The sequence below is a fragment of the Jatropha curcas genome, chromosome 11 (genome assembly GCF_041381405.1).
Source record: "Jatropha curcas cultivar XTBG-Jc1 chromosome 11, XTBG_Jcur_1.0, whole genome shotgun sequence".
Lineage (NCBI taxonomy): Eukaryota > Viridiplantae > Streptophyta > Magnoliopsida > Malpighiales > Euphorbiaceae > Jatropha > Jatropha curcas.
Window position 1 is genome coordinate 12,767,289 of NC_143161.1, and position 60,948 is coordinate 12,828,236.

Sequence of the window (60,948 nt, forward strand, 5' to 3'; positions counted from 1 at the left end):
CAAGGGACTCTAAAGAGTTGCCATGATCTACCAGAGCAATTCCTTTGAGAGAGGGATACCACAAAGGAATTTCCACCGTCTTTGACTTGGAAGGTATCACCATTAGAAGGACTTGGCAAACATTATGAAGTGAACAATTTGTTAGTTTCTTTTTTTTTTTCCCTTATTCTTCCTCCAACCCCATCTTTCCATTTCTCCACTTGTGTCTCCTTGAAATAGTTTCTTATCATTAACGATGTCCTTATTTTTTCAAACACCATGATCAAATGCATAGTTCTTGCTTTAGCGATGTATCCATTAAAGGTCTCTGCAATGTTGTTTGTAACATCATCCACTTTAGGAAAAGTGGATAAAAATGCTCTACAAAACTTTTTTTTATCCCTCTTTAAAAAATTATCAACTGCTTCTGCATCAAGCTCCTTGAATTTTGAGTTTCTTATCAAATTTAGCCTCCTAAGTAGAATGCACAATTACCCAAAAATATTGCTTGTACCCTTCTTCTCTATGCATTTTCTTCCAGTTGGCATGAATATAGACTGCATAGTTGCATAAGGAACAAGCTCTTTAATGGCATTCTCCAGACCCTTGTCAAACAAAAGAGAACACAAGCTCAAACATTTTAAGTAAAATGAACACAAAATTTGAATAAACGAAACTAATGTTAGAGAATTTTACCTTATGTTGGTCACTCATAATGGTGAGTCTAACACTGTTTGTAACTCCTAGGTCCTCAAATAGCAAATTCAGAAACCAAGTCCAACTAGCCTCCTCTCTTTCCACAACAACCCATGCAACTGGATCCAATTGATTATTGGCATTTTTGCCAATTACACTAAGTAATTCTCCTCCAAGCATTGTTTTTTTTAAAAAAAATCCATCAATAAATATACATGGTCTACAACCATCTTTGTAGCCTTTTCTTAAAGCCGAGAATCCAATTTATAGCCTTTGAAACACATTTGGGCCCCTAATTCCATTCTCTGCACATTGCAAAATAAATGTCCCCTCCTTGTCAACTCTTCTTAGCTATGCTATGTAAGACCTCAATTTCCCGTAGTGTGCCTCTAGAGACCCTATTACTTTTGCCATAGCTTTAGCCCTCGCTCTATAACACAGTTGCTTATTAACTGTAACAACATACTTTTCATTCATGTCCGCTATCATCTTATCCATACCATAAGAAGGATCTCTTCTTATTTGTCCTAAGAATTCTCTTGCAAGAAAGTCAGAATTTTCTTATCGATTTGTCAGTGACCTAAAACACTTGTGTTCTTCTTGATATCTCCTGATTACCCATGACTTGTCCTTGCCTCGGGTTCTTGCATATAGTCTCCAAGGACAAGATCCAAAGCATCTATAATCAACCTTATGTCCTGGTTCTTAATAGGAAGTTGCTCATGAATGGGAAGCGTTGCAGGCGCCAACTTAATATTGATCCTTATTATGCCATTTGTGCAGGTCAAGCGTTGCAGGCGCCAACTTAATATTGATCCTTATTATGCCATTTGTGCAGGTTTGGTGGAGGACGAGTTACATGTCCTACGTGATTGCTGCTTCGTGAAGCAGCTGTGGGTTTGTAACGGCCCAGCCCATGTGTGATATTGTCCGCTCTGGGCCCTACGGCCCGCACGGTTTTGTTCTTGGGGGAAATGGGAAACTTCCCAGGAGGTCACCCATCCTAGGATTTCCGTTAAGCGAGCACGCTTAACCCTGGAGTTCTTCCAACTCTCCAGCCATTTCACCACCAAAAGGCCTCACACATATTTTAAACCGCCCACCTTAAGTACATCACTTCCCTCTCGCACTTAACCGATGTGGGATTCGCCTAAGGTGAGTGCACTGTGAGTGCACTGTCACTATAGCCACCGCTCACCCCCCCCTTAGGGACTCAACGTCCTCGCTGAGGTTTGCCCCACCACCGGTCAGAGGAGCGAGGCTTCGGCTCTGATACCAATTGTAACGGCCTAGCCCATGTGTGATATTGTCCGCTCTAGGCCCTACGGCCCGCACGGTTTTGTTCTTGGGGAAAATGGGAAACTTCCCAGGAGGTCACCCATCCTAGGATTTCCGTTAAGCGAGCACGCTTAACCCTGGAGTTCTTCCAACTCTCCAGCCATTTCACCACCAAAAGGCCTCACACATGTTTTAAACCGCCCACCTTAAGTACATCACTTCCCTCTCGCACTTAACCGATGTGGGATTCGCCTAAGGTGAGTGCACTGTGAGTGCACTGTCACTACAGCCACCACTCACCCCCTCTTAGGGACTCAACGTCCTTGCTGAGGTTTGCCCCACCACCGGTCAGAGGAGCGAGGCTTCGGCTCTGATACCAATTGTAACGGCCCAGCCCATGTGTGATATTGTCCGCTCTGGGCCCTACGGCCCGCACGGTTTTGTTCTTGGGGGAAATGGGAAACTTCCCAGGAGGTCACCCATCCTAGGATTTCCGTTAAGCGAGCACGCTTAACCTTGGAGTTCTTCTAACTCTCCAGCCATTTCACCACCAAAAGGCCTCACACATGTTTTAAACCGCCCACCTTAAGTACATCACTTCCCTCTCGCACTTAACCGATGTGGAATTCGCCTAAGGTGAGTGCACTGTCACTACAGCCACCGCTAACAAGTAATTTGGTGGATTTAACAAGTAAGAAGTGAAGAAAAACAAAGAAGAGAAGAAGAAGAGGAAGTTGGCGTTGAAGAGAAGAAAAAGAAGAGAAAAAGTGGTTGCTCAATAATTGAAGTTGACCTTATAAAGTGATCAAAGGGTATTTTGGTCTTTTCCTTCCCCAAATTGGATGGCTAAGATTAAGTCACTAGTAATCTAATCTAATGGCTCCATATATTCTCCAATGAAATTCCTTCAAAATATTATTTATCTCCACAAAACTCTCTAATTTATTCCATAAAAATAATTCCCCAAATTTCCTTACTTAATATAACACCATAATTCACTATTCACTAATTATCTAAATTCTCCAAAACTATTCATTACTTACTTTCTACCCATAAAAAGCATGCATACATACTCCAAAAATATTAAAGAAAATATAAAACATATATAGTAATTTTTCCGGACCAAAATAATACCGACTCTCGGACCGGTAGTACTATTCACAGACCGGTTGTACTATTCACAGACCTGTAAATCACTATCCATTCATAGTTAATTATACTCAATATCTTCCTCAGGTCTAAATAAAATATTATCCTCCTCTCTGTAGCACCATTCATGACCCGATAAAATAATATCATTTTAAGATTTGAAAATTTTGGGGCGTTACAAGATTAACCTTCAGGTTCTTGGTTCTGACCATTTCTTCAATGTGGCTGCTTGCCTCGATGATTGGTTTACACCAATCTTTCTAGTAATGTTTTGCATGTCTCAGGGGTCCTTTGGAGCACAGTCTTTGTTGTCTGTTACTGGAAGATTTGGGAAAGGAGAAATAAGTGGATTTTTGGTGATGAGCACATTTCCATTTATAGGACGTTACGAGATATTATGTCATTGGCTTCTGCTATTCATGAGCCAAATTGTATAGGTCTAAGTATTGAGGTCCCACAGCATATTAAGGATTGGTCGATAATGTTCTGGCAGCCACCTGTTCTTCCCTTTTGTAAGTTGAATACTGATGCTTTGTTCATTGGTCAGAGAGCTTATGGAGGCGGTCTGCTCCAAAACCATGAAGGTAAATGGCTCGTAGGTTTTTGTTTTTAATTTTGGTTCGTGCTCGGTCCTTAACGCTGAGCCGTGGGCGATGCTAGAGGGCTTGTATTTGGCAAAGGGCCAGGGTGTATCTCATATTCTTATTGAGTGTGATAACATTGTCGCAGTCCAGTTAGTTCAGGGCCAAACTCAGTCCTCTGGTGTTGTTCAAAAACTGGTGCTTACGATTCAAAACATTCTCAACAGTGATTGGCAATGTCGGGTTGTTCATGTTTACAGGGAAGCCAACTGGTGTGCAGACTATTTGTCAAAGTTTGCAGGAAGTTTTCCTTTTGGGTCTCATTTTTTGCAAGATCCTCCGCATGGGCTATGTCAATGGATTATGCATGATTCTATAGGGGTAGCCTATCCTAGACTTTATATCTCTACTTAGAGCTGTAGCTCTCCTTTTCTTAAAAAAAAAAAAAAAAAAAAAAACTGTAACAAATCAAAATATATAATAGTCAAGAAAAGGAGAGAATTCAATTATAATAATTAATAAAAATTATATATTACATGCATTTTACATAATCTTCATTGCCGCCTAAGAACATAATATATGTCTTGACTTGAGAGGTTATGTATTCCACGGTAGCGTAGAAGAAATCTTTTTTCTTTAGGCTCAAAAGAGTCTAAAAAAATTAGGTCTAAATTCGTTAAACAATTTATTTATATTAATCTAAAGAAATAAACTCACTGTAGAAGTAGTATAAATAATTAATGACAATTAGGGTTTATTTCTTATATAAGTAGGAATACCTTCTTTAATTATTTTTACCAAATTTTTATTTTTTATTATTTATGCGGTAATTTTTAAATAATAAAATTAAAATCTTTAACAACATTTTTATCATCTTTAAATCCTGTAGAGTATCTTAGTCACCTGACGTTTCCCTTTCCTATTCCTACTTTTATATATATCATTATTATTATAGAGTAAAATTCCTAATTTAAATACAAATAGAAACTCTTTTAATTAATATAATAAGGATATCTTAGTAAACAATTATTAAAATCATAATCTAAGTCCTTATAAAATAATCTGTTAATTTCAATTAATTTGTAAACTTTAATTGAGAAGTTTTATAATAATTAAAATTCTTGATTAAAATAAAAATTCCTAATCGAAATAAAAGTTTTAAAAATTAATAGCAATAATTATATCAAATAAACCCATCATTATTAGTTGCTATTATTTCCTAATTTGAGATCCAAATAAGTGTACGAATTATTAGTTTTTATTTTGACTATTTAATTTGAATTTGATTAGTGAAGAATATGATTGGATTCACCCAAATCAATTATAAACTATTTTAATTATCAATTATAAAAAACTAATAATATATCTTTAAGGAATGTATTTTCATCTAAATTATTAGTTTATTCAATTAAAGAATATACTTTTTTATTTTTTTAACCGATAAAATCAAAATCCTTAAATATATTATATTCTTCATATCATATTTAATATATAGCTTACATAGTATATAATATAATTTCTTAATTTATCCGATAGAATTTAAATTTAAGTAGGAAATTAATACGGCCAATCAAAATTAGAATGTCTTTATTTTTCAACCAATCAAATTAAAGTTTTTTATCAATTTATAAACTTAGTAGGGGCATTTGAGGAAGCCAATGTTCCATATTCGTATTTTTATATATACTATAGTAGGTACATTATAAATAAATGAACGAAGAACAAAAACAAACTCAACAATTCTATAATTAAAGAAAAAAAATCATCAATCATGCAATGAAATTAGGCTTAGCGCAAAAAAAAAAAAAAAAAAAAAAAAGAAGAAAAAAAAAAGACATGATTGTAAAGTCAATAATTCAAAATTGACAAAAGCAATTAAAACTAAACGTATATATGATGGTATTACAGAACAACTTCCTAATTAGAATAGGAATAATTTATAATATTAAAATAATAAAAATAAATTAGTTAATGTTATAATTAAAATGGGACTAAACTTCCTAAAAATAAAATCTAAGTAGAATAGGAATTTCCACGTTGTGTTTAAATTTATAACTAAAAAAACATAAATGGTGTTCAAATTTGTAACTGAAGAATTTATACTAACTAAATATTCCAAGGCTAAATCATTAAAAATACCCTAAACTTTTTTTCTCTTAGTATCCCAAACTTTAATTTTAGTTACAATAGCATTTTAATTTCAAATTATACTCAATTTAATGAATAATATGTTATTTTTGTAGGACCCAGTTTAATCTTTTCCCCAAATTAAGCTCATTTCCCACCACCACTGGTTATAAATAAAATAAATATTTATATTTATTTATATAAATATTAAAATAAAAAATAATCTATTCATCTTAAAATAAAATAATTTTTTTATTTATTTAATCTTGACCACAAATAATGATTTCCTAAAAGTAAAATGACGTCATAATGAATAAAATCTATTTTTATAAAGATTTAACCTGAGTATAAACAAAATTTCTTGCTTAAAAATGCAAAATAAAAACTTAACCTAATATTTTATAATAAAAACTAACTAAAATTTATTATTTTACTTAGATTTTTAAGAATTTGAATTCCTAACCAATATTAATTAGGGCCTTGTTAAACAGTAAATGTTTAGTTAACCTGACTATAAGAGACAGTATAGGTCCAACGAAAATAATATTTTATTCATTAAATTAGATACGATTTGAAATTAGGATGCCATTATAACTGAAATTGAAGTTCAGGGTACGAGGAGAAGAAAGTTGGATTTAGAGTCCAATTAAAACTACCTGCAAAGTTTAGGGTATTTTTAATGATTTAGCCAATTTGTAATAGAAAGAGTTAAGATTATACTTACCGTAACAAGAAGACATGATTGTAAACTCAATAATTCTAAATTATTAATGTAATAATTATTGATAGTGAAAAGGAACAAATTCTTGATAATCAAAAGCAACATATTCTTAATAGTTAAAAGCAATTAAAACTAAACATATATATAGTGATATGATAAGACAAATTTCTAATTAGAATGAGATTAAATTTATAATATTAAAATAAAAAAATAATAAATTGATATCATACTTAGAATATGATTCGATTAAATTTTCCAATAGAATTTAGATTTAAATAGGAAATTAACATAACCAATCAAAATTAAACCAATCAAAACAAAATTTTCAACCAAAAAAATATAAGTCATCAATGATATTATTGACAATTTATAAACTTAGCAGGGGTATTTATGGAACCCAATATTCTCTATTCACCGTTATATATATATATGTACACACACTAGTCTTTTTTTGACGTACATTGCACGTTGATTATGCTTGTTATCTACTTATTTTGTAAAGCTCTTTTAATTTTTTTATCTATATAATATTAAAAAATAAGTTTTTGTTTAGATTAAAATAAATATAATTGGTTAATTTCTATTAAACTTTGTCGTATAAGCTACTTGTAATGTTATTTCTTATATACTTCATTTATTTTTATATAATGAAAATCGTCTCAAAATAAACTTCAATCTCATCCCTAAACCTAATCATTCCGTCCCTAATTTATGAATGCAGATTCTTAAAACCCTAATAGGTGCCAAAAAAAAAAAAAAAATCAAGGCATCTCTCGTCTCTAACCTCCTGCTCTCAATTCCAAATCAATATCTCTATAAAAAGGTAAAAAAAAAAATGAATGCAAAGATGATCTGAATTGATAATGATAATCACTTTACTATAGTGGCAGTATTATTTACATATTGCATTAGAGGAAGGAATATATGTACATATACATAAATTCTTAAAACTTCAAAAAGTAACCAAAATAGAAATATATAGTTCTAGTTTTTCTTCCAATTTCATAAACAGTATTTTCTTTTAAGCCAAATAGATTTAGAATTTAAGAGAAAAATATTAAGAAAATTAAAAATACTTAATCATCAGGGAAGGGAGATATAAATCTCTTACTAAATTAAAGTGATAGTTGTAACATCCTAGTGCGTTGAGTTGAGTCATTTCATAGAGGAAGGGTGAGTTGGGTTGAACCAAACCCGGTTGGGGTAGCATGAGATGATAAGTGGACTTATTTGCATGAAAAAGTTTAGGCCTTGTTTTCAGCCAAACATACAGTGTGGGGTATTAAGTTGTGTCTTTGTACACTTGAGGTACCAAGTAGATATGTTACACAGCCAAGTCATTTCTTCTAGAGACTACCCGTTCTTATCAGCTCACTTTCCCATTTTCATATTCTCTTCTTACTTTCCCTCCCGTTTCCTTGCAAGTTTCATGCACGTTAAGCACTAAGTCACCTCCAAGTAAGTAGAATTCCTTGAAGTGTGATGTTATTTTCTATTTAATTTAGTTGTAGTGGAGATGAGTTATGAGAATTCTTGTGTATAGGAGAAGAAAGTTCCAAAGTTGCAGAAAAGAGAAGTTAAAACAGAGCCCCAGCTTTGTGGCAAGACAGGTTTGATATCTCTTGTTATTTCCCATGTTCTTTGCATGAAAAATTGTGTGGAGTGTTGCTCATGAGATGATATGTTGCTTGTTGTTGGGTGGAAGTACTGGAAATGATGTGAAAACAGGGGATGAACATATGAAGCGGAAACAGAGTTTGCTGGAAATGTTACCAGCAACTTCATCTTGATTTTGAACCCATATAATGATGGAATTAGGAATTGTCATAGAAGACTTATTTGTTCCTTTCTGTGTTAGCTTTACATGGGCTTTTGAATCATTCAATTTGGAGTTAGCTATTGAGAGTTATGGCCAAAAGAATACAGACTGCACAGAATCACGTCGCGCGCTCGCGCATACTGGAAAGCAAGTCGCGCTCGCGATTTCCTATTGCGCGCTCGCGACTTGAGTCAGGTAGCTCTCTGACTCTCAATTGCACAACTCGCGCTCGCGAGGATCACATGCGCGGTCGCGACTTTGGCCAGAAGCTCTCTGACTCTCAGTGTGCGCATCTCGCGCTCGCGAATCACACAAGCGCGCTCGCGACTTCATCTCGCGCTCGCGACTTGTGCTGCGCGGTCGCGACTTCAGCCAGAAACACACTGACTCTCAGGATGCACAAGTCGCGCTCGCGACTTTCACATACGCGGTCGCGACTTGTGCTGTGACACTCTTTTGCCTTTCAATTGCTATGTAATCACATTCCTTTGCTCAACATGCATGCATCCAATCATTTTACAACACAAATACAACATAAGAACATGGATTAAAACAACATACAAGCATTCATATGATGTGAAAGCAAATCAATATGATGAACGATGACGTTGTGAAACCATTTATGTGCTATTGTATTACATTGTTGACATGCTAATCTTAAGCTCCATTGAGGTTAGGTAGAAACCATGTAGATAAGGCTATGTCGCGACATATGATAGCAGATCTGCGCCCCATACAGTTTGGAACTCCGGCTACAGGCCGTTGAGTGGATATGATTAAACCGTGCGGTGCAAATCCGGTTAGGGGCACCAAAGCGGACAGTATCTCACTAGGTCATACAGTGGCATAGGCGAATCCGGTTCGGGGCCTATAGCCTACAGTATTCATACAGGTTATCTTATCACTTCGGTTTCACTATAACCTTATGGAGCCATACAGACATTGTAACTAATATTTAATGAATTATACAGTATAATACACAACAAGAAAGATCATTCAGATAAAATGAAAGTAAGATGATATGTGTGATTATCTGTGCCTTATGTGTTTACATGGTTGTTACTTGGCTCTTTGTACTCATGTATGCATTTAATTGTTACTTGATATGTTGAGATATCCACTGGGCTTGTATAGCTCAGCGAGTTACCTGTTTAACTCGCAGGTTTTTTTGAGACTGGTCTAGAGAGCGTCAGCTTACAACTGCAACAGTTCATCTGTAGAAGACTCAGTCTTCAGGGTAGCTTCTCATTTTGATGTGTATTTTTGTTTCTTCCTTCCATGGCATGTACAGGGCACACAGTTGGGCCCATTCCATTTTGTACACTCGTATCATGTTATATATATATTCAGTACAGTATTAATGTAAACAGCTTTTGTATTATATATATATATTCATTATGATAGCAGCATGCCAGATCATACAGTCATCCAGTTTTGTAACATCTCGACTCGGTTCATTCGGGCTAACGGGTGGACCGGGAAGGGGTGTTACAAATTTTGGTATCAGAGCCCTAGGTTTAATTTCCTCGGGCTTGAATGCATAAGTCAGTATATGTACATGCCATGACTACCCTGATGAACTAAGCAGTTGTTATTATTTTAGGAGGATGTCTCAAGAAGGTGAAAGTGAGTCACACGCCTCCAGAGCAGTGGAGGGTGAGTCTCCAGCAGCACCAGGTCAAGCTAGAACAGTGGAGGGTGAGGCTTCAAGAGCACTAGGTCAAGAGGTGCTGTTAAAGCAACTTGCAGACACTTTTTGCAGGGGTGATGCCTCAAGCACCAGTAGTGGTGGAGAGAGAGAGAAAGCCCCCACTGGAGAAGCTTAGAAAATATGGTGCAAAGGAATTTAAAGCTAGTAAAGATGATAGTCCCGAAGTAGCTGAGTATTGGCTAGATGGGACATCGAGAGTCCTAGAACAATTGCAGTGTACAGCCGAAGACAAGTTGGTTTGTGCCACTTCATTGCTGATAGAGGAGGCATATACATGGTGGACCACTGTCCAACAGAGAGTGACAGCAGATCAGCGTACTTGGCAATTCTTCTTGGATGAATTCAAAAAGAAATTCATTACAGAGGCTTACCTAGATGCGAGAAGAAAGGAATTCTTATACCTGCGACAGAACAGAATGTCCGTAGCCGAATATGAAAGAGAATTCACTAGACTTAGCAGGTATGGTAAGCAGATAGTGTCTACAGAGGCCGAGAGGTGTAAGAAATTTCAAGAAGGCCTGAATGATGAGATTCAGATGGGAGTGGTAGCTTCCAGATTCAGAGAATTCTCAGCCTTGGTAGAGGCAGCTCAGGAGATAGAGCGAATTCAGGCTAATCAGCGTACTAGACGCCAGCGGTATCAGCAAAGAAGAGATCAGACTCCGAGTACACCGAGTACCTATCAGCCGGAAGGCATGAGATTCAGAGGTGCTAGTAGTTCAGCTGGTTCTAGGCCTCCTTTTAGCCAAGGCATAGCTAGGGGTGTTCATGCACCAGCAGCATCAGTTGTGGCTAGTTCTGCCGGTGGTATTCGAGGTTCAGGCAGAGGAACTGGTAGAGGCACCGGTAGAGGTGCAGAGTCAGCCGGTTATCCGTATCCACCTTGTGAGCATTGTGGTAGACGACATGGTGGAGATTGTTGGTTGGTGACCGGTAAATGTTGGACATGCGGAGCATCAGACCATTAGAAGAAAGACTGTCCGAAGAAGGCAAGAGTTCCTACCCAGTTCATAGCAGGTAGAGGTAGAGGTGAGCCTTCCGGAGTGCAGAGACAGCAATCAGAGACTGTAGACAGACCCGATACTAGGGGTCCAGCCAGGGTTTATGCTATGCGAGCCAGAGAAGAGGAGGAAGCTCCAGATGTTATAGTTGGTGAGTTTTCTTTATTTGAGCATGTAGTTTATGCTTTGATTGATCCTGGCTCATCTCATTCATACATTAGTGTACCTAAACCTTGGGTTAAAGGGTTAGCGGTTGCACATGTTGGTCAGGGTATGTTGGTTACTAATCCATTAGGAGATGTAGTAACAACTCATACAGTGATCAAAGACTGTCCAATTGTTATTCATGGAAAGGAATTTCCAGGAGATCTTATGGAGTTGCCATTTAGAGAATTTGATGTTATTCTGGGCATGGATTGGCTATCTAGACATAATGCTCTAGTTGATTGTGCAAAGAAAAGGGTGACGTTATCTACACCAGCAGGGGAAGAGATTACAGTAGTCGGGAAGCGGCGAGAGTTTTTGAGTAATGTGATATCAGCCATGGCAGCAAAGAGATTAATTCAGAAGGGTTGTGAAGCATACTTGGTATGTGCGTTACAAATAGAGAAAGAAAAGTTGAAAGTGGAAGATATACCAACAGTATGTGATTATCCAGATGTGTTTCCAGATGAGTTACCAGGGTTACCACCAAGGAGGGAAGTGGAGTTTACTATAGATGTCTATCCTGGAGCAGCACCAATATCTATTGCACCTTACAGAATGGCACCAGCAGAGTTAAAAGAGTTAAAGATTCAGCTGCAGGAGTTATTGGATAAAGGCTTTATCAGACCCAGTGTATCACCTTGGGGAGCACCGGTATTATTTGTTAAGAAGAAAGATGGATCACTCAGACTGTGCATTGATTACAGACAGCTGAATAAGCTGACGATCAAGAATAAGTATCCATTGCCTCGCATCGATGATTTGTTTGATCAGTTAAAAGGTGCAGGTATATTTTCTAAGATTGACCTCAGATCAGGATACCACCAGTTGCGGATAAAGGAAGAAGATATCTCCAAGACTGCATTCAGGACCCGATATGGTCACTTTGAATTTTTAGTAATGCCATTCGGTCTCACAAATGCACCGGCGGTTTTCATGGATCTCATGAACCGCGTATTTCATTCATACCTGGATCAGTTTGTGGTGGTGTTTATAGATGACATTTTGGTCTACTCTAGAGACAGGGCAGAACATGATAAGCATTTACGGATTGTACTTCAGACATTGAGAGATAAACAGCTGTATGCTAAGCTCAGTAAGTGTGAGTTTTGGCTAGAAGAAGTTTCTTTCTTAGGACATGTGGTGTCATCAGAGGGTATCAGAGTGGATCCTAAGAAGATTGAAGCTATTGTTGATTGGAGACCACCCAGGAATGTCACAGAAGTTCGAAGTTTTCTGGGTTTAGCCGGTTATTACAGAAGGTTTGTAAAGGGATTCTCCATCATTGCATCACCTTTAACAAGACTATTGAAAAAAGAGGTTGTATTCCATTGGGATAATAGATGTCAGCAGAGTTTTGACACTTTGAAGAGAACGTTGACTGAAGCACCAGTGTTAACTCAGCCAGTGTCAGGTAAAGACTTTGAGATTTACAGTGATGCCTCTCATACTGGGTTGGGATGTGTACTCATGCAAGATAAGAAAGTGGTCGCCTATGTCTCCAGACAATTGAAACCACATGAGTTGAATTATCCAACCCATGATTTAGAACTGGCAGCCATTGTTCTAGCATTTAAAGTATGGCGGCATTATCTGTATGGTGAAAAGTGTTACATTTACACAGATCATCAGAGTTTAAAGTACTTACCAACACAGAAGGACTTGAATTCAAGACAACGGAAGTGGATGCAAATTCTGGCTAATTATGATTATGTCATTAATTATCATCCGGGCAAGGCTAATGTGGTAGCGGATGCCCTTAGCCGGAAATCCTTGTATGCTTTGAGCTTAATGAGAATCAGCATGGAGTTGCAACAGCAGGGAGTTATTCTAGCACAGATGCAAGTCCAGCCATCTTGGATTCAGGAAGTTGCAGAAGCACAAAAGAAAGATGCACAAATAGCACTATGGGTTAAACAAGTACAGGAAGATCATGGTGGGAAATTCAGATTGGATAATAGTGGAGTCTTATTCTATGAAGACAGAGTTGTTGTTCCACAGACAGGTGAGATCAGACAAAAGATTTTGCATGAAGCTCATAACGGTCTATATACAATGCATCCAGGTAGTACCAAGATGTATCAAGATTTGAAGACAGGCTATTGGTGGCCGGGCATGAAGAGAGACATCGGAGATGTTGTAACAAGATGTTTAACATGTCAACAAGTAAAAGCAGAACATCAACTGCCATCCGGGTTACTTCATCCAATAACAGTGCCAACATGGAAATGGGATCAGATCACGATGGACTTTGTTACTGGCTTACCTCAGACACAGCGGAAGCATGATGCAGTATGGGTAATTGTGGACAGATTAACCAAGTCTGCTCATTTCCTACCAATTAAGACGGACTATTCTCTGGACAAGTTAGCAGAAATTTATGTTAGTGAGATAGTTCGACTACATGGAGTTCCATCATCCATTATCTCTGATCGTGATCCAAGGTTTACATCGAAGTTCTGGGGTAAACTTCAAGAAGCATTAGGAACGAAACTGCATTTCAGCACTGCATTTCATCCGCAGACAGATGGCCAGTCAGAAAGAGTAATTCAAATCTTGGAAGACATGATGAGATCATGTGTTATAGAGTTTGAAGGCAGTTGGGACAAATATGTATCTCTCATGGAATTCGCCTATAACAACAGCTATCAATCGAGCATCAAGATGGCACCATATGAAGCATTGTATGGTAGAAGATGCAGGACACCTGTATGTTGGACAGAACTTAGTGAGAAGAAGATTTTAGGTCCAGATTTGGTTAGAGACACAGAAGAGAAAGTGGACATCATAAGAAAACGGCTGAAAGAAGCAAGTGATCGACAGAAATCCTATGCGGATTTAAAGAGAAAAGACATTGAGTATTCAGTTGGGGATAAAGTATTTTTGAAAGTTTCACCATGGAAGAAGATCTTAAGGTTTGGACAAAAGGGTAAGCTAAGTCCTAGGTTCATTGGTCCATACGAGATTGTTGAACGCGTAGGACCATTAGCCTATCGCCTAGCATTACCTCCAACCTTAGATCGAATCCATAATGTATTTCATGTATCCATGTTGAGGAGATACAGATCAGATCCCTCACATGTATTATCAGCGGAAGAGATTGATATTCAGCCGGATCTCACTTATGAAGAAGAACCAGTTCAGATCCTAGCCAGAGAAACTAAAGAATTGCGGAACAAGAAAATAGCATTGGTGAAAGTTCTTTGGAGGAATCATAAGACAGAAGAAGCAACTTGGGAATCAGAAGACACCATGCGACAACAATATCCGCATCTATTCACAACAGGTAAACTTCAGGACGAAGTTTTTATTTAGGAGGGGAGAATTGTAACATCCTAGTGCGTTGAGTTGAGTCATTTCATAGAGGAAGGGTGAGTTGGGTTGAACCAAACCCGGTTGGGGTAGCATGAGATGATAAGTGGACTTATTTGCATGAAAAAGTTTAGGCCTTGTTTTCAGCCAAACATACAGTGTGGGGTATTAAGTTGTGTCTTTGTACACTTGAGGTACCAAGTAGATATGTTACACAGCCAAGTCATTTCTTCTAGAGACTACCCGTTCTTATCAGCTCACTTTCCCATTTTCATATTCTCTTCTTACTTTCCCTCCCGTTTCCTTGCAAGTTTCATGCACGTTAAGCACTAAGTCACCTCCAAGTAAGTAGAATTCCTTGAAGTGTGATGTTATTTTCTATTTAATTTAGTTGTAGTGGAGATGAGTTATGAGAATTCTTGTGTATAGGAGAAGAAAGTTCCAAAGTTGCAAAAAAGAGAAGTTAAAACAGAGCCCCAGCTTTGTGGCAAGACAGGTTTGATATCTCTTGTTATTTCCCATGTTCCTTGCATGAAAAATTGTGTGGAGTGTTGCTCATGAGATGATATGTTGCTTGTTGTTGGGTGGAAGTACTGGAAATGATGTGAAAACAGGGGATGAACATATGAAGCGGAAACAGAGTTTGCTGGAAATGTTACCAGCAACTTCATCTTGATTTTGAACCCATTTAATGATGGAATTAGGAATTGTCATATAAGAGTTATTTGTTCCTTTCTGTGTTAGCTTTACATGGGCTTTTGAATCATTCAATTTGGAGTTAGCTATTGAGAGTTATGGCCAAAAGAATACAGACTGCACAGAATCACGTCGCGCGCTCGCACATACTGGAAAGCAAGTCGCGCTCGCGATTTCCTATTGCGCGCTCGCGACTTGAGTCAGGTAGCTCTCTGACTCTCAATTGCACAACTCGCGCTCGCGAGGATCACATGCGCGGTCGCGACTTTGGCCAGAAGCTCTCTGACTCTCAGTGTGCGCATCTCGCGCTCGCGAATCACACAAGCGCGCTCGCGACTTCATCTCGCGCTCGCGACTTGTGCTGCGCGGTCGCGACTTCAGCCAGAAACACACTGACTCTCAGGATGCACAAGTCGCGCTCGCGACTTTCACATACGCGGTCGCGACTTGTGCTGTGACACTCTTTTGCCTTTCAATTGCTATGTAATCACATTCCTTTGCTCAACATGCATGCATCCAATCATTTTACAACACAAATACAACATAAGAACATGGATTAAAACAACATACAAGCATTCATATGATGTGAAAGCAAATCAATATGATGAACGATGACGTTGTGAAACCATTTATGTGCTATTGTATTACATTGTTGACATGCTAATCTTAAGCTCCATTGAGGTTAGGTAGAAACCATGTAGATAAGGCTATGTCGCGACATAGGATAGCAGATCTGCGCCCCATACAGTTTGGAACTCCGGCTACAAGCCGTTGAGTGGATATGATTAAACCGTGCGGTGCAAATCCGGTTAGGGGCACCAAAGCGGACAGTATCTCACTAGGTCATACAGTGGCATAGGCGAATCCGGTTCGGGGCCTATAGCTTACAGTATTCATACAGGTTATCTTATCACTTCGGTTTCACTATAACCTTATGGAGCCATACAGACATTGTAACTAATATTTAATGAATTATACAGTATAATACACAACAAGAAAGATCATTCAGATAAAATGAAAGTAAGATGATATGTGTGATTATCTGTGCCTTATGTGTTTACATGGTTGTTACTTGGCTCTTTGTACTCATGTATGCATTTAATTGTTACTTGATATGTTGAGATATCCACTGGGCTTGTATAGCTCAGCGAGTTACCTGTTTAACTCGCAGGTTTTTTTGAGACTGGTCTAGAGAGCGTCAGCTTACAACTGCAACAGTTCATCTGTAGAAGACTCAGTCTTCAGGGTAGCTTCTCATTTTGATGTGTATTTTTGTTTCTTCCTTCCATGGCATGTACAGGGCACACAGTTGGGCCCATTCCATTTTGTACACTCGTATCATGTTATATATATATTCAGTACATTATTAATGTAAACAGCTTTTGTATTATATATATATATTCATTATGATAGCAGCATGCCAGATCATACAGTCATCCAGTTTTGTAACATCTCGACTCGGTTCATTCGGGCTAACGGGTGGACCGGGAAGGGGTGTTACAATAGTAGTTAAAAATCAATTCAGTAACGAAAAATAAAATAAAAAATTAATATTAAGAATAAAACTTTTTTCATAACTCAACATATAATAAAAAACAAATTACATTAAAAAATTACCAATTTGAAACCCCTTCTTCAACTGGAAATATCATAATTTGCTGAAATTTAATGAGTTAATGAGTAAATCATGGAAATTACAAAGTAAATCATGGTAGGATCTAATATTAGTTAGTTAATGAGTTTATTCAAATATTTTGTTTCTTATTGTTTTAAATTGTAAATTTAAAATAAATAAATAAGTTGATTAATTGATGAAAAAAATTACATAAAAGAAACGTTTTATCCTCTCCAAATAAACCTTCAATTTTCCTTATAACTATACAAAAAAAAATATATTTTTTTTTCTTTTTTATCTCTCTCCTAAATAAAATATTATGTATATTATATTTGAAAATTTATTTTTTAAAAATTATATTCAATTAAACCATACGTACATAAAGAAAAAAATATTAAAAAAATAATAATTTTTTTTTTTGATCTCTCTTCTAAATAAAATATTTTAAATATAGTCAAAATAAAAATAAATATTTAAAAAATAACATATAGAAAATTTCAAATGTCTCATTATCACACACAAGAAATAAAATAATTTTATTGATAAATTATATGTTATACTATGTCTCTTGTAGAACATTGATTGCCATAATGTTGTTCACGTCTGATGGAATACTACTATACAAATAATTAGTCAAGGTCACGCATTTTATTTAATTAAATATTAAACCTGCAGGCAGACATTGATCTTATTATAATTATTAATGTCAATTAATTAATTGAAGTGCCGCATGATTTATAATATATGGTTAGAGAATTACTGCGGGAACTGAAAATTATTACGAGGTTTTTAATTAAGTATTTAACACGCAACAACAACATATAATCTGACAATAATTTTGTAGTATATGACACACAAGAAATTCCTTCTTATTGCCTATTTCTTACAACCTGTTGAACTGAAATTTTGACTTTTGGATGTAATTTTTCATTTCTGTTTCGATTAATCAAGTTACAATTAATTAAAAAAAACTTATAATTAAAGAGTACACGTAATAGTTAACTTGGAATATTAAACCTTGTCAGCTTATCCAGTTCAGGAAGTGAGAAATATTTTAATAATATTTTTTCTGTTTTGTTTTATGCATGTCCCTACATAAAAATATCTATGATTTTTCCAAAACTTGGTAGATAGGTCACGATTTGCAACTTGCATCATGCGTGGAGATGTTAGATGAGGAGCCTGCTTTCCCCTCACTTATCACGGTTACCTAACCTCTTTACATTTGTTATTAATTGGCTTTACCAAATGGAGGATAAGAACAAATCAGTAAATAATCTCCTTAATTTACTGTAATTACAGATTACATATATATATTTCTGAAAATACCATTGTGCAATATTATATATTACGATCCTACAATTTAAAAACTTTGTAAGTTCGAGTTCAAACTCTTTAAATACGGCCGATAATGAGTAGAAGATAATAGTTGATTATTGGTAAAATATAAGACGATTAGATAGTCTTCACCTTCGCCGTTGAAGCAAAGCCTCATCAGCCTAAATTAAATTAAAGATTTATTTTGAAATCCAATAATAATTAACCAGTGAAGTATTTATGTTGGTGTAGAAAATCAAAATTCATTAAGAATTTTTTCATGTATATATCTTAATCTAATTAATTTCATTAGGAAAGTTAGCAGAAAAACTTATCACCACCGAACAATTATACCCAAGTCAATAGACTTACCATATACATCCAAACCCTACCTCAGGATAATAAGAAATACCAAGATCGCAACACAAGAGAACTCAATCTAGAAACTTTTTTTAAGACGAGAAGAGTGCTAGAGATATTAAAGGATCCTAAACAACAAAAGAACACAAAAATAACCGCAAAAAATAATTTTATATTTATATCCAATCACCTAATAAAATATAATTTTTTAAAATGAATATATATAATTTTAATAATTTTAATCTCATTATTCCCCCCTATTCCTACATCAATATACGACCTGTGTCCATGCGCCAGACCGGCACTAGAACCCAAGTAAGTTTAAGGCTCCCGAGGCCCGTAGTTAGCCTAACCCATAAAATCCACACTCAACAACCGGATTTCTAGGAACAGCAATGCCATATTCCTAGCCCAACTTCAACATCTCAAATCAGTTTATGATTCGAGCCTGTTTATAATACACCTTATTTATAAAATGAGCTACTGGTCCATATATGCATTAAAATAAATAATTAAAAACGTTCACAAGTTAAGATATTCATATTAATACATTATGAGAGACATATAAGTCCTACAACTGCAGAGTTCACTAATAGCTAGAAGTAGTGAAGTTCTTACATATGACAATATATAAATTATCTATTACAAAAACTAGAAATTTACTTCTATAGCTCTGCGGAGAAGATTGCAGAGCTTCAGTCGAATCGATAGGAACTATGCTTCCTGACAAGTGAAATAATAAAAAGAGTGAGTTTTATAATGAATAATAATTATTGCATACACAGACATTCACACATTTGCTAAAATAAATCAATCTAGTCATCCGACTAGTTATATGATCACACAAATGACAAACAACAGCAATCGTAAATATTAACACATCCACATATTCAAATCACGTGGAAATTGGTCTGTGGCATCACTGAAACCCCGATACAAAAACTAGAAATTTACTTCTATAGCTCTGCGGAGAAGATTGTAGAGCTTCAGTCGAATCGATAGGAACTATACTTCCTGACAAGTGAAATAATAAAAAGAGTGAGTTTTATAATGAATAATAATTATTGCATACACAGGCATTCACACATTTGCTAAAATAAATCAATCTAGTCATCCGACTAGTTATATGATCACACAAATGACAAACAACAGCAATCGTAAATATTAACACATCCACATATTCAAATCACGTGAAAATTGGTCTGTGGCATCACTGAAACCCCGATGAGCCCATCCTCTCATGACGTGTGCACTAAGGAGCTGATCCCTATATATGGCCGACCGGTCTAATCCTCACTTGACCAACCCTCTCATTTTTTTTATACTCTCTTTTTTTTTCCATACCAACAAGAGGTCACCCTGTGATTTACCATATAATTCATATCATTAAATGCACATGGGGGCGCGGATCTCCCGATACGTGGCCGACGGTATCGAATACTGCCCTCACAAACCCATGGTGACCCACTTCATCCCAATTCCTCACAACAAGGCATAGCAATATCACAACACAAATAATCAAACAATGCAATTAAATGCAAGCATATTAAGTAATTAAACACTATCATGCAAGGGCGCAAATAAACATTCATATACCAATTCAAATAAATACAAGAATATTAAATAATAATATAATATAATAATTGGTTCTTCAAAAATAAATAAATAAATAAATAATAATAAAAATAAATAAAGAACTTTGTTTTAAATATATCAAGTTATAGAATTAATCTAAATAAACCTATTAACTTAATTATTAAATATGACTAGCCTAGATTGCATCGAAATTTCGGTAGGATTTTTACTAAAATTTAATTAAACCACAATTCAATAATAAATTCTCAAAGCCCATCCATCGGGCAATTCACAACCGTTAATCTCATCCACCATATCCATTATTCATCAATCATACCTCATCTACCATCTTCGTAACTCAATATCCACTATTGTACCATAGGTTAATACATTCTTTAACTAAGAACTAAATTACAAATTAATAAAGAAAACCAACTGCTTATTATTGATTCATGATTTACACTTAGAGATAATAGGGTCCACTATCATAATCATATAGAGATAAACTTGCCTATCTTAAATTCACCACAATAATCAATTCTAGTTAATATAAATTATCAATTATCTAATTGGCTGACTAAGTCTTACTAAGGTCACGCTAATTACTGCTTTACGTAACGATTTAGGGATTTAATTAAGTCGAATAGTGATTTTAATCACATATCCATAATCTCCGAACTAATTCCTACATTCTAAGTTTAAGGATTTTTGGGACACCGAAAACCTTCGCAGGCCACCGCAATCACCGCCGCCCATGGTGATCGAAGAGTGGCAGTACCGGATTTCACGTCTCTCTACACCAAGTTGTTTCAAATTTCATGAAGCTTACAAAAACCCTATCAATTTCTATAATCCATGCCCTAATCTAATATAATAACAATTTCTCATAGTTAAATCTTAAGTTCTACTTCTCCTAAAACCTCCAATTAATTCACAAACTTTAAAACCTAATATTTCAAAGTCCTTCAATTAACTATCTGTTCGAAGTCAACTAAATTACCCAATAAACTTAAATTTGGAATTTATACAAAAAAATGAGGAACTAGGTCTTAGAGCGTACCAATCCAAAATCGGATGATGATTTCACAATCCACGCGAGGAGAAGATGATTCTGCCTCTTGGGGTCTCGTCGGCCGCTCGCTGGAGAGTCGCCGTCACCGCCGTCCAGTGGCCGGTAAATTGAGTTTTTGCCAGAACTGTGCGATTCATACATCCCAAAACTCGAAATTTCACAAGGAGCTCGATTTTGTCGTCCGTTTGTTGAGCCAGTGGCTAGTTTGGCCGGAATAGGCATCGACAGTCACTTCTATTCATCCCGTTGGAGATCCGTTCAGCGTGAAGGAAGGCTGGGATCGAGCTCAGCGATAGGAGAGCAGCATTTCTACACCGGTCTCATCGACTGGGACTCGCTGGAAGTCAGGAAAACGAGTCGGCGAAGGTCAGCGATGCCATTGGAGAGACAAAGCGCCGATTCACCGTAGTCAAGATCCATCGATGACAAGAGATGTCAAGACTAAGATCATCAATGTCCAGGGAGCGATCGCCACTTCGTCCCGTCGGTTTAGTAGCCGGAAATCGGATTGGGAGAGGGAGAGAGTCCATGATGAGCAGCGCCGGAGAAGAAAGGAATAATAAGAAGAAGAGAAAAGGATAAAAAATCTGGGTTTCTAGACTATTTGTGTTCGATTCGGACTTGTTTAGTCCAATTCAGCGATTTAATTCGGTTTTTGCTTGGTTTACGGATTTTTCACCTAATTTTCAGAAAATTCAAACTAATTTATAAGTCTGGTTTAGTAGTAACAAAATATTTTTCCGTTGAATTTCATTAGCAAGAATTTATAATTAAATTTTTAATTGAAAAATTTTTGAAAAAAATTTTCTGGGTTGTTTCACTTAGAGATGGCCATATGACCCGGAACCGTCGGTTCGAACCGGTCCGAACCTTAACCGGAATCGGTGAGAACTGGAACCGGAGAATTTCGGTTCGATTCCGGTTCCAAATTTTTTGGAACCGGAACCGGCAGTTCTAGAAAACCGGTCGGAACCGGACTGGAACCGCAGTTCCCCGGCCGGTTAGAACTGCCTGTTCAAACCGGTTCGAACCGGCGATTTTAGCCAAACTGTCAGGTTTTTTTTTTTTTTTTTAAATTTTATTGTGAAATCTCTTAATTATGTTCAAGTCTTTAAAAAAATAAATTTAATTGAAGTATTTTTTAATTTTTTAGGTGTATCTTTTAATTTTTTATGTTCAAATATATATTTTTTTTAAACTGGTCTTCAAAATTTAAAATTATGTTCAAACTTTTTTAAACAAAAAATAAATTCAGTTGAAAATTTTTTTAAAAAAAAATAATTATGCTCAAGTCTTTAAAAAAAATAAATTTAATTGAAGTATTTTTTAATTTTTTAGGTGTATCTTTTAATTTTTTATGTTCAAATATATATATTTTTTAAAACCGGTTTTCAAAATTTAAAATTTAAAATTATGCTACTTGCCGGAAAACCGATCGGAACCGTCGGTTTGGTCACCGTACCGGAACCAGAATCGGAACCGTTGGTTCCAAACCGAAACTGGAATCGGAACTTTTCGGTTCGGTTCCGGTTTCAGTTTTTTTGGAACCGGAACCGCCGGTTCCGGAACCGTGGCCACCCCTAGTTTCACTAACAAGCAAATATAAAGTTAATAATTAATAGAAAACAAAAGCAAAATTAGCTTAGATAATATACTGATAAAACTGAATAATCGTATAAATTAGTTTAAAAACAAAGAACAATGAACATCAAAATAAGAATTCCAATTTTCAATTTACACTATTTTCCTCGGCAATTTGGCAACATATAAACATACATTCGATTCCAAATACAAACTTAAAATAACAATTAGTATTCAATTTAAAGAAATACAAAAAATACTTGTATAAAATTGAAAATAAATGAGAATATTAAAGTCTTATCTCAAAAATTTTACCAAAAAATAAAACTAAATCAAATTTCGTGAATAAGAAAATAAGAATGGATTTTCGCTAAAAGCTATGTGGCAATTTCCAGAGAGAGGGGTAATAGTAAGGGCCACATAAACTTTTATTTATTTATTTTTAGAGCGAGATAACGAAAGAGAGATTTAACTTGCTTAGGATGATTTATTTATTTTTATTTTTCTAGTATTATATTTACATTTATATTTATATTTATATTTATATTTATATTTAATGTGTTATATGTAATTTTTTTAAAAAAAAATTTGGGGGCCATGGCATGCATGCCCCTTGTATGTTTTGCCTCCATCGATGTCAACAAAAAAATATCTATTTAAAGTTGGATAAGAAAAAAAAAGGACGCAACATATATAAAAAAACAAAATTTATATACATCAAGGTCTTGCTACTAAATAGATAACAAATATATTCAAAATTTAAATCAATAATATTAAGAAGATGCTACTATTAAAAAATAAAAATAATAACGTTTTGAATATCATTTAATCATTTATTAATCCATAGATTGTTCTAAAGACACGAGAAGATTGATCATGCAAAGGGAACAATTGTATTTATTATTTTTATTATTATTTTTTATGTTTATGCATATATATCATTAAAGTAAATAATTAAATAAAAGATACTGAGCGTATATATCTCTTTCTCAATAATCTATCATGCAAATAATTAACTTTTGAAATTAAGAAAGAAATACAAGATAAAAATATTATAAAACAAGTAACTTTGACAAGTAATCACATGCAACGCACATTGTGAAATACCGATACATACCATCCAATCAAAAAGTAGAAAAACAAATACTAAACTCAAAATATTGTAAAAAAAGAAAAAAAGAATATTCAATAAACAAAAAGCCTAAAAATTTCTTTTTGCTTCAGTTTCATATATGCCAAATAGAAAGGATTTTAAAACTTTAAATGAATTTATTTTTCTAAAAAAAGGAGCGTGTAAATATATATATATATATATATATATATATATATATATATATATATATATATATATATATATATATAAAATAATTTGATCCTACTTAATTTGACAATTTAGCTCAGTTAAACTATTTTTAAAGTACAATCAGGTGAATTAACGAGAGTGATACCCCTATTATTTGGCATATAGTATTATTTCAGCTCGTTTGACCTCTTAATAAATATAAAAAAAAGCTTTAAAACAAAAGAAAAGAAAAAGAAAAAGGAGAAAGGGAACCACCATTGGAGGAAGATGTGCTCTACTAACAAATTAAAGAGGGCATTTTTTATTTCGGACAAAAAAATAAGAAAGGAACTCTTGCTGTTATGATCGAAAACTCAATAGATAAATCAATAATTACTTTTCATTTAATATTGATAGAGCATAGCTTTGAGAATATTGATAATGAAGCGATTATTCGACGCTTTCAAAATATGAAAATCATTAAGAATAACTATAATTGTTTTAAAGTTATATAAGGAGTTTTTTAAATAAAGTTGACCCTAGTAACTTTGATTTCTGACTCTGCCACAGTTGACGAGCATTATTCATATTTAATTATTTACATTTAGAAATTGTAACATGTGATAATTTCTAGGTTGCGATGTAAAGAAAAGGATATTACAAGAATCAAAGAATATTATAGAAAAAAAAAATAAAGAGAAAGAGACAAAGAAATAATAATGTATTTGATAACAATGTAATATAACACTAGTCTGAGTAAGGAATTCTCAGTGATTTTGTATTGACGTATTGCAAAGTGTCATTAGCCTTTTTCATAGATGACTTATCCCTTTATATATACATGTTGGCATTTAGAGTAAAGTATGGGATTATGGTACGCTAGGAATCTGGGCATTATCCCTAGAAACTTGCCCATATCCCTTTATTCAGTTATGTGGAGAGATCTTCAGGGAGCTGGTGAGATCATCATCTATCACATGTCCCCCCCTTAAAATGGGCAGCAGGGCGACACTTATGCTTGGCTTGCCCAACTATGGCCTTTACACGTCTCATGATACGTGCAGCTCAGTACCTTTGTCCCTATATCCGAGTGTGCCACTGATCGCTTTTATGGGCTGGGTTGATAAGTAATTGGGCATGCGACCAGTGGCCCAATATATTTGGCCACTTTATAGCAGTTGGCGATAGGAACAAAAGCATGATGTAGCCGCCTTTTTTATGATAATTGTTTTATTTTTGAATTTGAAAAGGCAACTCCTCAGTGGCCGTGGCGTTCCTGTCATTGGCAACATTTTAAGAGACTTTCCTTGCTATTTAAAGGGCTACAACTATATTCCTATGATTTTCTTGCTACAACCTTCAAATTGGCTCTTTTCTATACTTGCATTCTGTCTTTCTATATTTTCAGGTAACTTCTGCTGTTATCTCGCTTGCATTCTTTAACTTTTCCCATTTTCTTGCTTTGCTCTATTTGAAAATTGAGTTCCAGCCACCTAGATAAGGGTAAGGTCCCTGCTCTGAGGGATCTGGATCTTTGGGTCGTCGTTTTGGAAGAAGGAATCTGGTCCTAGGTGTTGTCAATTTTGACTCAGATTCAGAGGAAGAAATTCAATTGCTTCGGTTGAGGTTGCAAAATATGCCCTCACTCCCTCGTCATAGTGGTTCTAGCTCGGCTTCTAACAGGGGGTCTGGGATCACAATTCTCCAACTGTAAAACGAATCAAATCTTGAACAATCCCCAGAGCCTTAAGAAGTTGGGCTTACACACCCTAGAAAGCAGGTTAGAAACTTAGACTCAATATTGACTAAGCACGATTGAGGATATTCGTGCTCGGTATCTTATCCCGTTTGACTACACACTATAGGTACCTTTTGAAGGGACGAAAGGTAACACCCGACTGGACCACGAGACTTTTATTTTGTATGTAGAGGATTGTCGAGTCGGACTGAGGTTTCCTCTACCGAATATCCTCACCTCTTTCTACAATGAGTGGGGGTGACTATCAGTCTAATTGCTCCTAATAACATCCAGATGATCCTAGGTGCGGATATTATAGCTCGCCAAGAGAATTTCGAGTTAATGTGCACCACCTCCATCATATGATCAATTTTGCCTGGTGAGAGGGGGAAGACCACCCTCACCTGAAGGCTCACAAGGACTATAATCCATCCCCTCTGAGGAGTTCATCACTCAAGGGGAGGTGGAAAGAGAAGTTCTTCCTTGTTCATCGCCCGGGGAGTTTTGACATACCTACCCGGTGGGGCTTAGGCATGCCTCAACTAAGGCATCCTCGAGACCTGACAGCAACGGAGGAAGGGCAAGTTAGGATTATGAAGTGACACACCCTAAAACCTCCACCGCTTCTCCCTCTACTTGATGAGAATATTGCAATGGCGGCGCTTTTGGGAAAAGAAAGAATCTAGAGGGTGAGAGTGGTTTTCTTATCCTCCTCGCTCATTTACTGACCTGCTTTATTTAACTTGTTTTCTTTTTATAGAAATGCCTCCGAGAATCACCAGGGAGATATTAGAGTGCATGTCAGCTGATCGCGGTAAGCGTCTGGCTTCTCAGATGGGTCAGAATCCAGTAGGGGGCATGGAGAACCCTCCCTATCCTGGTCGAAGGACTAAGGTAGTGGCTATTGCTCTGCCCCTGCTTTCACTAGTGCCCGAGCTGCCACCTGCTGCGTCTCCTACAACTTTTGAGTTTGCTACACCTCCTTCTACCCAAAAAACTATCGAGCTCAATGGAGGAGCAAGCATTAGTACATCGCGGAGGAGCATCATTCTCCGGTTTTTGAGAAAGGTCTCGAGCTACGGACTATCGCACGACAGAAATATGGGAAAATGCCTTTGTCAGCAGTGGTGAGGTTGCTTGGGCTCTTGCTACCCAATGTGTTCTTCCCTCAGACTTGGCGCGTTAAGAAGATCTGGAGGAAGAGTCTTTCTTAGATCAAATTGACAGTGGGCTTCTCACGATATTTGTGCCCTCTCTGTTCTCCACCTTTTCCTTTTGCTTGTTTTTCCTTCTGGCCCCTTTTTTTTATTATTATGTGTAGCTGGTAAATGCTCAGAACAATGTCCGCCACCAAGCGAGGGAGTCTCGGGAAATGGTTACCACTTTGCAGGAGGATCTGTAGGCTAAGAAGGCTAAGGTAGAGAAGTTGGAGGGTGATGTGCAGACTTGGGCTCTAGAGCACAGTCACTTTGCGGGGGAGCTGGAGGAGAGGATTCAAGCCCTCACTAAAGAGGAAGATAGCCATCTAGATGCCTCTTTAAAGTTAAGCGCATGAGTGGAGCTGTCTAAGCGAATGGAGGGGGACGTGGCTGTCCGTCAAGATCGAGCGAATGCGGCCCGAGCAGAGAAAACTGCTGACTTAGCTACCGGAGCTGTCAACGATATGCTACTACCATAGTCTGATATGATAATAGCTGAGCTCCGCTCCAGATTTCCCGAGCGGGATAGGGCTTTTATGGGCGAGGTTGATGTGTATAAGGATTTGGAAGTGGTGGAGGTGGAAGCCGCGGGGGCAACCTTGTGGACATCGATCTTCAGGTTTCCTAGGAGGATACAGTTTCTGGAGATCGCCCTAATGTGCAAAACACTCCAAGAACAATGGCTCTTATTCTTGCGAGCCTTATTGAAGATGCTGTAGCTCCTTCCAGGATGCCTGAAGACCCCTATTATAGAATAGACTTTTTGTAATCATTTGTTGTGAATGAATACTTTATTTTTTGCACCCTCTTTCTCTACTAATATAATTTCTTTTTACATCCTTGCTTTCTGTGTGATGGTTTGGGCATTCTCTTCTTAATGCACTTTTCATTTTATGAGGCCTAATTTTGATTTTACTTGAGATTTATAAGGTATCAATCCGTTAAAGGTTTTTTGACTGTATGGAATTCTCTTATGAGTTTGTGTGGGGTGGCAGGGGCTCAGCCCCTTTATCGCACTTATAAATTTTTTGCCTTCAAGGACTCTCTTTTGAGTTCACGCAAGGTTGATGAGGACTCAACCCCTATATTGTACTTAGGCATTTTTTTGCCTTAAGGGACTCTCTTCTAAGTTTGCGCGGGGTTGATGGGGGCTCGGACCCTTTATTTTACTTAGGCATTTTTTTGCCTTAAGGGACTCTCTTCTGAGTCCGTGTGGGGTTGATGGGGGCTGGGCCCCTTTATTATGCTTAGGCATTTTTTTACCTTAAAGGACTCTCTTCTAAGTCCACACAGGGTTGATGGGGGCTCAGACACTTTATTGTACTTAGGCATTTTTTTTCCTTAAGCGACTCTCTTCTAAGTCCACGCGGGGTTGATGCGGGCTGACCCCTTTATTGTGCTTAGGCATGATGGATGTTCAAGTCCTGGAAATACTTTTATTCTTATTATTCGTAAAAGCTGAGGAAAAAACTTAGCTTTGCAAGGCTCTTGTTATTCAAACCTTGAGCCCCCTGGCTCACCCCGTACACTCGGTTCCTATGGATTTTGCAAGGCTAAGTGAAAAAAACCTAGCTTTTATCTAGTACCTCAATGTTTACCTGAAACAGTGTCTTAAGTTATCTGCATTCCATGTCCGTGGAAGTTTGACTCCATTGATTGGCTTTATTTTGAAAGTGCTTGGTTCCATTTCTACATAACTTTATAGGGTCGCTCCCAATTTGGGTTTAATTTTCCAACTACTGCGAATCTTGTCTTTGTTTCTCTTTTCTTTCATACTCGATCTCCCACTTCAAATGTCCGTCTTTTGACTCTCCAGTTATGATATTTAGCCATTTGTTGTTGCCTGGCAGTTGCTTTGATTGAAGCCTCATTCCTTCTTTCTTCATCTAAGTCTAGCTCAACCCTTGGAGTCTCAGAATTGACATCTTCATAATAGGATTGTATTCTCCTACTTGGCATCCCGATCTCAACGGGTATGACTGCTTCTATGCCATACACCAAAGAGAATGGTGTTTCGCCTATGGAGCTTCTAAGAGTGGTTTTATAAGACCATAGGACGTTGTTCAGCTCTTCGGTCCAGTTAGTTCCTTCCTCTTCTAATCTCATCTTGATTCCCTTAGGATAGTTCGATTGGTGACTTCTATTAAACCATTGGTTTGTGGATGAGCAATCGAAGTAATGCGTAAACTGATGCCCTAGGTTGAGCAAAATTCTTTGAAGGGCGAGCAATCAAATTGCTTGCCGTTATCTGTGACTAGCCTGTTCAGGATTCCTATCTAAATAGTACTTCATTTGTGAAGAATTTTATGATGCACGTTGGGGTTATTATTACTAGGGCTCCTACTTCTACCCACTTCGAGAAGTGATCAACTGCCACTATTATGAATTTTCTTTATCCTATGGCTATTAGGAAAGGACCCAAGATATCTATCCCCTATTCGGCGAATGTCCATAAGCTTCCAATTGGTTGTAAATCTGCGGCCGGTTGTCTTGGTACCCTGTTTTGCTTTTAGCATGGGACGCACTTCTGTACGTGATTCCGGACATCTCTCTTCATAGTTGGCCTGTAATATCCGAGCATGAGTATCTTTCTTATAGTGGCCTCTGCTCATTCATGTGCACTGCCAACCCTTCATGCACTTCCTTAGTAACATAATCTGCCTCCTCGGGGTCTAAACATCTGGTCCAAGGATGAGATTTGGATCTTCTATATAATATGCCTCTTTTGAGGGAATAATTCGTTGCTTGTCTACTAATTTTGATTGCTTCACTTCTTTCAGAGGGTAACTCGCCCGTTTTCAGATGTTGTAAGATGGGTGTGATCCAATTTGGCTCGATTGCTATAAGAAACATTCCTTCTCTTTCGATACTCGGGTTTGACAATTTCTCTGTTAGAACCCCTGCTGGCACTTCTTCATTTTTAGCTACGGCCTTAGCCACTACATCTACCTCGTGATTTTCTAATATGAGGATTTGCTTAATTTACCATGTCGCTCCTTCCTTTTCTAACTAGCCCAGTAATTGCTTTGCCAAGGCTTGATATTTGCTCATGGACGGTTCTTTTGATGCAAATTTTTCTACCACTTGATTTACTAGTATCTACGAGTTGGAGAATACGGTAATTGCCTCTGCTCGGACTCCATGGCTATTTTTATTCCGGTAATTAGGGCTTCATACTCAGCCATGTTATTAGTACAAGGGAAAGTCAATTGTACCGCATACTTGAGCCGAATCCTGTTTGAACTGTCTAGGATAATTCTTGCCCCCGCTCCTGCTGAACCGCATGCACCATCTATGTGCATTCTCCATTGGTGCGGGTAAATGTCTTCTGCCCTTTGAAGCTCAAGCGTAGTCATCTCTACCACAAAGTCGACTAAGGTTTGCACTTTTGAGGCCAAGCATGGCACATACTGTATATCAAATTCACCCAACCTGATGGACCATTTTGCCAGAAGTCTTCGCCCGATGTAGAATCTTTTTTTAAAGGGAAATTGGTTCGGACTACTCTGAGTGTGCTTGGAAGTAGTGTCTTAATCTTGTTGAGGCTGTAAGTAATGCGAAGGCCAACTTCTCAATGAGCGGGTATCTGAGTTTAGCTCCGCAAACACTTTGCTGACGTAGTATATGAGATATTATTCTCCTGCTTCTTCTCTTACTAACACTGAGGCTATGATGGTGTACGTGACTGATAGATACAAGTACAACATCTCACCTTCTTACGGTCTATTGAGAAGTGGAGGAGAACTGAGGAACTCTTTCAACTCATCCAATGTTGTCTGGCACTTTGCCATCCAATGAAAGCTCATCATTTTTTTCAATGTTTGATAGAAAGGCATGCATCTTTTGGCTAAGCAGGATATGAACCTCCCGAATGCAGTTATTCACGCATTTAACTGTTGGACTTTGTTGATGTTGCTTGGGCAGGTCATGGCCTTTTTATTCTACTATCTTTTCTGGGTTGGCCTCGATTCCCCTTTAGGAGATCATGAATCCTAAGAATTTTCTTGTAGTCACATCGAAAACACATTTATCTTGGTTAAGTTTCATATTGTACTTGGATAATACCTAGAATGCTGCCTCGAGGTCCGCTGCATGTTCTCCAATGTGCTTGCTTTTTACTATCCTGTCATCCACGTACACTTCCATTGTCTTTCCTATTTGGTCTTTGAACATCGTGTTCACTAGTCGCTGGTATATGGCTCCTACATTTTTGAGACCAAATGGCATTACCTCGTAGCAGTATACTCCTCGGTCTGTGATAAAGGCCATTTTCTCCTTATCGTGTTTGTTCATCTTGATTTGATGGTAGCCTGCTGCTGCATCCATGAAGCTGTATCTTTCATACCCGGCTGTTGAGTCCACTAATTGGCCGATGTTGGGAGTGGGTAAGGATCTTTTGGGCAGGCTTTATTTAAATCTCTAAAGTCAACACAGAGGCCCCATTTTTTGTTCAGCTTTGGGATGAGGACCACATTGGCAAGCCACTCGAGGTAGTGCACTTCTCTAACAAAGCCTATATTAATAGGCTTGTCAATTTCAGCTGTAATTACATTTTCTCTGATTGGGGCATGATTTCTTCTTTTCTTTTTTTTTTTTTAAGTGGTTTAGTGTGTGGGTCTATTTTAAGCTTGTGGTTCATGGTGTCAGGGTCAATTCCTTTGATTTCTGCCACCGTCCATGTGAAGTTCTTCTTATTCTTCTTGAGTACTTCTATGGAGGCGAGTGCTGCACTTGGAAGATCGGCTCCCACCTTCAGTTTTGTATTCTCTTCAATGGGGATGTCTAATAGTTCACCTTCTAGTTCGAGGTTCAGTTCAGTATGGTCCCTTGGTATGTCGAAAGGCTCAGCCATTTATAGTTCACCTTGAACTAGATCAGCCTCCTCCTTGCCGAGGTTGGGCACCGACTGGAGAGGAAGGCGAACTGCACACTCTTAAGGGCCATTATGTATGCTTCTAAAGCTATTTTCTGGTTTCCCCTGACTATTACAATATCATCAGAGTTAGAGTAAAATTTCATTATGAGATAGTTGATTGACGTACAAGCACCGATGATGTATAGTAGTGGGCGACCAAGGATGGCGTTGTAGGGGAATGGAATGTCCACCATTACAAATTTGACTTTTTTGGCTCTGGTATGCTCGCCGTCTTTGAGCTCTATGGTGATTTCCATGCTTCCTTCCACTGACACTTGTCTTCCTACTAAACCAGCAAGTGGTGTTCGCATAGGTTTTAGCTTGGCGGTGTCTAGTTTCAAGGCTTTGAACACTTCCAACATAATTAGATTCACTGAGCTACCATCGTCTACTAGGATTCTTCTAACTTTGTAATTTTCTATCACTCCTATTACCAGAGCGTCGGCCTGTGGAAAGTGGACGTGCTCTACATCCTCTTCCGACATAATGATCGGTTTGCGTAGGTGACTTGCTGGGACGTCTGTTCTGATGGAGTAGATTTCTCTTGCATGTCTCTTCCTTGCTGTCGTGTTATCGCCCCCTGTGGCACCACCAAAGATCATGTTAATCATACCAATAGGTTCGGATCTTACCAGTTGCTTACTTGTAACACCCTAATTTTTCTGTGTCTGAAATAGTAGTTTTACCGGTGTGTGAATAGTACCACCGGTCTGGGAGTCGGTATTATTTTGGTTCGGAAAAAATTACTATATATGTTTATATTTTCTTTAATATTTTTGGAGCATGTATGCATGGTTTTTATGAGTAGAAAGTAAGTAAGGAATATTTTTGGAGAATTTAGATAATTAGTGAATAGTGAATTATTGTGTTATATTAAGTAATGAAATTTGAGGAATTATTTTTAAGGATTAAATTTGAGAATTTTGTGGAGATAAATAATATTTTGAAAGAATTTAATTGGAGAATATTTTTAACCATTAGATGAGATTGCTATTGACTTAATCTTAGCCATCCAATTTTGGGAAAAGACTAAACTACCCTTTAGTTGCTTTATAAGTCAACTTCTCAATTATTTGAGCAACACTTTTTCTTCTTCTTCTTCTCCATGTCAATGCCAACTTCTTCTTTCTTTCTTTTTTATTTTTCTTCACTTCTTACTTGTTAAATCCACCAAAATTAACCCACCCAACTTGATTTAAGTAATTAATCCTTGAGATTAAAGTTTGAGAAGTGATTTTTGGTGAATAATTTCAAGTAATTTGGAGATTTATTACTTAAGCCAAGGGTGGAGAACCTTCTACTAAAGAGAAGGGCAAGCTAAGGCTTCAAGAGTTTTACTTAAGCTTATTAGAGCTTGTGTTTAAGGTTAGTGTTCATTAACACACTTACCTTACTTCAATTTTTGATTTTGTGAATTTATGCTATTGTGTGTATATTTGGGGATTTTGTATGAAATGATAGAATTGTTGAACTCTGGTTGTATAAACATGCTCTTGGGTGATCTTTGATGAGTATTTACTATGTGGTAGAAATCTCTTCCTTTTATCTTTTGTCTTTCATGTTCTTTTTCATGGTTTAAGTAAGCTGAAATTTGGAACAAATGTGTTATTGGGGGTGATTGAGGACTATTTTTCGATCCTTTTTATTCTCCATCTATGTCTGAGTCCTTCATAAAAGTTGTAGGTCTACTTCTTAGCTTTCCAACCCATCCTCTTGTGTCCAATTTGGGCACATATAGCTCAACTTATGGCTTAAACACTCAAACTGACTCTATACGCCAGACCACATGCATCTCTGAATTGATTGCCCATTTTGACCACTATAAGGGCAAGATTGTGTTCTGAGTTCTTCATGAAAGTTGTTGCCTTGTGTCTTAACACTTCCCTGGTTTTAGGTTGGTTTAATTTCATGTTGGCTTAAGGGTCAATTTTATCTTGAGATTTTGATGATTATACAAAACAAATAAATTCAATATTCTTGTATATGCTGATATTATTTTATGCAGAAGTTATTGTTGAAAATTATTGAAGAAATGAAGGTCCTACATCCCAAGATTTTTATTTGAAGACCATGAAGATTAATGAAGATATTTTCTATTGGTTAGTATTATAATAAGTCTTAGAAAATTATTGTAGGATAGAGAGTAAATAATTTTATAAGCACAAATCTATTTTATCTCTCTCAAAATTGTTTTTAAATATTTTTGAATAAATTTATTAAGAGGATATAGCCAAAATCTTTACTCTTCACGTTTTCCCATCCAAAATATCTTTGGAGTAAATATTCTTGGTAGCTATTAAATGAAATTCTGTAAAAAGTATTTTCTGATCTAAAAAGCAGTTTCTGATTTAATACAGCTGTCTGTTTCTGATACAGCTGGTTGTTTCTGATATAAATGTTACACTGTTTTCTAAACTGAACCTTTTCATCTCCAAACCTTGCATGTGTAAATATTAAATGTGGTCTGACAGCCATTTTAATTACAGCCCATGCATTGCCTCTTTAGTTTAAAAATGTCTGAAACTTCATTGCTCATTAAAGCAATAATCTCAACGTTAACTTCAAAAGAGAATTTCTTTTCATATAAAAACCATTTCCTCTTTCAAAAAGTTGGGATTTTGCAAAAGAGTATGAGTCCATTGTTCAAAGTTTAAATCTCTCTAAGCTCTTTTTTCAATCCCCCTATTTCTTTTCGTCTTTTTGCTTCAAGAAAAATTTTTAAGAGAAAAGAAAATTATTAACAACATTTTCTGAAGAACAGTTTTGATCTTTAAATATGTTTTCTAAATTCATTTTCTGTTCTTCCTCTGCTTATATTTGCATTTCTCTCTATCTATATAGATTCTGTAATCTGTTGTAGACATGCTCTTTATTTGAAAAACTTTTGTGTAATAACTTAGGTGAAAAGCTATGGTGTAATAGGTTATCAAGCGACCTTCTCCTTGTGTGAGATTCTAATGTCTTGATTTGAGTTTCTGTTCTCTGTAAAAACAGAAAGGGTTGAGGTTGACTAGAACCTTTGGAAAATCTAGTGGGATAAAGGTTAGATCTAGGTGTTGATCTATTTCCTTGTATTGTTGGTTTGTCTCTTACCCTTGAAAAGAGATAACATAGTGGAGGATCTCAAGATGCGTCTTGGGGAGTGGATGTAGGCGAGTTAGTGCCGAACCACTATAAATCTCTGTGTTTATCTTCTTTTACTTTCTGAAGTTCTGCTTGATTATATTCTATTTACACAACTGTTAATCTGTTTAGAAATGCAAAGTTGTTAATGAGTTTTTGATTCTAATCGTGAATAAGCTTTATCTCTGTGGATCACTAGAACTCTGGATTTCTGTATTGTGATTATACCAAGTTCTAATCTGTCCTTCTATATTTAGTGTATTTCACAATATGAATTATAATCAGTTTTCTAATCTTGCTTAAAGCTTTGTGAACCAGTTCTAAAATGCAATAACTGTTGTTCACAGAGGCTTTCTAAAATAGCAATAAACTTTGTGAAGCTGTTCTAATCGCAATAGCTGTTCTTCACAGAGTCTTTCTAAAATAGCAATAAACTTTGTGAAGCTGTTCTAATCGCAATAGCTATTCTAATCGCAATAGTTGTTCTTCATAGAGTCTTTCTAAAATTGCTTAAGCTTTATGAAGCTGTTCTAATCGCAATAGCTGTTCTTCACAGAGTCTTTCTAAACTTGCTTAAGCTTTGTTAAGTAGTTCTAAATGCAATAACTATCCTTCACAGAGTTATTCTAAAATTGCTTAAGCTTTGTGAAGCAGTTCTAAATGCAATAATTGTTCTTTACAGAGTCTTTCTAATCTTGCAATAAGCTTTGTGAGGAAGTTCTAAACTTGATAACTAACTCTCTCAAATGCTTTCTAATTTTGCTGCAACAGAATTCTGATTTTTGATTTTGAAAGTTAAATTTTTAGAAAACCCAATTCATCCCCCATCTTGGGTTGTGCCATACATAAACGGGACCCACATTTGAGTTTTTAGATAAGTAGGAATTTAATAAACATTGGACTTGGTTTTGCTGAATCAGGTCTGGACTGTTGGTCTGTGTTCCTAGCTTTTATTTACTATCTTACAGATTGATCTGGGCTGTAGTCCCTTCATAATATTTATAGCATTTAGTCTTAGCTTTCTAATGAATTTAACTTCACTCAATTTAGAGACCTATAACTTAAGTTATGTTTTAAAAACACAGTAAAGGTCAAGGTTATTTTAATGCTGGAAATTTTCTATATCTTGAACCATAGGTTTATTTGGATAAAAGTATGTATGAATCATGTGTGATGAAGTTCTCTTGATTATTTGTATGTTTTAGGAGTTATTTGACGAAAATAAGACATATCTTTGAAAAGTATTGTTATGGATATGTTTAAATGGATACTAAGGGTATATTGTATATATGTTATGTTTACTAATTTTTCCCATGAATAAATTGTTGGAAATTTTGGGGAAAAGTATGGAATTGGTTTAGATAATGCATGATGAGGGTTTAAATGAATATTTGGATGCATAAGAGTTATGTTAACATGCTTGATTGAAGGAGGAAATTCCTCCCCTTAATTTTCATTAGGAGGTCGAACCACCCTAGGGTGGTAAGGCTTACTTAATTTCTTTTTATGATATGCTATATATATAACATAAATATGATTATTTTAATAACTTTCATATGTTTACAGTTTATGAAAAATGGGTATTTAAAGTGTATATGCTTTGAATTTTAAATAAGAAAAGTATGATTTTATATGATAAGAAATTACTTATGATAAATTTCATTATGACTTTAAAAAAGTTTTAAAAGAAAATGAATTTATGAGAAATTTCCGATGTTAAGTAATTATGTTTACGTATGAAGTTTTCATGAGTTACTTAAGTTCTAAAGTAAGCTTACATTATGATTTCAAGAAGACTAAAGAATAAGACAAGTTTTATGAGAAGTATTATCAATTAAGAATGAAAATAAGGATTTTGGGCTCTAATATACTTGGTGTGAATTTGATGCGTGATTTGATTTTATTATGTAAGATGAGCATGCTTGGCATTTGATGCCGTTATGATAAGAAGCTATGATCATATGCTAGGCATTTGAGTGTCTTATGTTAGGGCGGACGTGCTCTATATGTTATGAATCAGATGGCGACCTAAGGCCATTATAAATAAGTTGGCGACCTAAGGCCAATATGAATAAGCTATGAAAACCTATCTGATTCTCTTTCTCCTAAGTGTATGCGAGCCCCTTGGAAAATATTTTTAAGGCAATTAAACGAATGAGATTATGTTATTTTAGTAACACCTTAGTTTGGAACTTAATGATTATGTTATCAAATGAATTTTCAAAACATGATATTTCGGTGCATGGTTTTAAAATAAATAGTATGTGTATTGGTATAAAAAATGTTCAAGTAATGAATTTATGATTTGGAAGAATTAAATGATTTATGTTATTAATTACAAGTTTATTTGATATTTCTTTGCTATAAATGAAAATATATGTTGAAATTTAATGAGTTTATGATTGTAAATGATTTTATGAAAATTTGTGTTTTAAGTAAGTTGCCATCGCAACTTAGGTAAGTATATGAATTATGAGCACCACAGAGTTTTATACTCAGCGCGTTGATTTTATCACGCGTAGGTTAAAATCATGGTTGCTGCTTGAAGACTAGAAGAGTAGCATCAGGGCAGAAGAGACTATTGAAGTATTAGTAGATTGAGATTAATGTAATTAAGAATTATGGCATGTATAATTAATACATTTTCGAAGATTATGTTACTTGAATTATAACTTAAGTATGTAATTATCAATTATGTTGGTGTATATATATTTGGAGATAAGCACAAGATTTATTAAATGATTTAATATAAAATATTTTAAGATAGTTGGTATGATTAGTTTATTAAGACTTGATATATATAATGAATGCAGTTACTTGATGAATATTAAATGCTATTGAGGATTTATACAATTATAAAGATGTAGAAGTGTTATTGTGTTATGATGATTATTTGGAGATGTTGGGAGTTTGGAGTTTAATTGGGAGTGTTTTGTATTCACATGTTTGGCGAGCTCAGTTTTTTAAAGGGAAATTCTTACGGTATTTCTGTAGGATTTTTCCCAATCTATATATATAAAAAAAGATTAAAACAAAATGAAATGATTATATAAAAAAAATTTATTACTCGCTAAACTTGTGAATACTCAATTACTTCTAATTCATAATCTAATTTTATGATTTATAAGTTAAGTTAGGACGGTGTCTCCGGCAACGAATGTGCAATCCACTGTCGGGTTTATCGGGACTGGGCGGTGGGTGTTACATTACTCGTCTTCTTGGAAGGTTCTGCTTCTCTTTCCTCTGGATCGTCTTCTCTCTTGACGAATTTCTTTTGTATTAAATGTTCTATTTCTTTTTTCAGCTACCAACACTGCTTGGTATCATGCCCCACATCATTGTGAAAGGCACAATATTTGCTCTTGTCTTTATGCCCTGCTGAATCAGGCAAGTCAGAGGGGATTGAAGGTTCTTTAACTCTAACCAAGCGATTGTCTGCTCTTAACCAATTGATCTCTTGTGGAGCTTTTTCCCTTCCCAGCTCTATCTTGACTGCATAAGACGAATTTTAGCAAACACGACATGATGCATGTATGCATGGATGCATGAGTATGGCATACAAAAATGCAATCACACAATCATGACATCATGAGATGCGGCTAATGTTATATTCCATCGTGGCTTCATCACGGCTACTTGAATCGAAGAAGGGCTCTTGAGAACTGATAGAATAAAATCATGCCCTATTTTGTAGCCAAAATATTTATAGACTGATTTCATTACTTTCCAAAAGTCGATTTTTTACATTAATAGTTCTCTTGAGGCCCGAACTAGGTATTTACAATTCTTAACCTCAAAGCCTGAGAGGTTTGATATGGCTTAGCATCCTCTAAAGTGAAGTGCCTAATTTCCACAAGGCAGTTGGTGATATTGTGCATGAGCGTGAATCGCGCTTCCACACCTTGGAAGAGAGTCATGGCTTCAAGTTGCACTTAGTTTATTTCAAGCAAAAGTTGATGAGACTCTTCTAATTGGTCTTCTTTAGTTTGTGTTAGAACTAGAGGAGCTTCCCTCTTAGGCATTTGGTCTTCGGCCTTGTATTCACTATTGGAAAGAGTTCGTTTGGCTCATTTTGCTTTTCAACACTTCTCTTAAGTCCTTTGCCCTTTCGCACTTTGAACGTCGGGATCGAGCCATGATAAAATACACCTATATGGCTATAATAAACAAGTTAAGTGATGCATGAATAAAGTACAACACAATTATAGTAAATATATACAAACAAAGGGGAATGAGAGTTGAGAAATGCATGATCTACACCCTAAGACATAGTGGTTGGGCCCATAAACCATCATGAGGTTTTGGACCGACGCATGTCACATTTATTGTATGCATGAAACAATCATAAATTATTAAGGTGAACCTAGGGGAAGGAACTAAGGTCAATTACATGAGTTTTAATCGGGTTTATTAGGTCTTGGATTCCATAAGCGGTAATTGGTTGTTTCCTCCCATTTGCTTTGGGTCTAAGCAAATGGTCATAATGGATGGCGCCAATTCTTTTGATATACCAAATGGTACTTGACTTATGGGTGGTGTATATTAGTGGCAAATCCAAACAGTTGAATAGAGTGTAAGAACCACAACCCCTAATATCACATTTAGGGCTTAGGGTAGAAAAGAGATTAAGAAGAGCCAAATGCATGAATGACATTTATAAGTACAAAAAGTAAACTCATTATAAAGTTAATAGCATTATTAAAGTTTGTGAATAAGTGGACAACTTTTTTGGAGTCAACTCTACTCGAACCTAAAACCAGAGATTTTGGGTTCAATCCCCAATAGAGTCGCCAGGCTTAGGACGGGTAGATTTTTCCACAAGTGTGGAAAGAATCGAATCAAACGGGCTTGGTTGATTTTTTTACTAAATCAATTTTCTTTTTTCAACCCATTCGTTAATCCTCGGGAAAGATTCTCTTACTTTGGTAAGAGTTTTATTTTTGGAATTGCCACCCTTATTAAGGAAAATCCTCGAATTAGTCGATTTTTTGGAATCGACTAACTCGGTTTTAAACTAGAGTTACAGTCCAGGAGTTAGTACTATATGTGAAGGTGTTAGGCACCCATATCACCTAGTTAAATCAGCCTTGTCGTCATCCATTAATTCACAATTCACTTAATAATACCATTAACTAAAAATGAGATGTAAGTACTTTTGATGTAATTTTTGAAAAACATGTCAATCATACACTTTAATGAAACACAAGGCATAAAAGTAAACATTCAAAGAAGGAGGTGAGGAGAAAAGAATACAAACCACACCTAAAGTACATTCTAGCCAAATGCCCTCCAAATTTCCCAAACGTCCTATTTATTACAAACAAGCATTAATTGAGACCCATAAAGGTCTTTTTCATTCTGCCATAACACAACAATAAAGTAAAACAAATTAACAACAACCATACCATACAAAAACACTACAAACATTATTCACAGAATCAAAATCACACATCAACAATCACTAAACATTTATTCATTCGCATAATGAATATATGATGCATATTCATATTATAAAATTGATGAATAAAGGTTAGTGCAACAATAATCATAATACATTTAGTTAAAAGGCATAAATTAAAGGATAGAATAATAAAGTGCTTGAAAGTAAAGAACTGCAATTACATGGCAATAATTTAAAGATTGAACAAGGTTTAAGTTTATGGCCTTGATATTCATCATGAATGATGAACGAATACACCAATCACTACTCTTAATCTTATTTATTAGTGTTTATGTGATCCATTCATGGACAAAACGCAGTCTAGACCACCTAAGGTTAGAGCTTTGTCTTTGGGTCTCCGAATCGGGCCATTTTATTTACTATTGATATTCTAAACCTCTGAATTGAAGAGCCTAGCGCCACAGGAAGAAGTGGCGTGTGCCATATGTGTGTGGCATGCGCCACACGTAGTGGCGCCTGGCCCTTCTCAAATCAGGAAGGTTTCAGAACTTTAAACATAGGGTTTTGGGTTGAACTGGCGTGAGCCACAAGCTTGTGGCGCATGCCACGCCTAGTGGCTTGCGCCACTACCATAGGTCGTGCGCCATGGAGGCACAAAGAACCCTCCTTGGTTGATCACGGGTTCCCTCACAACTAGACTTAAAATAGGCGCTTAAAACACTAAAGAGAAAAGGAAAAAGATGAAGAAATGAGTTAAAGGCTTTCAGGTATTACCTTTTGGTGATTTTCTCAATGTTTCATTCAAGAATGGATAAAGGGACCCAAATGCTAGGTTCTTGATCCAATAATCCGAGATTGAGGTTTAATGGATGTGTTTTTGGGATTTCTAATAGATCCTTGAGGCTTTTAGTGATTTAAAATCAATGAATCTTAACTTAGAGCAAAGAGAAATACTTGTTTCCTTTAATTATTAGGTTGAGTTTTCAAAAATCAAGAGTTTCCCTGAGTGTCTAAAAAATCCCTCCTTTTTGGCACACCCCCAATGCCTATTTATAGGCAAATGGGGGTGGGTGGCCCCATTTTAGGGCTGACATGGCAAAACGCCACTGGTGGGCCCTACATAAGACCGAGCCCATTTTTACTGAATTGGACCGGGTGGCACGCATAATGAGATGGTACATCGGGTGGCAAGCATAACAAGACGGTACACCAATGCGCTTATCGAGCCCTATTTTATTGCGAAACTCCCAATAACCTGAAAAATTAAAAATGGTTAAACACATGTATAATCTTAGCCACAGACCATTGGTCTGAGAATCGGGGTGATCGGAAATCCTGATCCAAAGTTATGTAAAAAATGATCTATCATCACTAAACTTTTATGGGGCAAAATTTGAGCGTCTACACTCAGGCATATAATGATTTCGTAGCTGTCTTGCAAAGGATAATGGCTAGACTAGTTAACTAGTTTCCCCCTGAGGGCCGACGCCACATTAATATAGTGTTAGAAGGAGAGAATACAATCAACAGGACAGTAGGAGAGAACATGGAAGAAGAAGATTCCTCTTGGCACATAGAAACACAAGGCAGGATCTAGTTCCATGGACAGTCAATCCCTTTGCTCGGGAATGTAGGGCACAACGATGAGGACATTCTGAGTAAAAACTTTTCAAATTTTGAGAGAATTCCAAGAAGTAGGGGACAATATTGATTTCGGCCTAAGAAATGACTACCTTTTCCCCATAAGTTTAGGATGACAAGCTTCGAGACATATGATAGAACTACCAATCCAATGAGCCACTTGGCAAACTTTCACACAGTTGCAGACTTTGTAGTAGCACATCTAGTTAAAGACAATGAGCAATAGGAAGTTGATTTTCCCGATGAGCATTTGAACTTGATAGGAAAGAAAGGATGGAAGCTCTACTTTGATGGTTCAACTCATAGTAAAGGAGTCGGAGTATGCGTCTTATTAGAATCTCCACAAGGAGAAGTTATCCCGATGCTGAAGAGATTATAGTTTGCAGTTACGAATAACATGGTAGAATATGGAGCCTCCTTATTTGGGTTAAACTCTGATTGCAATTAAAGTTGAAGAAGTTGAGGTTATTAATGATTCAAAACTAGTAATTGAGCACACTAACAGAAACTGGGAAGTTAAGGAAGACAGGTTAAAACCCTATATTGACTACCTGCACATTGTTATTCAGAACTTCAAAAGAGTGACCTTCACACACACAAGCAGAGTGAACAACCGAGTACCAAATGCCTTGGCTAATTTAGCATTAGCTTGGGAAGAGATTTCAGTTATGCCTAAGAAGTCGTTTATGATGTCTTTAGGTACCATCCTGTGTTATGAAGGAGAAAGGATTATGTGTAACATCCCTTCCCGGTCCACCTGTTAACCTAAATGAACCGAGCCGAGACGCTACAATTTGGTTGAACCTATGTCCTTTCATGCTGATATCATTCTGTATGCTGAATATAATGTCAAGCTATTGCTTTTTACATTTTATATATATATATATATATATATATATATATATAGTTACAAGACATTATACTAGTTTCCAAAATGAAATGGGCCTAACTATATGCCATGTACATGCCATGATAAGTATAGACAGAACCAAAATATCAAAATGAGTAGCTACCCTGAAGACTGGATCTTCAAAAGATGAACTGCAGCAGTTGTACGGTGATTCTCTATGGTCCAGACCCAAAACCCACGAGTTAAATAGGTAACTCGCTGAGCAAATAAAGCTCAGTGGATATCTCAACTTATAAATAAACATATAAGCACACATATCATTATATTTTCATGATTTCAATGTATAAATAAACATGTAAGCACACATATCGTTATACTTTCATTAGCTTACTTGTTGTTCATTATGTTGTATGACTTATGAAATTTTTAGTCAACATCATATAAGTGATAAATAATATAATCTCATAATTGTATGGCTCCATAAGGTTACAGTGAAACCTTAGAGATAAGAAGAACTGTATGAAACTGGATGAATACTATATGAAACTAGGTGAATACTATATGGCTGGGCTGCTATGGCCCGTATATAAATCATATCCACTCAACGACCTATAGCTGGAGTACCAAACTGTATGGGGCGCAGATCTACTATCCTATGTCGCGACATAGTCTTATCTACGTGGTTTCTACCTAACCTCAATGGAGCATATTATCGGTATTTCAATAATACATAACAAAGCATATTAAATTCTTCATATAATTCATAAACCATACTGTTTACCTGTATTCTGTCTCATTCTATATGTTTCTAACCTGTTTCATGCTTTAAGAGGATTTCATAGATAAATAGAAGTACTGCACACAATTGATATTTGCATGGAAATCTAATTGGTACACCCGCAATGCAACTTGTACCACTCATTAGATAACTTAATTTCTACCAGTCAGATTAAGGAAATTATTGCTGTTAATTTAACTGAACTCAGAAGGTTAAAATTCAGTAATAATCTTAGGTTGCATGAAGCTATATATGCATCCCAACATCATTTCTAATGTAGCCTTGAACTCTGACAGGGCAGCCTGTACATGTTTAACAAATTCTAGCATAACTCTTTATTCATAAGTCCAATTGCAGTAATTCTAAATTCTATGGTTAGCAAACACATTAGGGTACAACTTTTTCTTCTATCACATCTCCTAATTACGTTGGTCAAGTAGTCAAATATTGAGTTCAAGTAGCAACTGCTAGTCTACCCAGCTGTTGGTTTCCAGCCTGCACAGCTTATGCATCGCATGCTTTATCAGCATTTATAGACCTCTTATTCAACATTCAGCAACATATCTTCTCATTTTCAACACACTACACAAGTTCTCATGCAAGACAATTTGTTAAACTAAAAGAAATATCGAACCTTCACTTCAAAAGCTTGAAATCTTCTTCTTAGCTTCCTTTTTCTTCTACCTTTGAGCTCACCTCTCCTATACATAATAACTCTTATGAATAATCTAAAATATCACTAAATTATGAAATTCAAGAAATTCTACTTACTTGGATAGAATAGAGGTTGAATTTAATGCTTGAATACCATTAGAATTGATGGAGAAAGGAAAGTGGCATAGTAATGTAGATGAAGGAGATGAAGATGAAGATGAAGAAGATGATGGAGAAGGGAAAATGAAATGGAATTCTCGGGTAACCTCTAGATTTATCTCTAATTTATATTACAAATTACCAAATAGTACCTAAATTTTCAATATTTTACAATTTAATACCTAAACTTTATACTTTATTTCAATTCAGTCCTAATCCTTATACTTTTATCTTTATGTTTCATTCAATTAAGTCCAATTCTTTTTATCATTATTGTAAATCCCATTCTACCCCACTCTGGACTCTAATGGCTCGAACCAGGTTTTGGTTCAGCCCGACTCAACTCGACTCTATGCAACGACTCGATTCAGTAGGATGTCACATTATGGATATAGAGGAAGAAGATCAGCCATGGTTTTACGATGTTCTGCAATGGATGGCTAAAGGGGTTTACCCTGATTCAGCTACTAGAGATGACAGAAAAGCCATACAGTTTTTAGCATTACAATTTGCAGTCTTAGATAATCAGTTGTACAAGAGAATGTCAGATGAGGTATTATTGAGATGTGTATCAAGGAAGGAAGCTGAAGAGATTATGAAATAGATCCATGCAGGGGTTTGCAGCACCCATATGAACAAAAAGCACTAGCAAAGAAAATTCTCAGAGAAGGATTCTTTTGGTCGACAATGGAAAGGGATTGTATTTCTTTTATGAAAAGGTCCTTCGAATGCCAAATTCATGGAGACCTGAGTCATATTCCACCTTCAGAATTACATCATTCTATTTCACCATGGCCATTTGTAGCTTGGGGAATAGATATCATTGGCAAAATTTCACCACCTGCTTCTAATGAGCACGAATTCATTGTGGTGGCTATGGACTATTTCTCAAGATGGGTCAAAGAAGAATCTTTTTAAGAATATCGATAACAAGCAAATGGCCAAGTTCATTGAAAATAACTTGATCTACAGATAAGGGAATCCCCATCATATGGTGATAGATAATGGAGTTCAATTCCAAGCCGAAGTGAGGATACTATTAGAGAAATATGGAATTGAACATCATAAATCTTCACCATATCAACCACAAGCTAATGGGGCAGTGAAAGTCGCAAATAAAAACATCAAGAATATACTGAGGAAAATGGCAAAAAATCAATATGATTGGGCAAGCAAGGTACAATATGCTTTATGGGGTCATAGGACCACCGACAAATCTGCGATTGTGGCAACTCCTTATTCTCTAGTTTACGGAATGAAAGTTGTGCTACCAACGAAAAAAAAAAGTGCAGTCCTTGCACATGATGATGGAATTCAAGATTCCAGAATGTCAATGGGTAGAAAATCATCATTAAGAATTAGCACTCCTAGATGGAAAGAGGCTTAATGCCCGATTCATGGATCATCTTCATAAAAGGAGGATAGCTAAGCGCTTCAATAAGAGAGTTCATCCGAAGCTGCTTAGAGTAGGGGATTTAGTCCTGAAACAGATGCAGCCAAACATTCATGATCTAAAAGAGAAGTTAAAGCCTAACTGGGAAGGCTCATTTCTGATCAAGAGAATGTTTTCCGAAGGTGCAGTGAAGCTATCAGACATGGAAGGCAATGAATTTACAGAACTAGTCAATTTGGATAAACTAAAGAAATTTTATGTATGACTTGAAATATTTATGGCAAAGCCCAATTAATAAATTCACCTTTTGTGTTCTTATTAACGTTAAAGCTTGTTATGCTAAGTTGGTGTTGATATGCAAATGATGTCAATTTACTTTGATAACATAGAATAGCAGGAAATATATCAAGCATTTTCAAGCAAAAAGAAATTTCATTCATAATAAGTGCATATATTCATATACCTGCACTATCAATAAGTGTCTAGTACATGTCATTAGAGAGTAGGATAGAAGCGTCTATATGCTAGGTCCTAACAGAAATCTAACAGTCAACAGATCAGCTGACTCTGAATCAGCACTGACTTCAGAATAAGCCTATAGCCACGAGCGGTACAAGTCTGAAGAAGAGGTATCGGCCACATTAGAAATGGGTACAGTCGTACGACTATGCAAGGTGAAATAAAGCGAGATAGAAATTGCTGTGTAATAAGGCCACCCTCAAATCGAGTGTAATCAGGGAGAGCCTGATGATGAACATATTGCCTAGCTATACAGCGGGGATAATAACCTACTACCATAGTCAACCCACACAGGGCCACATAAAGCATGTATGAAGAAACTATGACTCGCTCTATATACCACCAAGGGCAAGTCCATCTGACTCCCTTGGAGATAAGATCTTTAAAGATTGTAGTCTAGTCTTCAAAAGTATCGTTGGTCAGATGACGATGGCATCGGATATAAACTCACGGCCTATAATCGAACATCAGATGGTCTGATGGTGGATCGATCACCTACAGCTTCTCAAAAGCCCACAACGGCAAATGCATTCAAAAAAAAAAAAGCTCGTCAAGTGAAAAACCCGCAAAGGGCAACTTAAGCAAAAGTTAGAGCATATAAAAAAAAGAGAAGAATAAGTAGAAAAAGCAAAATGCATTGACCTGCAGTAGAAGCGAACTCCTTATCGGACCAAGTACCAAGCTAGAGTCTCGAGCATGCTCTTCCGGCCAAGTAAATGTCTCAACAAGAATAAGTGGAAAGAGCATGCGTCGCCTAGCCATCTGCTTGACTATGGGTACCAACCGAAGACTGCCATAGCCATCAATACCACTGAGTAGCAAGTACTGACTCAGAATACAGAGACAGATAAGTGGAGGCAAGTACGGGCTAGTGCAGTCCATACTCAATGCACAGTCGACAAACGGCCGCAGGGGCATGACATTAGCTCCAAAGTCATAAGACGGAATCTCATAAGCTAGGAAACTGAATACAGGTAGAATCAGTGAAGCAGGGTCAATATCCAACCGGGCACAAGAACTTCTTCGGTTACAGGTATTCTGCTAGAAATAATGTTGAACTCTTCAAACAACGACAGATCTCAAAGGCGGCAAAATAAGTTGTCTGAAGAATTGAAATGGTTAATCAAACATTGCAGTAAACCGGGTTGAACCTGAATGTTCCGATAGTAGCTCAGCCCGTTAAGTTCAAATGGTGAAAGCAAATCCTAATCCTCACAACTATGCAGGTCCCAAGGACCGATGCATAAAGAACGGGGAAGAAATGAAGAGTTTGGGGAAGTTTTTGAGTGAAAGTTTTGTCTGGAAAAGGAGAAATGAGCTTTTAAAGCGTGTATGTGTGTTATGGGCTTTTATAGTAAGAAATAATAAGACAAGTTGACAGCTGGTTACCACTGCAGCACTAGTGGTGCACGCTACTAGTTAGCAGACAGCTGGAAAATATGTTGTTCTGTTGTTTTTTTACTTTCAAACTCGACAAACAGCGCAAATATCAGCTATAAAGCAAAAATACATCATCACCACTCAGAGATATGCAAAAAATTGGCATTTGTCCTTCTATAAATAAAAATATTCATTCTTTACAAAAGTTCATTCCCCAACCTGGGTCCAAAATACAAAAAGCAAGAAAATAAGAATAAATAAACTGTGCAGCCGACTCAAGACATGTTTGAAGCTGTCTCCTCTGAATCATCACTACCGGACTCCTTGGTCTCTTCGACGATAACTGGCCGGCATCTAACTCCATGACCAGCACCCTCGCCATGCTAAATCCCCTGACCTCGGCTAGCTAGAGGCACCACACTAGCTCTATGCATACATTCATAGACATTAGTAATTGCATTTCATGCATACATTGCATATGCATTGCATATTTTCTTTATGTTGTTATTTATATACTTACATATACGTGCTCATCAGAAAGCCTCACCACTACTAACTTGAGGTGCACAACTTCATACATGCATACATGGCATACGCATTGCATATTTTCTTTGTGCTATTGTTTATATACTTACAGATACATGCTCATCAAAGAGCCTCACCACAGCTAACTTGAGGAGCGTATCTTCATACAGTTGAAGCATCTCATTGTAGTTGAAAATGGACACTTGCAGAATGGGACAGGGGCAGCCAATAAGTGGGTGAAATAATAAAAGAGCAGTTTCAGAATAAAAGCAGAGAATACTCACATGGGTACAGCCCGGTGGAAACATCTAGTATGGACTCACAAGATGAGTCTCCAGCATACCCTGTGCAGTTTGCCCTGTGCGATCCAGAATAAAGAAGAAAGAAGCACCAGGTTCGTGCTCCGGCTTGCCAACGATGACAGCCGTGTCCGGAGCCTCAGAATGAGAACCTCACCTCGCGTGCTTGCCGTGCTGCTGCTGCTATAAGAATAAAGCAAAGTCAGTGAATAAAAGAAAATAGACTGGGGAAAGCCAAGAGCAGAATAATAAGGATAAAACTCACTTGAGCTAGGGCATTGCCTGACCTTAATGCATCTCCTCGTCTCGACAAAAAGATCAAATTTGGATGGAGGAGGGATATGGACCAAGAGCTGGGTCCTCACAAAAATGGCATAAGCGCTAAGCACGAAAGCGGCCAAGTGATCTGTGGTAGCCGATCCTCTTCGAGCGGCCGCAATATCCTACTCCAGCCGTATGGATTGGGTGGACAGCATGTAATAGGGGAAATTATGAGGCGCTCTCCTCTAGTCCAGTCCTAGTTCCCACTCATACACCCTCTCCCCAAGATAGTACATGTCATAGAACAGGCTTGGAAGAAGAAGTCGTCTATGCTGGTAAGTCGCCTAAGCAAGGGCAACACATCGCTTGCCATAGGTAAGTCGCCTTGTTTTGCACGCCACAACACGGTCTTCAATAAATTCACACACACGAAAACACATAAATTCACATAAACACACACGAATTCACTCAAACACACAAATTCACATGAATTCATGTAAATTCACACATTTTTATGCAAAATCACGCTCCACACGTGCACGCTTTTCTAGTCCTAATCACGAAATTCTTAATTCTAACCATCGGCCAAAGGCCTATTTTTCTATCAGAAAATTTATTTTCATCAGTACCTCTCAAAGTGGAACATTCCAAAATTAAAGTCCCCCGAGGCAATGAAAGTTCCTCATGGCACCAAAGCCATCCCAAGTGGCGCACCCAAGCCGTCCGAAGTGGCGCACCGACCAAAAGACGACCTCCCACAATGGAGCTTTTTAAAAAGTCGTCGTTTGGTGCAAAGAATTTTATCAAAGTTGCCGTTTAGCATAGACAATCGTAGAAGCCGCTGACGACCACCATGGCACACCTCCTCTGCCCTTCACCGTCCAAAGGACAACCTTCGAAAGTGGAACATTTCAGAACCTAAAGTCCCCCGAGGCACCCGTCCACAAGATGACCTGCCATAGTGAAGCATTTCAACAAAGCCACCAGCTGGCATAAATAGCCGCAGAAGTCGCCAATACTCACCATGGTGCAATTGACCCGCCTAACAATCGCCAACTAGCAACCACATCAATAGAGCCACCAAAATGGTGCACTTCATCCACCCAAGTTGTTCAAGGAATGCAAATCAAGTAAGTATTTCTTACTTACGCGTCTACTTTACACTTTGACGGCATCTTGCTTAAAAAGCATAATATCATCAAAATGGGGACAAATTTTAGACACTCAAATTTTACCCCTAAAGGCTCAGTGATGGTAAATCATTTTTTACATGAATTTTGATCCAAATTCTCGATCGGCCGATTCTCGGATCAATGGTCCATGGTTGAGATTATATATGTGTTTAATCATTTTTACTTTTTCAAGTTACCGAGCGTTTCACGAAGAAATCGAGTCTAAAAAGCGTGTTAGGCCCACTCGACTCACTTTCCGGTGTACCGCCTCATTTTGCGTGCCACCCGATCCGATTCAGTAAAAATGGGCCCAACCCTATTGCGGGGCCCATTAGTGGCATTTTGCCACGTCAGGCTAAAATGGGCCACCCACCCCCATTTGCCTATAAATGGGCATTGGAGGGTGTGCCAAAAAGTAGAAATTTTTTAGACAATTGGGGAAACTCTTGATTTTTGAAAACTCAACCTAAGAATCAAAGGAAACAAGTGTTTCTCTTTGCTCTAAGCTGAGATTCATTGATTTTCAATCACTAAAACCCTCAAGGATCTATTAGAAATCTTTGAACCACATCCAATAAACTTCAATCTTGGATTATTGGATCATGAACCTAGCATTTGGCTCATTTTATCCATTAACAAAGCTTTGAGAAAATCACCAAAAGGTAATACCTGAGAGCCTTTAACTCATTCCTTCATCTTTTTCCTTTTCTCTTTGGTGTTTTAAGCACCTATTTTAAGTCTGGCTGTGAGGGAAACCCGTGATCAACTAAGGAGGATTCTTTGTGCCTCTGTGGCGCATAGCCTACGTGTGGCGTGCGCCATAAGCCTGTGGCTCATGCCACTTCAACCCAGAACCCTCTATTTGACTCTATTTAAAGGTTTGAAACCTTCCTAATCTGCAAAGGGCCTGGCACCACTACGTGTTGCGCACGCCACTTCTTCTTGTGGCACTAGCCTCTTCAATTCAGAGGTTCAGACCATCAATAATCAATAAAATGGCCTGATTTGGAGATACAGTGACAAAGCTCTAACCTTAAGTGGTTTGGGATACATTTTTGTCCATAAATGGATCAAATAAACACTAATAAACGGGATTAAGAGTAGTGATAGGTGTATTCGGTCATCATTCATGATGAACATCAAGGCCATAAACTTAATTCTTCTTCAATCTTTAAATTATTGTCATTTAATTACTGTTCTTTACTTTTAAGCACTTCATTATTCTGTCCTTTAATTTATGCCTTTTAACTTAATGTATTATGATTATTGTTGCACTAACACTTTATTCATCAATTTTGTAATATGAACATGCATCATATATTCATTATGTGAATGAATGAATGTTTAATGATGGTTGATCTGTGATTTTGATTCTATGAATAATGTTTATAATGTGTTTGTATGGTATGGTTTTTTTTTTTTTTACCTTTAATGTTGTATTATGGCAGAATGTAAGAGATTTTAATGGGTCTCAATTAATGCTTGTTTGTAATAATTATGGGGTTTGGAAAATTTGGAGGGCATTTGGGTAGAATGTACTTTAGGTGTGGTTTGTATTCTTTTCTCCTTACCCCTTTCTTTGAATGTTTACTTTTATGCCTTATGTTTCATTAAAGTGAATGATTGACATGTTTTCCAAAAATTGCATTAAAAGTATTTACTTCTCATTTTTAGTTAATACTATTATTAAGAAAATTGTGAATTAATGGACAACGAGGAGGCCGGTTTAACCAAGCAATATAGGTGCCTAACATCTCCCCATATCGTACCTAACTCCCGTACCCTATCTCTGGTTTGAAACCGAGTTAATTGATTCTAAAGAATTGGCTAATTCGAGGACTTTTCCTAATAAGGGTGGCGACTCCAAAAATAAAACTCTTATTAAAGTAAAAGAACTTTTTTCCGATGATTAACAAATGGGTTAAAAAAAGAAAACTGATTTAGTAAATAAAATTAACCAAGCCCCTTCGATTCGATTCTTTTCATACTTTTTGGAAAAATCTACCCGTCCTCAGTCGGCGTAGGTGTCTTCTCCATTATGATACTGGAGAATGCTTATTGTCAAACAAGGGTGAGCAGGGTGAGCTATGTGATCGAAAACTCTAGAAAGAATCACAAGGTAGCTCGTCCACTCTCACCGCACCGATTTGATAACAATGGAATATAACACTAGTCTTAGTAAGGAATTCTCAGTGATTTTGTATTGACGTATTGCAAAGTGTCATTAGTCTTTTTCATTGTTGACTTATCCCTTTATATACATATTGGCAGTTAGAGTAAAGTATGTGATTATGGTAGGCGAGGAATCCGGGCATTATCCCTAGAAACTTGCCCATATCCATCTATATAGTTACGTGGAGAGATCTCCAAGGAGCTGGTGAGATCGTCATTCATCAGTATTATTTCCTTTCTCCACAAATATAAGTCATTTTAAAAGAAAGTAGGTGGACCTCGCGCATATCGTGGGTTGCTTTATTACTTTGTTATTAATATCATATTAAATGTTATTTTTTATTGTACATATAAAAATAAATATTTATAAGAAAAATAAATCCTACAACTTCAAACAAATAAAAGAAGCATATATATACATATAGGGTAAATGTATACAATATAGAAGCCTTAGACAATGAGCATTAGTTAAAACCAAGATATATACATGTAAACAAAGATAATTATCGTAAATAAATGGACAAAAAATTAAACAATCCAATATAAAACTAAAAAAAATTAAATATTCAAATATAAATATAGTTAAGTATTTTAAATAAATAATAATTTTTAAACTTAAAAAAGTATGTTAAATGATCTAATAAAAAAGAAAAAATAAAAATTCAAACTAAAATATAGATATAGATAATTATTGTAAATGAAGATTAATTTTTAAAATATAATTATTAGATGTACATGATAATAAAATTTAAATGATAAGAATATTATTTTAACTATGATATATTTTTCCCTTCTAAATCAATGACGTAAATGTTCAATTTGCTATATATACAACTTTAAGTGAAGAGATTTCTCTTTGATGTAAATGATAAAATAATAATAATAATAATAATAATAATAATAAGAATAATAATAAATACTTGAATTATATGCAATATACTTACTAAACAATTAGAAATATATTATTAAATAATAATTAATAAATTATAAATAATTAAAATTTACAAATATATGAATATAAAGTGATGAATAAAAAAATTTACAGTTTTCTATGATTTGCTAAAAATAAAAATATAATAAAATTTAAAAAATACATAAATGAATTTATAATTAGCTTTTCTTTTCTCATATCTATCGATATAATATTTCTTATACCTACATTTTACACACACAGTTGGTGACAGATATCAAAAAAAAATATTATCAAAAAAATAAATATTAAAGAGAAAAGAAATCACAGGATGAACAGAAAATAAAAAAAGAAGACCATAAAAATTGCACAAAAAATTAAAAATAAAAAAAAGGAAAAAAGAGACCAAAGGGTTAATATTATCTCAATTGAAGAAGAAATAAATAAAGAAATCAACTTAAAAAAATTTACAAAGAACAATCAAAACTCAGAGAATTGAAAAATAACAAAAAATAAAAAACAACCACTCTTGAAGAAGATCATTGAAAATGATTAGTACAGAGGTCTATATATATGGAATGATAGATAGGTAAGAAAAAAAAAATCAAAGTTTTAAAAATTTTAATTTCAAAAATTCAAAAGAATTCAAAAGTTTTAAAAATTTTAATTTTGAAATTCAAATGTTTTAAAGTATTAATTATTTAAATTTTAAGATATAGCTAAGCATGGCCATATTACGGTTTCGGGAACCGGAACCGTCGGTTCGAACCGGCCCGGAACCGTAACCGGAACCGGTGAGAACCGAAACCGAAAAATTTCGGTTCGGTTCCGGTTCCAGAAAATTAGGAACCAAAACTGGCGGTTCCAGAGAACCGGTCGGAACCGGACTGGAACCGCCGATTCTCCGGCTGGTTAGAACCGCCGGTTCGAACCAGCGGTTCTAACCGTTGTAACTGTCAGACCTGGTTTTTTTTTTTTTAATTTTGTTGTGAAATCTCTTAATTATCCCTCCCAACAGCCATAAACGACTACATAGCGGCTAGTTTCAAGGGTATTTTTGAAAAAATGAATTTTTAGATTTATTATAAATACCTCATTTTATTGACAAATTCATTACAAAAAAATCTCAACTCTCTCTACTTACTCTCTCTACAATATACTACACTCTCTACTTACTCTCTCTACAATATACTACACTCTACTCTATATTATTCATTTATTCTTCTCTAATCTACAATCTCTCTTATTAAGTAATTATTCTCTCTAATTTTTTTTATTCAATTTTCCAAATTATATTTTATTATCATATAATGGCAAGTGGAGGAAACTCAAATTCGAGTAAGGGCAAGGGAAAGATTGGAGAATCATCTATCCCTACAAACGACATCTATGATATGATTCCCGACCAATTTAATTTTGAGGGTTATGCAAATGAAAATTTGGATATTCCAACTCAAGAATTTGAATTTAATGAGCAATTTCAAGAAGATGAAGAGCAAGAGCAAGAGCAACAAGCAAAAATTGTTACAAGAGCAAGACAAAGTTCCGACATATCCTCCATTCATTTCACAAAAAAATTCAAAGGTGAGAAAATATACGATGTAATTTGCAATTATTGTAGAAAATCTTATAAATTTAAACAAGCGGGCGGCTATGGATAATTTTGGAAGCATTTGGAGACAAAACATCCAACAAAAATAGGAGTTGATCGGTCTCAAACACAAATTTCCGGGTACGCTTCTAACCTTTCTTTATTTAAATATTCTGAAAAAATACAAAAAGAAGAATTAGCAAAAATGATTTCTATGGAACATTTATCTTTTAGTTTTGGTGAAAAAGTAGGTTTTAATAATTATTGTCAAAAAGCTTTAAATCCTTCTGCTAAAAGAGTACCAAGAAATACTGTAAAACGAACTATTATTTCTTTATATAATAAAGGAAAAAAAGAGTTAGAGCTTTTATTTTCTCAACTGAAAATTCGTGTTTCAATTTGTTGTGATGTTTGGAGTGATCATTGGCAAATGCATTCTTATATGGGTATTACATGTCATTGGATTGATGATGATTGGAAAATTCAAAAAAGAATTATTGGTTTTCGTGTTTTTGATGATAAACATACTGCAAATAATATTTATAGAGTAATTGTTTCAATTTTAGATAAATATAAGTTGACAAAAAAAATTTTTTCAATTTCATTTGATAATGCTTCTGTAAATATTAGATCAATTATTGAACTTAAAAAAATTTGTGAACCAAATATTGGTGGAAAATTTTTTCATATAAGATGTGCATGCCATGTTTTAAATTTCTGTGTACAAGATGGTTTAAAAATTCTTGAATCTTTTATTTCTCCAATTAAAAAAGCTATTTCATATTTATGGACACATCCCCAAGTGATGAAAAGTTGGGCTAAATTTTGTAAAGAAAATAATAAAAGACCAAAACGTTTTCCAAGGGATGTCCCAACTCGTTGGAATTCAACATATGAATTACTAAACGAGTCTTTTTCTTATAAAGAATTATTATGCTTTTTTGTTACTAATAATATTGAGGATATTAATTTATATCCACAAAATTGGGAGATTTGTGCAAAAATTTTAGATATTTTAAAAATTTTTAATGATGTTACCTATAAATTTAGTGGGGTTTATTATCACACATCTAATTTATTTTTACCTATGTGTATTAATATTGTTACTGCACTCCAAGAATTTCAAAATGATGATTTATTAAAAGATTGTATTTTTTCAATGAAAAAAAAATGGTTATCTTATTTTAAAAATATACCACCTCTTTATTTTGTTGCTATTGTATTTGATCCTAGATGTAGAATGGATATTTTATGTGATTATTTAACTATTTACTATTTATTATGACGTATTAAATCTTGATGTAGAAGATAATATTAATATAAATATAATAATGTATGAAGTTAAACAAAATATTATGCAATTATATAATGAATTTATTCAAGTTTCTAGTTCATCTACTTCTACTTTTACTTCTTCTCAATCTAATATTCAATAATTTCCAACACAAAGGGTAAGTGGTGTTGGTATTGCTCAACAAGTTTTACTACAAAGACAAAAAAGAACAAGGGAATCTAATTCTATTTCTGAATTTGATAATTATCTAACAACTTCTTTTGAGTTTGGTGATGATTATGCAGATACTGATTTTTCAATTTTAGATTGGTGGAGTCGTCACGCAAATACTTTTCCAATTCTTTCTTTACTTGCAAAACAAATTTTAGCAGCTCCGGTCTCCACTGATGCGGTTGAACAAGCTTTTAGTCAAGGAGGAAACATACTTGATGAAACACGATCTCGTATGACACCCGATTCATTAGAAGCACAAGTATGCGTGGATGATTGGACCAAGGCCGAACTAAGAGCCCAAGAAAATCCAAAAGAAAATGAAGATTTATTTGATTTATACGATGGGTCCTCAATGGGAACATCAACCGGTGGTGCAAATAGCGATTAAGGTAAAAGTGGTGAAATTGGTTTAAGGTAAGTAAGAACTACGTGGGCTTTGATTCCTCTAAACCCCAAGAGGATACGTAGGCAACTTAATTTTTTTTTTAAAACAAAAAAAAAAAATTAAGTTCAAGCCCATTTTTTTTTAAATTATGTTCAAACTTTAAAAAAAAAAATTCAGTTGAATTTTTTTTTTTAAAAAATAATTATGTTCAACACTCAACAGTTCAAATCTTTAAAAAAATAAATTTAATTGAAGTATTTTTTTATTTTTTAGGTGTATTTTTTAATTTTTTATGTTCAAGTAATTTCTTTTTAAACCGGTCTTCAAAATTTAAAATTTTTTAGGTGTATTTTTTAATTTTTTATGTTCAAATAAATTTTTTTTAAACCGGTCTTCAACATTTAAAATTTAAAATTATGCGATTCGTCGGTTTTGTAACCGGATCGGAACCAGAACCGGACCTTTTCGGTTCGATTCTGGTTCCAATTTTTCTAGAACCGGAACCGTGGCCAAGTGTAGATATAGCTATATATTAGGTTAAAAAGATATAGGAAAATAAATATTTAAAAATTAGAAAATTTGTAAAAAAAAATGTTGAAAGAATAGAGTGCCACGTAAGCTTTTTAAAAGCTTTTTTTTTCAGGATTATATATATATATATATATATATATATATATATATATATATATATATAGATATTTTTTTCTTTATAAGTAAAATGAATTGGAATTTTATTTCCAAAAAATTTTCATTTAAAATTTAAATACTAATTCTAATTAATGATATTATAGAAAATTATTATATTTAAAATAAATAAATTAATACCTTATGAATTTATTTAATAAAATTTAAGGTAAATACATTTTTATGTTGCTAAACCAAATCTTAAAACTAATTTAAACCTATTAGAAATCCCAAAACCAAGATAAAACCAAACTAAACCCCACGATTTGGGCTAAATCGAACCCTAATTGAACATAAACCGACTTTGACTAATTAGAAAGCTCCAGAAAACAAAAATGTCCCAAAAAATCATCACCCTTCTCTTCTCTCTCCCCGATTCCAGCGACAGCCCCATTTTCCCCCTCTTTCTGTGATTTCCGGCCACTTGATCTCAAGTCCGGCTGACCAGACCTCCTTCTCGCCGCCATTGCTTCTTCAGTTACTCCCTCTACATTTTCAGTCGGTATAGCGCAGGAACGAGGGAGGTGTTGAGCTGCGATTTTCGATCGAGACAGCCAGCACCCTCCCATTTTCTTTTCGTTTTTTCGGCAAGACCAGCCAAGTCCCGCTAGCACAGACTTCCCGCCTTGTCACCACCCTTCTCCGGCTGCTATCCTCTCCGTTTTCCAGACTAGTAGCGACACAGCGACGAGTTGAAAGGGAGAGCTGTGTTTTTCCGATCGCTTGACCGGAATATGTAATTTCCGACGCAAAATACAGCTGGGTAAGCCTATTTCTACTTTTCCCCATCCATTCTACGAATTCCATTCAATAGTTTGTAAATTAAATCACATAATTTCAAGATTTTTGTATTTAGGATTCCAAAGTACTATACAAAAAAAATGCAGAAATCTTGAAGTAAACTACAAATTAAAGTTATAATAGGATGATAGTCTTATTTTTAGAGGAGGTTCTATCAGAATTTCAATGGAATCTAGACTAGTATTTATTTTAAGTAATTCTTAAACTTTATTTATTTAAATAGAGTTCTTTATTTAATTCTTTTCCTTCTTTTGTACTTAAATTTTATATAGATTGTCTGAGTTCATCTATATATCGCTCTCACAAGCCAAAATCCAAATTAGAGCTTCTCCTCTTCTTAATCATTAATAATAAATGATGCACACTATCACTAGCATGCATAATCATTTACCATTTAGATAATCAATAAATACAATTTAGTAATCATTTCTATATTATTATCATTTTATTATTAATATATTATATATTTATATTTATATCTTGTTTGCATTTTAATTATTAATTTGGTGCATCTTATATTGAATAAATTGTTTGATTACTTGTATTATGATATTGATTTGCCTTGTTTGTGTGGAATTGGGATGAAGTAGGTCACCATGGGATTTCTGACGGCGGTCTATGATACCGTTGGCCATTTATGGGGAGATCGGTGCCCGCGTGGATCTGATAATATGAATTAAATGGAAAATCATAGGGTGGCCTCCTATTGGTAATGGAAAAGAAAAGAGAGAATAGAAAAACAATGAGACGGCCGATCAAGTGAAGATTAGATCGGTCGGCCATGTATGGAGAATCAGCTCCTTAATGTACACATCATAAGATGACGGGCCATGTGTGAGGACGTCTCATGGGGGTTTTGATGACACCATAGACCAATTTCCACTTGTTTGATTATGTGGAGGTGCTCTTATATGTAAATGTTGTTGTTGTGCCATGTGCTTGACAAATTGAGTGTTCATTTTAATATTTAGGATGCATCTCGTGTGATTGCTTGTGCTATGCATTATTTATTACTGTTCTCTGAGTTGCAAAACTCACTTGTATTTTATTTAATTTTTTCAGGAAGTAGACTCTCTGTAGTTTGATTAAACCTCTGTGTCCTTCACTGTAGAGCTAGAACAGTAATTTCTCAATTTTAGCAGTTATTTAATTATGTAGCCTTATGTATAAGATCTTAATTATATTTACTTGTTGAACTCCGCAGTTGTAGGATTATGATAATTCTAATTATGTATCAGTACGAGCATGCTAAATGTTGAACTTATATGGATGTTTGAAATAATTATTTTTGTGCATTTATGGACCAGTTAGCCTATATTATTGATGTTGTGTATTCTAATTGGCCCTGAGCTATGAGATGCTTGAACTGTTTTTGGATCAGGGTATAACATGATTACAAAACTCTTATATTAAGGACTATGGGCTTACTATTCCTAAGATCCATTTGATGTGATTGGTCTATGTAATTTACGCTTACTATAGGCTTTGGGAGTCTTAAGCTTACCTAGTCCCTAATGTTGATCTGGCTTTATGGTATTGGGTTGTGACAATAACCCCTTGTTTAGTGAATTTTACAAAATTCTGTAAAATTCATTTGGAAATTCATATTTTGTGTTTGAAATGAAAAAAAAAAAAAATTTAGATTTCAATTCTAGGATGGAATTGAATATAATTATATCAAATTTTATAAAAATAGATGAAATTGTCGAATGAATTTTACAAAACTAAGTAATTCAACTTTTATGATAAAACTATTATTCTCCTTTTATAAAATTTATTTTTCAATTTTTTTTGTTTACTATTGAGGAGAGAAAGTTAAATATATATTTACACCGAATTAAATTCAAGAATTTTATTAATATTATTTTTATTTTTATATTTATTTTAATAAAATTATATAAAAAAATTATATAGCAGAAGATAGATATAATTGATATTTATTATTTATTTCTATGAAATTACTATTTCAAGGATATTTTAGAAAATAAAGCAAATTAATTTTCAATTATAAATTTATTTCATACATGATTATTTGAAATACAATTGAATTGCATATTTTAAATTAATCATACCAAACATGAAAGATCATTCACCAATGAATTCTACTAGAATTCATTTACAAATAATTTTATATTTTGAATTCATTTATACTAAATGGAGCTTAAATGTAAATCATTTTGAGAATATTAAAGTCTTATTAATGAATTTTTTTCAATATTACTCTCATAAAGGAATAAATAAATAAACTTTTTATTATAATGTAGGAAAATTAATTATTTTCTTAATCATTGTATAAAACTTTAAACGACTTATATTTATAGTCAGACCAACAATACTATTAATTAAATAAGGTACTTAAATGATGGTTTTAAAAATTGATAAATTAGTTCAAATTTCAACCTTAAGCATGAATAATGTATTAGTTCTTAAGGATAAAGAGTTGACTAACCCTTTCCCTAACACTTTGTTTGGGAGGGAGAATTTTATGGGAGGAAAGAACATGATGATGGAAAATAGCAAGAGAAAATTACTTTCACCTATTTGGGAAAGCTATGGAAAATATTAGTGGAAGGAAAATAAGTTGTATTTTCCATCCGGGCCCACTTAAAAGGTAATTTCCTCGAATTGGAGAGAAAATCAACTATTTTGCAAAGAAATTTTCACTGTTCAATGAAATTACAATAATACCATAACTTGATTCCTACAGATCCTTTATCAAATTCAACTGATTACAGTAGATTTTTTCTCAAATTTAGTTTATAACTGTGGATTATTTCTAATAAACCAAAAGAATCACTGCATAAACAAAAATCAA

The 60,948-nt window shown here is 35.5% G+C and overlaps 3 protein-coding genes and 1 long non-coding RNA gene across 4 annotated transcripts; 2 read left to right on the top strand and 2 right to left on the bottom strand.

The window, feature by feature from the left end:
- Nucleotides 1–28,783: 28,783 nt before the first annotated feature.
- Nucleotides 28,784–29,119, bottom strand: LOC149492598 (uncharacterized). Its single transcript, XM_089715883.1, has one exon. The coding sequence runs from the start codon at nucleotides 29,117–29,119 to the stop codon at nucleotides 28,784–28,786; it is 336 nt and encodes a 111-aa protein (XP_089572009.1).
- Nucleotides 29,120–31,882: 2,763 nt separating this feature from the next.
- LOC149492599 (uncharacterized) lies at nucleotides 31,883–32,530 on the bottom strand. Its single transcript, XM_089715884.1, has one exon. The coding sequence runs from the start codon at nucleotides 32,528–32,530 to the stop codon at nucleotides 31,883–31,885; it is 648 nt and encodes a 215-aa protein (XP_089572010.1).
- A 12,995-nt stretch (nucleotides 32,531–45,525) lies between these two features.
- LOC149492600 (uncharacterized) lies at nucleotides 45,526–45,921 on the top strand. Its single transcript, XM_089715885.1, has one exon. The coding sequence runs from the start codon at nucleotides 45,526–45,528 to the stop codon at nucleotides 45,919–45,921; it is 396 nt and encodes a 131-aa protein (XP_089572011.1).
- An 11,610-nt stretch (nucleotides 45,922–57,531) lies between these two features.
- LOC110010675 (uncharacterized) lies at nucleotides 57,532–59,428 on the top strand. Its single transcript, XR_002285669.3, has 2 exons — nucleotides 57,532–58,095; nucleotides 58,724–59,428. It is a non-coding gene; the product is annotated as an uncharacterized LOC110010675 (long non-coding RNA).
- The last annotated feature ends 1,520 nt before the right edge of the window (nucleotides 59,429–60,948 follow it).

Excerpts from the sequence above, each read along its gene's own strand:
- LOC149492598 (XM_089715883.1), bottom strand. The coding sequence starts at position 29,119 with ATGAGATTAGAAGAGGAAGGAACTAACTGGACCGAAGAGCTGAACAAC.
- LOC149492599 (XM_089715884.1), bottom strand. The coding sequence starts at position 32,530 with ATGATCTTTGGTGGTGCCACAGGGGGCGATAACACGACAGCAAGGAAG.
- LOC149492600 (XM_089715885.1), top strand. The coding sequence starts at position 45,526 with ATGGTGATAGATAATGGAGTTCAATTCCAAGCCGAAGTGAGGATACTA.